Source organism: Triticum urartu, chromosome 2A (genome assembly GCF_056163025.1).
Source record: "Triticum urartu cultivar PI428250 chromosome 2A, HENAU_Tu73, whole genome shotgun sequence".
Lineage (NCBI taxonomy): Eukaryota > Viridiplantae > Streptophyta > Magnoliopsida > Poales > Poaceae > Triticum > Triticum urartu.
Genome location: NC_141874.1, coordinates 655,217,534 through 655,289,622, shown reverse-complemented (window position 1 = coordinate 655,289,622; position 72,089 = coordinate 655,217,534). Strand labels below are relative to the sequence as shown.

At 44.0% G+C, this 72,089-nt stretch overlaps 1 protein-coding gene across 1 annotated transcript; it reads right to left on the bottom strand.

Annotated features, from left to right (window-relative positions):
• Positions 1-37,494: 37,494 nt before the first annotated feature.
• LOC125533904 (uncharacterized) lies at positions 37,495-50,603 on the bottom strand. The gene is made up of 8 exons (XM_048697232.2): positions 50,427-50,603; positions 40,090-40,586; positions 39,761-39,902; positions 39,545-39,652; positions 39,001-39,213; positions 38,789-38,899; positions 38,502-38,702; positions 37,495-38,407 (listed from the first exon to the last, which is right to left on the bottom strand). Exons 1-8 carry the CDS (start codon positions 50,601-50,603, stop codon positions 38,180-38,182), a joined length of 1,677 nt encoding a protein of 558 aa, XP_048553189.2. The 3' UTR covers positions 37,495-38,179.
• Positions 50,604-72,089: the final 21,486 nt, after the last annotated feature.

The following is a 72,089-nucleotide window of genomic DNA, read 5'->3' as shown; positions in this document are numbered from 1 at the left end:
GGAACGTGGAATCAACTCTAACCACATGATGATCGCAGAGTTCACTAGCAACCACAAGTTGGATGCTGACAACATCGGGGACACTATCTTCAAGCTTCATGAGAAGATCGAGCACCTCCAAGCCCAAATCTATGACCTGCAAAACCAAAACTATGAGTATGAATATAGATTCAAAAGGATAAGTTCGGCTGTAGATTTGAGGATCCCGGAGACTCGATCATCTTTCTATGATGGAGAACTTATGCCTTGGAAGATGGAAGCAAGGCCCGCATCATCTACAACACCTCCACCTTCTTCACCGACCAAGGAGATATAATCACATGGGTATGGGCACTCCCCTTGGCAACTGCCAAGCTTGGGGGAGGTGCCCTGGTATCGTATCATAATCACAACTCCTATCTTTATCGTTTTTCTTAGTTCGATCCTATTAGTAGTATCTTGATCTAGTAGAATAAAGTTTATGGCATGATCTAGTTTTGAGTTTTGCTTTTGATCTCTCTATGTAATCGAGTCTGTGAGCTATATATAATAAAGATTAGTGTTGAGTCAAGGGCTTGATTATTTTGCCATGATCTTGGGTGAATAAAAGAAAAGAGAAAAAGAATAAAAAGAAACAAAAAGTTCATATTGATCTTATTGAGAGTAATGACTTCACATAGAAAGAGTATGATGATTAAAAGTTGTTGGGAGTTGGCAGACATAGCTTTGGTCATTGTTGCAATTAATAGGAAGTAATAAGGAAAGAGAGGTTTTCACATATAGATATATTATCATTGACATCTTTTATGATTGGGAGCACTCATTAAAATATGACATGCTAAAGAGTTGATGTTGGACAAGGAAGACAACATAATGAGTTATGTCTTTCTTATATCTGAGATAAAGTATGTTGTCATGGATCCTATAACTTGTTGAGCTTGCCTTTCCCCCTCATGCTAGCCAAATTCTCAGCACCAAGTAGAAATACTACTTGTGCTTCCAAATACCCTTAAACCAGTTTTGCCATGAGAGTCCACCATATCTACCTATGGATTGAGTAAGATCCTTCAAGTAAGTTGTCATCGGTGCAAAGCAATAAAAATTGCTCTAAATATGTATGATTGATTGGTGTGGGAGAAATAAGCTTTATACGATCTTGTGATGTGGAAGTAATAAAAGCGATGGACTGCATAATAAAGGTTCATATCACAAGGGGCAATATAAAGTGATGTTCTTTCGCATTGAGATTTTGTGCATCCAAGCATAAAAGCGCATGGCAACCTCTGCTTCCCTCTGCGAAGGGCCTATCCTTTATTATTATCTTCTACCTTATGCAAGAGTCATGGTGATCTTCACCTTTTCTTTTTCATTTTATCCTTTGGCAAGCTCAGCATGTTGGAAAGAACATGATATATATATATATATATATATATATATATATATATATATATATATCTAATTGGATGTAGGGGAGCATGAACCATTATTGTTGACATTACCCTTGAGGTAAAAGGTTGTGGGGCAAAACTATAAGCCCCTATCTTTCTCTGTGTCCGATTAAAACTCCGTAACCACAAGTATTTTGTGAGTGTTAGCAATTATGGAGGACTAAATGATAGTTGAGTATGTGGACTTGCTTTTTAGATCTGACATAGACTCTTTCTGATGTTATGATAAATTGCAATTGCTTCAATGACTGAGATTATAGTTTGTCGGAGCCCAATAAGGTTTATGATTTATACTTTTGCATTGTGAATAGATCATCACTTGAACATAAGTAATCATATGGCAAAATCTATATATGTTGCTGTTATGAGAATAATCATGATGCCTTCATGTCCGTATTTTATTTTTATCGACGCCTCTACCTCTAAACATGAGGACATATTTATTGTTATTGGCTTTTCGCTTGAGGACAAGCCAAGGTCTAAGCTTGGGGGAGTTGATACGTCCATTTTGCATCATGCTTTTATATCAATATTTAATGCATTATGGACTGTTATTTCACTTTATGTCACAATACTTATGGCTATTCTCTCTTATTTTACAAGGTTTACATAAGGAGGGAGAATGCCGGCAGCTGGAATTCTGGGCTGGAAAAGGAGCAAATATTAGAGACCTATTCTGCACAACTCCAAAAGTCCTGAAACTCCACGGAACATCTTAAAGGAAATAAAGAAAAATCCTCGCCAAAGATGAAGGACAGGGGCCCACACCCTGCTCACGAGGGTGGGGGCTCGCCCCCCCTCCTATGGCGTGCCCCCCTACCTCGTGGGCCCCTGGTGGCTCTCTGACGTCCATCTTCTCCTATAAGAAGTCTTCCGATGAGAAAAAAAATAAGAAAGAACTTTTCGGGACGAGACTCCGCCGCCATGAGGCAGAACCTTGGCGGAACCAATCTAGAGCTCCGGCAGAGCTGTTCTGCCGGGGATACTTCCCTCCGGGAGGGGGAAATCATCACCATCATCATCACCAACGCTCCTCTCATCGGGAGAGGGCAATCTCCATCAACATCTTCACCAGCACCATCTCATCTCCAAACCCTAGTTCATCTCTTGTATCCAATTCTTGTCTCAAAGTCCGGGATTGGTGCTAGTAGGTTGCTAGTAGTGTTGATTACTCCTTGTAGTTGATGCTAGTTGGTTTATTTGGTGGAATATCATATGTTCAGATCCTATATGCATATTATTACCCCTCTGATTATGAACATGAATATGCTTTGTGAGTAATTACGTTTGTTCCTGAGGACAAGGGAGAAGTCTTGCTATTTGTAGTCATGTGAATTTGGTATTCGTTTGATATTTTGATAAGATGTATGTTGTCTAGCCTGTAGTGGTGTTATGTGAACGTCTACTACATAACACTTCACCATTATTTGGGCCTACAGGAAGGCATTGGGAAGTAATAAGTAGATGATGGGTTGCTAGAGTGACCGAAGCTTAAACCCTAGTTTATGAGTTGCTTTGTAAGGGGCTGATTTGGATCCACATGTTTCATGCTATGGTTAGGTTTAACTTAATACTTTTGTTGTAGTTGCGGATTCTTGCAATAGAGGTTAATCATAAGGGGGGTGCTTGTTCAAGTAAGAATAGCACCCAAGCACCGGTCCACCCACATATCAAATTATCAAAGTATCGAACGCGAATCATATGAACGCGATGAAAACTAGCTTGACGATATTCCCGTGTGTCCTCGCGAGCGCTTTTCCTATTATAAGAGTTTGTTCTGGCTTGTCCTTTGCTATAAAAAGGATTGGGCCACGTTGCTGCACTTTATTTACTTTTGTTACTTGTTGCTCGTTACAATTTATCTTATCACAAAACTATCTGTTACCAGTTATTTCAGTACTTGCAGAGAATACCTTGCTGAAAACCGCTTATCATTTCCTTCTGCTCCTCATTGGGTTCGACACTCTTACTTATCGAAAGGACTACGATAGATCCCCTATACTTGTGGGTCATCAGTCGTCAGCGTCCGTCACGTAGTAGTAGACACCCTCGGGGTAGTAGTCATTAGTGGTGGCGTCTGGCTCCTGGGATCCATCATCTGGTCGCAACAATCGGGTATAGGGGAAAAAGTGGTAGCAAAGCAGCCGTGAGTACTCATCCAAAGTACTCGCAAGACTTACATCAGATCTAAACTAAGTATGCATTTGTATCAAAGGAATGGGCTATATCTGTTGACTAAACTGCAGAATACCAGAAGAGAAGGGGAAAGCATAGCATATCAAAGACTAGCATCTTCAAGCAGCTCCAAGCATCTTGCAGCATTCAGAAGTGTATAGAATAACATTTTATATTTAGCAAACATGGTGTAACATTGGCGCCTAGAGATCACTTCCTCGACTCCCTACGAGGAAACAATCCCGAGCCCTCATATCCATTACATGCCTCACCATCTAGTATCCAGTTCTAGTTGTATCGATCGGGATACAACTCCGAGCATCCGTTACCGTAGGACAGGCTATCGATAGATGTTTTCTTCCCTGTAGGGGTGCACCAACTTACCCAACACGCTCGATCAACTCCGGTCGGACACACCATCAGGTCATGACCGGCCTCGGCCGATCAACACACCACGGTCCTACCTAGGCTCAACAGAGAGGCCAGCACGCCGGTCTACATCCTAAATGCGAAGGGGTCATGGGCCATCGCCCTTTGCAATCCTGCACGTTGCGTACGCGGCCGGTGAGCAGACCTAGCCTCCCTTATACAAGGCGAGGCGTTCCAGTCCAACCCAGTGCGCGCCGCTCCATCGCTGACGTCTGTTGAGCTTTCGGCTAATACATACGACGCAGATCAAATATCCAAACCATTAGTGTCTTGATAGTGCGGTAACGATCAATGACCCACGATACGTGGTCCCGTCGCCCCGTCTCACGGACTTGCGGCAAGGGCTAAGAATGTCGGCCACGCCATGTGGAAAACTTGCGGGTATCCTCCAGATCAACCCGACTTCACATCACTCGCGGGTACCCCTCGGGGCCGACCGGATGTCATCATGGCTCTATGGTAAGTCAAAGTAACCATGTGTCTGAAACAGCAAGGGGGGAACCTGAGGAATCACCCTCGATGGATTCCCACTCGATGTAACCATCAAGGTAGACTTGGAGGAATCTGCCTCGTTGGTCCACACTTGAGGGGTTGCACGACAGAGTCATTATCGGGAGTGGTCAAGGAGGAATCACCCTTGATGACCACGACCGAATAGCGACACTACAGGATTAACATCAGAAGTGCTGATGAGGTATCACCCTCGGCACTTGATAGTAACTCTGCAGACTCGTACAACTAAGGGGGGTAATGTGTGGTGTCGGGGCCTGGACGTCAATCACGTTGATCGAGTCATCGAACATAAAGCAGGGGCAACTGGGACAAGGTGGGTCACTGATGGATCTCTTACCAACGTATACTAAGAAGTTTAGAATAAGCAGGTAAGGTATGAAAGCACGTAACAAAAACAGGCTATGCATCAAAATAGGATCATACAAAAACCAGTAGCAGTTCTAATGCAAGCATGAGAGGGGAAGAAATGGGCGATATCAGAATGCTCAAGGGGGGTTTGCTTGCCTGGTTGCTCGGCGGCAAAGGCAGGGTCGCCAGCTGTGAAGTCGGTCATAGGGGAAACATCGGTCTCGGGGTCTACCGGAGAGAAGAGGGGGAGAAATAGTAAATATAAAGCACACATATACATTACTAAGTATGACATGACGAAAATCAGAACTAGGGGCGACCTAACATAGTGTTGCACAAAATAGGTGAAGGGGGGAAACAACCGGGAATGTTTTCCCAGTTCCGGACCTGTGTGAGACAGTTGACCGGAGGGGGAATGTTCCATGTTCAGATAGTTAGAGGCATCTAACAGGTAAACTGGCCACGTATTCGGATTCGTTCAATTTTTCTGAGCAACTTTCATGTATAAAACTTTCTCATTCGAGTTATGGATTATTTTATATGATTTTTCAAAGATTTAAACAATATTCTGAAATTACTTTTAATTTGAAAATACAAGTTAAATGTTAGGTGCACCCAGATCTGTGTACACATAAGTGTACCAGAGGATGACATGTGGGTCCAGGGGTCAACTTGGTCAAACGGGCCCACATGTCATTGACTGTTAAACTAATCTAACAGTTAATAAGGTAATTAAGCAGGTTAATTGATTTAATTAATTAGGTAATTAATTAACAACATTATATTATAAATTTTTTTAATCTTTTTTTGGGCGGGCCCCACGTGTAGTGGCACATGGGCCCAATGGGTTATCGGGCCCGGGGTATGGGCGCCGGGGTGGACGCCGGGCGTCGGACTCGGGCGCGGCCACCCGGGGCCGCGGCAGTAGGTGTCGGTGTACAAAAAGAGGGGTACACTTTTTGTACCCCTATAACTGTGCACGGGCAGTCTGAGCCACGGGCACCACCACACTGAGCAAGGCAAGGGAGGTGAGCGAAGGTAAGGCCGAAGCTCAGGAGAAGCAGAATGACGCCAAGACCAAGACCACAAAGAACAAAGGGGACGAAGCGGACCCCCCCCCCCCGGCAAGATCCTTGCCGAGAGGCGGTTTTAGCAAACCCGGCAAGACCCTTGCCGTGGCAGCTCGCCCCACACCTACGGAGTGAGTCACCCTTGAGTCCATTGCCCCCATGGGGCAAGGATTCGGGAGACATCCCCGTGGTGGCATGCGGATCTTTGTGAAGACATTCAAGATCAGATACACCCTTTAGAAGATGATGATCCTTGGCGGGATCCCAGCCAAGGAGGACCACAAGGCCCCCGGCAAGAGCCTTGCCGGGGATGACAGCAGGCTCCACGGTAAGACCCTTGCCAGGGCCCCGGCAAGGCCCTTGCCAAGAAAACCCGTAGGGCCACCATCAGGCCCACGCCAGTCAAACCTCCACCGCCGTTCGCATGCAGCTGCTGACCCAACCAGCTGGGCAGGCACCTGCGTGGCGGCATGCGGATCTTCGTGGAGACCCACCACTGCGCCACCTCAGCTGCCTGCCTGCCTACATGACACCGCGGGCGCCGCTGGCCAGGGCGCGTGTTGACACGAGAGGGAGCGGCGACGGACGAGACAGGGCTCTCCCCCGTCCCCGATAAATAAAGGACACCTGGGCAAGACGCATTAAATGCGCCTTGTCATGTAATGCGAGGGATAACCTCACATCACTTTACCCTTTCCACCTCGTATGTGCCTCTGTGGCAACCCCTTTCCTATAAAAGGAGGCCCGAGGCGACCAGGAGGGGGATTCGGCTTTTTGGAGCTCCTCACGCCCCATAGCTAGCTCAAGAACACAGATATACAATCCACCAAAGCAGGAGTAGGGTTTTACGCATCCTCGCGGCCCGAACCTGGATAAATGAACCATGTGCTATCTGTTTGATCCGCTCTTCTCACGACCCCGCGCCCCGCAACCGTAGTAGGGATTCTTATGATCCCATAGGTGTCGTTCCCACTGCCATCTTTGGCGCGCCAGGTAGGGGGCGCAGTTGTGAGAATCGGCTCTAGCAATTAGCTCAGCACTCCTTCGTCTTCGTGGCTCTTGAAGAAGAAAGGAGGCCAGAAGATCGACACTCGAGCGATCACAAACAGAAGCTAAGTTGCACCGAACCCTTATTTGTGCTACCCTTCTTATTTGAGGTTATTCCCCCCCGGAGATATTTGTTTTGTATGAGAAACCTGCATGTCAGGGGGCTCTACCATGATCGGCAACGCCCTTGCCCTGTTTCGAGTCCGCTCAACAGCTCAAGCGGCTGCGTCGAGAATGGCAAAGTAGCCTTCCGTGATCAACAACGCCCCCGATTCTGACTCGAGTCAAGCTCGACAGTTCGAGCGGCCGTGTTCGGAACGGAAAGGTGGCTTGTCCGGCAGCACGCGTACCCAGCAGGCCCATGGGGATCCATCCCCAAAATGCCGCTCGGGGCTTCCGCGCCGGCGAGCCTACCCAATCGGCATAGGGAGCGCATACAAAGAGGAATTGAAGGGGGAAATAACATGCATGAAATTAAAAGTACTTCAAAGTTATATTACATCACATCATAGTTGCGGTTCTAACTAAAGATAAAATTTGTCTTGGTCGGGAACCCGCAGCGGCGAAGAAGAACAGTATGCCTAATCCCGGCGCTGGCCTTCCACCCTCTTGATTTCGTCGATGCAGTCAGTGATGGGCTTGATGCGCTCCTTGAGCACCGTGAGGTCAGCACCATCTGGCAAGCTCTTCATCGCGACCGCGAAGTCAAGATCGGGATTCCAGTACGCCATCTTGGTGAGGACCTTGGTCATGACCCTCCGGCAAAGTCGCCGGGCCTCCTCGGCCAGCGTGGCCGTCCTGTTGGAGTGAAGATAAGCCAAGGCTCCGAGGACGCCCTCGAAGAACAGGGTCAACTTGGTGTTGACGGTCCCGCTGCGCTCAGGGGCGTACCTCACGTATGGCATCCCCATGGTGGCCAACTGCGAGGTGACCCTGCCGGCGACCTCCTCTAGACGGCTGATCCATCTGTTCTCGCCCGCCACATAATCCTGGTGGGAGGCAGCCTCGTTCACCCGCAGCTGCTTCTCCTCCTCCAGGCTCCTGGTCAAGGTCTCCTCCCGAGCGCTGCTCTCCGACGGCATCTTCTCGAGATCCTCCAGCTTCAGCTTGAGGTCTCTGACGGAGTTTTGTGCTTCGAAGAGCTCCCCAGCCCTGCTGATGACCGCTCCTTGCACCTCCACCAAGGCGTTGTTGAGCGCGCTCTTCTCGTTGGACAGCTTGAGGGCCTGCTCCTTCAGCTCATCCTGCGCCACCTCCAACTCCCTTACCTTGCTGGCATGGGCCAGAGCCTGGGCATCGAGTGCCTCCTTGTGCCTCTGCTCCAGATCACGAGTCCGCCGTGCGACAAGGGCCTCGAGCTCCTCATCCTTGCCACGGAGCGCTGCGGCAAGCTTCGCCTCACGCGTGGTGAGGTCCTCTTCCTGGGAATCCAGTGCGGCTTGATGCTGGTTCCGGACGGCCTCGGCCGCGGCAGCCAATTTCGCCGCCTGTTCCTGGGCCTTCTTGATGTCAGCCACCTTCATGGTGAGCTCGACATTGCGCTTGGCCAATTCCTCCTGAAGGGCCCTCTGCTCCTCGCGAGTCTGGTGGAACCAGGTCTTCATCTCAGCAATGCGTGCCTTGAAATCCACCTCCGCCTGGTCCACCGTTGCCATCCTGGACTTAACCTTGTCCAGACGGACATGGTAGAGCGCCTGGAGTTTTCAGAAGTTGGCCCCCATAGCGCGGAAAAGCTGCTCTTCCGGAGAACCGTCCCCGCCAACGCCCGGCTCACCGACAACCTCAAGCCCGGTGGCGGCAAGCACCTCACCGTTAAAGACTTCCCCTTCGGCGGGCGCCCGGGAACTTGACGCCCCTGGGAGGTGGACGAAAAGATCGTCGCCCACCTTCAGATACCTGCCAGTGCCCGAGGTTGAGGAGGAGGGAGGCTGATCATCAACCGCCTCTTCCTCGGCGGTGGCCTTGCCGGCTTCCCCAGCAGGCCCACCGTTGGCGCCCTCGGCAGAAGCCTCCCCGGTCGCCTTGGCGGCCCCCGCCGCGATGTCCTCGGTAGCGTCCTTGGCGGCCTCCTCAGCAATGTTCCCAGCAACGGTATCCACGTCCTCCATACCCGTTGAAGGAGGGTCTGGGTAGTGATGGGAGCATGGAAGCCAAGAAAAGAATAAGGGAAAAACAGAGACGAAGGACAGGCGACTCAGCAGTGCCAGGCTGTGAAGCAGAAGTCCCCTCTCCGCCAGCATTTGGCGTCGTGGCAGAGCCACCAGCGCCCAAGTTCCCCTCTTCCTCCATGGGTGTGGGCTCCGTGCCTGATGCCCTTGCCGGGGACGCCCCCCGCGGCGGCGTAGTCGATGGGGGTGGTGTGTTAGGAGTAGCCCTCTGTGGCTCCTCCTGCTGCCGCTCCCCTCCTGCAAACCCGGCAAGGTCAGCATCATAGCATCGAGCGCCTACCACATGTCGAGTAAGAAGAGGGTGACGAACTTACGCTGGGGGCTGCGCCAGGGGCTGCTGTCCGGGCTGCTCAGCACCACCAGTGGTGTCTTTGAAGCCCCAGCCGGGGGCTGGCTTCTCGCCGAGGTCCTCGCCCTCTTCACCCTCTAGGCCAACGTCTCTGCCTCCCTGCGGAAGCAAAAATGGATCAAGACAAGCGACCCAATTCGAGGAAATGGAAATGACAGTAAGGAACGGAGAACTTACTCGTCATCCGTCTCCTCCTCTTCCACCAGTTTCCTTTTCCTCTCTGGGCTGAGAGGCCCGAGATCAAAAGGGAGCTCCACATCATCATCCGAGTCGACGCCTGCCGGAGGAGGCGAAGGAGGCGGTGGGGTTTGTGCGCGCTCGGATGAGGAAGGGGCTGTTGTCTTCTTCTCAGCGGCCTTCGTCAGCCTCTTGGCTGCCGTGGCCCTCGTGTGGCGCCCAAACCCCTCCAGGGTCAATTGAGGCCGCGCAGCCCTACCGGGCCGGACCGGCTCACTGGAGCCAGCCCGCCGCGGGACTCGCCCTCTTCCCCTGGTTGACGTCGAGCCCGCCGTCACGTCCTCCTCCTCCCCCGACGACTCATCGGCCACGTCTTCGACGAGCGGAGATCCAGTGTCGGTGCTGCTGACCTCCCCGGAGGCCGCCGCCCACCGGGTGAGCTCCTCTTCCTCCGCCACCGTTGCGGCCTTGTCCTCCACGCCCCCGGCGCTGCCGGCCTCCATGGCAAGCTGTGCCTCCCTCACCCTAGTGGCGATGTAGTCCAGCTCTGCCTGGGTGGTGTCCATGATAAGCCACCGCTCGGCGTCGGCATTGACGTACACCTCGATCAGGGTGTCGAAGAATTGCTGCACATCCTCGTCCTTCGGCTCCTCCCAGCTCGGGACAGGGCCGTGCGCATTACAGTCCGGCATCATGGCGATGATCTCGGACTGACGTGAATTGATGCACAACGGGACCACCCCCGCTGGCAGCTTGAAATATGGCCCCTTGAGGGCCTTGCCAACCTTTGCAGCAGCCCTCGCGGCCTTGCAGGTCTGCTCGACCTCGCCATCGCAACCCACATCAAGCTGGAAAAGCCGTTGGCAGAAGTGGGCATGCGCCAGCACTGTGAAGTTGTGATCGAGGCCGGGGCGGAGTCGCATAATGTCAGCTGGGTTCGTAAAGAGCCAAGCTGGCCTCCCCTTGTTGTGCAACGGGGCGATCCGGCGGTGAATGAAGTCCGCCCCGATCATCTCAAGGGTGAGTCCGGCCTGGGTGAGCCGGAGAATCCTGGTGGTGGCGACGGTGAGCCTCCCATCGGCGGCGGCGGCATCGCTCCAATCGCTGCCACGGACCGGCAGCACTCGGCGGACCTTGCAGAATTCCGATGGGTTTTCATCTTCAATCCAGCACCACCAGCCACGCCATTCCTCCCACCTCTCCTTCACGGCACCGTCCGGGTATGCCCCCTTGGATCTTGGGATCCAGGTGACGCAACCGGAGATGGCTCCTCCCGGCTAGATTCGAGGGAAGAAGTAATGGCGGAAGAGCACCGTGTTGGGCTGCACCCCGGCAAAGCCATCGCAAAGATGCGCGAAGAAAGCCATGCACGCCACCGCATTCGGAGTAAAATCCAAGAGGCGAAAGCCGAAGGTGCGCATAACGTCGCAGAAGAAATCGGAGAAAGGGGCATAACCCGCAAGGAAAGTAATCAACGAAGAAGGGGTACCGATTTGAGGCAGGGTCAGCGCAAGCGGCAGGAATGACGCGCGTCGCCGGGTGTCCCGAATCCTCTCCCCCTGTCTTCACTCCCCATAGGGGCTTGAAGGAGGCCCGGAGCTCTCGAACATCAACCGTCGAGGGGAAGAAGAAGGCGGACTTCGTCCGGTCCCCCGACAGCGCGCTCTCCGGCGGCTCCACCGTCCCGGCGCCCTTAGCCACCCCCTTGCCCTTGGCGAATTTGGGAGCCATGGCGACCAAGAAGTTCAGAGGGCTGAGGAAGGGGGATAGCAAAGCAGCAGCGGCGGGCGACAGCGAAAGCTTAGGAAGGAAGGAAGAGAGGGAACGGCGGCTCTAAGATTGGAAAAGGCACAAGGGAAGAGGAGAAAGTGAGCAGCGCGCCCACGGTTATTCCTTCTTATGGGGGAAAAACGCGGGCCGCCTCCTTTCACATTAACTATGATGTGACGCATGCCCGCGGGAAGCAACCCCACGCATGCCGCCCACGTCACACACGCCTCCCCACGCCGCGCCACGCGCGGGAAGCCTGGGAAGCGCAGCGCACGAAGAGACTTACCGCGGTAAAAACCACCCCACCTGCCCGCGCATCATTTTTGGGCCTAGCCCAACGACGCGATTGCGCTTACGTGTGGCCCAGGCCCGGGGGCTCCTGTCGGTGTACAAAAAGAGGGGTACACTTTTTGTACCCCTATAACTGTGCACGGGCAGTCTGAGCAACGGGCACCACCACACTGAGCAAGGCAAGGGAGGTGAGCCAAGGTAAGGCCGAAGCTCGGGAAAAGCAGAACAACGCCAAGACCAAGACCACAAAGAACAAAGGGGACGAAGCAGACCCCCACCCCCCCCCCCCCCGGCAAGATCCTTGCCGGGAGGCGGTTTAGCAAACCCGGCAAGACCCTTTCCATGGCAGCTCGCCCCACACCTACGGAGTGAGTCACCCTTGAGTCCACTACCCCCATGGGGCAAGGATTCGGGAGACATCCCCGTGGTGGCATGCGGATCTTTGTGAAGACATTCAAGATTAGATACACCCTTTAGAAGATGATGATCCTTGGCGGGATCCCAGCCAAGGAGGACCACAAGGCCCCCGGCAAGAGCCTTGCCGGGGATGACAACAGGCTCCACGGCAAGACCCTTGTCGGGGCCCCGGCAAGGCCCTTGCCAAGAACACCCGTAGGTCCACCATCAGGTCCACGCCAGTCAAACCTCCACCGCCGTTCGCATGCAGCTGTCGACCCAACCAGCTGGGCAGGCACCTGCGTGGTAGCATGCGGATCTTCATGGAGACCCACCACTGTGCCACCTCAGCTGCCTGCCTGCCTACATGACACCGCGGGCGCCGCTGGCCAGGGCACGTGTCGACACGAGAGGGAGCGGCGACGGACGAGACAGGGCTCTCCCCCGTCCCCGATAAAGCAAGGACACCTAGGCAAGACGCATTAAATGTGCCTTGTCATGTAATGCGAGGGATAACCTCACATCACTGTACCCTTTCCACCTCATGTGTGCCACTGTGGCAACCCCTTTCCTATAAAAGGAGGCCCGAGGCGACCAGGAGGGGGATTCGGCTTTTTGGAGCTCCTCATGCCCCATAGCTAGCTCAAGAACACAGATATACAATCCACCAAAGCAGGAGTAAGGTTTTACGCATCCTCGTGGCCCGAACCTGGATAAACGAACTGTGTGCTATCTGTTTGATCCGCTCTTCTCACGACCCTGCGCCCCGCAACCGTAGTAGGGATTCTTGTGATCCCATAGGTGTCGTTCCCACCGACAGCAAGCGACGGCGGCGGAGCGCGGCGTGGCAGAGGGCGTGCGCGCGGTCGTGCGCAGGGGCTGATACGTCTCCAACGTATCTATAATTTTTGATTGCTCCATGCTATATTATCTACTGTTTTGGACTATATTGGGCTTTATTTTCCATTTTTATATTATTTTTGGGAATAACCTATTAACCGGAGGCCCAGCCCAGAATTGCTGTTTTTTTGCCGATTTCAGTGTTTTGAAGAAACGGAATATCAAACGGAGTCGAAACGGAATGAAACCTTCGGGAACGTGATTTTCTCACCGAACGTGATCCAGGAGACTTGGACCCTACTCCAAGGCATCAGAGAGGTGGTCACGAGGGTGGGGGGCGCCCCACCCTTGGGCGCGCCCCCTGCCTCATGGGCCCCTCGGTGCTCCACCGACGTACTCCTTCCTCCTATATATACCTATGTACTCCCAAACGAACAGATACGGAGCCAAAAACCTAATTCCACCGCCGCAACTTTCTGTATCCACGAGATCCCATCTTGGGGCCTATTCCGGAGCTCCGTCGGAGAGGGCCGTCATCACGGAGGGCTTCTACATCATCATAGCCTCTCCAATGAAGTGTGAGTAGTTTACCTCATACCTTCGGGTCCATAGTTAGTAGCTAGATGACTTCTTCTCTCTTTTTGGATCTCAATACAAAGTTCTCCCCCTCTCTCATGGAGATCTATTCGATGTAATCTTCTTCTTTTTGCGGTGTGTTTGTTGATACCGATGAATTGTGGGTTTATGATCAAGTCTATCTATGAATAATATTTGAATCTTCTCTGAATTCTTTTATGTATGATTGGTTATCTTTGCAAGTCTCTTCGAATTATCCGTTTGGTTTGGCCAACTAGATTGGTAGTTCTTGCCATGGGAGAAGTGCTTAGCTTTGGGTTCGATCTTGCGGTGTCCTTTCCCAGTGACAGAAGGGGCAGCAAGGCACATATTGCATCGTTGCCATCGAGGATAACAAGATGGGGTTTATTTCATATTGCATGAATTTATCTCTCTACATCATGTCATCTTGCTTAAGGCATTACTCTGTTTTTAACTTAATACTCTAGATGCATGCTGGATAGCGGTCGATGAGTGGAGTAATAGTAGTAGATGCAGAATCGTTTCGGTCTACTTGTCACGGACGTGATGCCTATATACATGATCATGCCTAGATATTCTCATAACTATGCTCAATTCTGTCAATTGCTCAACAGTAATTTGTTCACCCACCGTAGAATACTTATGCTCTTGAGAGAAGCCACTAGTAAAACCTATGGCCCCGGGTCTATTCTCATCATATCAATCGTCATCACTTTAATCTTGTTTTGCTCTTTACTTTGCCTTTTACTTTTCACTTTGCATCTTTATACCAAAAATACCAAAAATATTATATCTATCAGATCTCACTCTCGTAAGTGACCTTGAAGGGATTGACAACCCCTAATCACGTTGGTTGCGAGTAGCTATCGTTTTGTGCAGGTACGAGGGACTTGAGCGTGGCCTCCTACTGGATTGATACCTTGGTTCTCAAAAACTGAGGGAAATACTTACGCTACTCTGCTGCATCATCCCTTCCTCTTCGGGGAAATCCAACGCAAGCTCAAGAGGTAGCAAGAAGGATTTCTGGCGCCGTTGCCGGGGAGTCTACGCAAAAAGTCAACATACCAAGTACCCATCACAATCCCTATCTCTCGCATTACATTATTTGCCATTTGACTCTCGTTTTCCTCTCCCCCACTTCACCCTTGCCATTTTATTCGCTATCTCTCTCTCTCTATCCTCCCTCTCTTTTCATCTTGCCTTTTTGTATGCCCGTGTGTTGGATTGCTTGTTTGTCGCGATGGCTCAAGATACTACCAAATTGTGTGACTTCACCAATACCAATAATAACGATTTTCTTAGCACTCCGATTGCTCCTCTTGCCAATACTGAATCTTGTGAAATCAATACTGCTTTGTTGAATCTTGTTATGAAAGATCAATTCGCCGGCCTTCCTAGTGAAGATGCCGCTACTCATTTGAATAGCTTCGTTGATTTACGTGATATGCAAAAGAAAAAAGATGTCGATAATGATGTCGTTAAATTGAAGCTATTTCCTTTTTCACTTAGAGATCGTGCTAAAGCTTGGTTTTCGTCTTTGCCTAAAAATAGTATTGATTCTTGGAACAAGTGCAAAGATGCTTTTATCTCTAAGTATTTCCCTCCCGCTAAGATCATCTCTCTTAGAAACGATATTATGAATTTTAAGCAACTTGATCATGAACATGTTGCACAAGTTTGGGAGAGAATGAAATTAATGATACATAATTGCCCTACTCATGGTTTGAATTTGTGGATGATTATACAAAAAATTTATGCCGGATTGAATTTTGCTTCTAGAAATCTTTTGGATTCGGCCGCGGGAGGCACTTTTATGGAAATCACTTTAGGAGATACTACTAAACTCCTAGATAATATTATGGTTAATTATTCTCAATGGCATACTGAAAGATCTTCTAATAAAAAAGTGCATGCGATAGAAGAAATCAATGTTTTGAGTGGAAAGATGGATGAACTTATGAAATTATTTGCTACTAAGAGTGTTTCTTCTGATCCTAATGATATGCCTTTGTCTACTTTGATTGAGAATAACAATGAATCTATGGATGTGAATTTTGTTGGTAGGAATAATTTTGGTAACAACGCTTATAGAGGGAATTTTAATCCTAGGCCATATCCTAGTAATCCTTCTAATAATTATGGGAATTCCTACAAAAACTCTTATGGAAATTATAATAAGATGCCCTCTGAATTTTAGAATAGTGTTAAAGAGTTTATGAATTCACAAAAGAATTTTAAAGCTTTGCTTGAAGAGAAATTGCTTAAAGTTGATGATTCGGCTAGGAACGTTGATAGAATTTCTCTTGAGGTTGATTCTTTAAAGCTTAGATCTATTCCTCCTAAGCATGATATCAATGAGTCTCTCAAAGCCATGAGAATTTCCATTGATGAGTGCAAGGAAAGAACCGCTAGGATGCGTGCTTCCAAAGATGCCTTTATTAAAGCATGTTCTTCCAATTCCTATGAAAATCAAGATGAAGATCTAAGATTTATTGATGTGTCCCCTATTAAATCTTTGTTTTGCAATATGAATCTTGATGAAACTGAATATGATCTTCCTTCACCTAGAAGGCGTTCTAAAAATTCGGAGTATTTAGATCTTTATGATGAAATTGATGAAAGTGGGATCGAAAGAAAGTTTCACAAATCTTGAATACCAAGCATATTATTATTAAGCAAATTACCATGCTATTAAGAGACTCTCAAAATAATTTAAGTGAAGCATGAGAGATCAATAGTTTCTTCAAAATTAATCCACCACCGTGCTCTAAAAGATCTAAGTGAAGCACATAGAGCAAAATTATAACGCTCAAAAGATATAAGTGAAGCACATAGAGCAGAACTACTTAGCTCAAAAGATATAAGTGAAGCACATAGAGTATTCTATCAAATTTTAATTCATGTATGGCGCTCTCAAAAGGTGTGTACAGAAAGGATGATTGTGGCATACTAAGACACAAAGACACATATAATACAAGACGCTCCAAGCAAAACACATATCATGTTGGTGAATAAAAATATAGTTCCAAGTAAATTACCGATGGAAGTGGACGAAAGAGGGGATGCCTTCCAGGGCATCCCCAAGCTTTGACTTCTTGGTGTCCTTAGATTATCTTGGGGGTGCCATGGGAATCCCCAAGCTTAGGCTCTTGCCACTCCTTGTTCCATGATCCATCAAAAGAATTCACCCAAAACTTGAAAACTTCACAACACAACACTCAAAATAGAAAACTCGTGAGCTCCGTTAGCGAAAGAAAACAAAAGACCACTTCAAGGTACTGTAATGAACTCATTATTTATTTATATTGGTGTTAAACCTACTGTATTCCAACTTCTCTATGGATTATAAACTATTTTACTAGTCATAGATTCATCAAAATAAGCAAACAACACACGAAAAACAGAATCTGTCAAAAACAGAACAGTCTGTAGTAATCTGTAGCTAGCGCAAGATCTGGAACCCCAAAAATTCTAAAATAAATTTCTGGACGTGAGGAATTTATCTATTAATAATATTCAAAAATAATTAACTAAATATCACTCTTCAAATAAAAATGACAGCAGTTCTCGTGAGCACTAAAGTTTCTGTTTTTTACAGCAAGTTCAACAAGACTTTCCCCAAGTCTTCCCAATGGTTCTACTTGGCACAAAAACTAATTAAACAAAAAAACACAACCAAAACACAGGCTAAATAATTTATTTATTACTAAACATGAGCAAAAGGCAAGGAATAAAAATAAAATTGGGTTGCCTCCCAACAAGCGCTATCGTTTAACGCCCCTAGCTAGGCATAAAAGCGAGGATAGATCTAGGTATTGCCATCTTTGGTAGGCAATCCATAAGTGGCTATCATGATAGTTTCATATGGTAATTTTATTTTATTTCTTGGAAAGTGTTCCATGCCCTTTTTTAATGGAAATTGAAATCTAATATTCCCTTCCTTCATATCAATAATCGCACCAACCGTTCTAAGGAAAGGTCTAGCAAGAATAATAGGGCAAGAAGGATTGCAATCTATATCAAGAACAATGAAATCTATGGGCACATAAGTACTATTTGCAACACTAAGAACATCATTAATCCTTCCCATAGGTTTCTTAATAGTGGAATCCGCAAGATGCAAGTTTAGAGAGCAATCATCAAAGTTACGGAAATCTTGTAAATCACACAAAGTCTTGGGAATAGTAGAGACACTAGCACCCAAATCACACAAAGCATAAAACTCATGATCTTTAATTTTAATTTAAATAGTTGGTTCCCCCTCATCATAGAGTTTTCTAGGGATAGAAACTTTCAACTCAAGTTTTTCTTCATAAGATTGCATCAAGGCATCAACAATATGTTCGGTGAAGGCTTTATTTTGACTATAAGCATGTGGAGAATTTAGCACGGATTGCAACAAGGAAATACAATCAATTAAAGAGCAACTTTCATAATTAAATTCCTTGAAATCCAATATAGTGGGTTTAGCAACATCTAGATTTTTATTTCTTTCAATCCCACTTTCATCAATTTCATCATTAAGATCTAAACACTTCGAATTTTTAGAATGCCTTCTAGGTAAAGGAAGATCATATTCAGTTTCATCAAGATTCATATTGCAAAATAAAGATTTAATAGGAGACACATCAATAACTTTTAGATCTTCATCTTGATTTTCATAGGTATTGGAAGAACACGCTTTAATAAAGGCATCTTTGGAAGCACGCATCCTAGCGGTTCTTTCCTTACACTCATCAATTGAAACTCTCATGGCTTTTAGAGACTCATTGATATCATGCTTAGGTGGAATACATCTAAGTTTCAAAGAATCAACATCAAGAGCAATTCTATCAACGTTCCTAGCCAAATCATCAATCTTAAGAAATTTTTCTTCAATCATAGCATTAAAATTCTTTTGCAAAGAAATAAATTATTTAATATTAGATTCAAAATCAGAGGGTATCTTATTATAATTTCCATAAGAGTTATTGTAGGAATTCCCATAATTATTAGAAGGATTACTAGGATATGGCCTAGGATTAAAATTCCCTCTATAAGCATTGTTACCAAAATTATTCCTACCAACAAAATTCACATCCATAGATTCATTGTTATTCTCAATCAAAGTAGACAAAGGCATATCATTAGGATCAGAAGAAACACTCTTAGTAGCAAATAATTTCATAAGTTCATCCATCTTTCCACTCAACACATTAATTTCTTCTATCGCATGCACTTTTTTATTAGAAGATCTTTCAGTATGCCATTGAGAATAATTAACCATAGTATTATCTAGGAGTTTAGTAGCATCTCCTAAAGTGATTTCCATAAAAGTGCCTCCCGCAGCCGAATCTAAGATTTCTAGAAGCAAAATTCAATCCGGCATAAAATTTTTGTATAATCATCCACAAATTCAAACCATGAGTAGGGCAATTACGTATCATTAATTTCATTCTCTCCCAAACTTGTGCAACATGTTCATGATCAAGTTGTTTAAAGTTCATAATATCATTTCTAAGAGAGATGATCTTAGTGGGAGGAAAATATTTAGAGATAAAAGCATCTTTGCACTTGTTCCATGAATCAATACTATTCTTAGGCAAAGACGACAACCAAGCTTTAGCACGATCTCTAAGCGAAAAAGGAAATCTCTTCAATTTAACGACATCATTATTGACATCTTTTTCCTTTTGCATATCAGAGAAATCAAGGAAGCTATTTAGATGAGTAGCGGCATCTTCACTAGGAAGGCCAGCGAGTTGATCTTTCATAACAAGATTCAACAAAGCAGTATTAATTTCACAAGATTCAGCATTGGTAAGAGGAGCAATCGGAGTGCTAAGGAAATCATTATTGTTGGTATTGGTGAAGTCACACAATTTAGTAGTATCTTGAGCCATCGCGACAAACAAGCAATCTAACACACGAGCAAACAAAAAGCAAACGGGCAGAAAGAGGCAAATAGAGAGGGAGGATAGAGAGAGAGAAGGTGAATAAAACGGCAAGGGTGAATTGGGGGGAGAGGAAAATGGGAGGCAAATGGCAAATAATATAATGCGGGAGATAAGGGTATGTGATGCGTACTTGGTATGTTGACTTTTGCGTAGACCTCCCCGGCAACGGCGCCAGAAATCCTTCTTGCTACCTCTTTTATCACTGCGTTGGTTTTCTCCGAAGAGGAAGGGATGATGCAGCAAAGTAGCGTAAGTATTTCCCTCAGTTTTTGAGAACCAAGGTATCAATCCAGTAGGAGGATACGCGCGAGTCCCTCATACCTGCACAAAACAAATAAATCCTCGCAACCAACACAAATAGGGTTTGTGAATCCCTATAGGGCCACTTATGAGAGTGAGATATGATAGATATGATAAGATAATATTTTTGGTATTTTTATGATAAAGATGCAAAGTAAAATAAAGGCAAAGTAAAATAGCAAAGTAAATAACTAAGTAGTAGGAGATTGATATGATAAAGATAGACCCGGGGGCCATAGGTTTCACTAGTGGCTTCTCTCGAGAGCATAAGTATTCTACGGTGGGTGAACAAATTACTGTTGAGCAATTGACAGAATTGAGCATAGTTATGAGAATATCTAGGTATGATCATGTATATAGGCATCACGTCCGAGACAAGTAGACCGACTCCTTCCTTCATCTACTACTATTACTCCACTCATCGACCGCTATCCAGCATGCATCTAGAGTATTAAGTTAAAACAGAGTAATGCTTTAAGCAAGATGACATGATGTAGAGGGATAGACTCATCCAATATGAAGAAAACCCCATCTTGTTATCCTCGATGGAAACAATACAATACGTGCCTTGCTGCCCTTACTGTCACCGGGAAAGGACACCACAAGATTGAACCCAAAGCTAAGCACTTCTCCCATTGCAAGAAAGATCAATCTAGTCGGCCAAACCAAACTGATAATTCGAAGAGACTTGCAAAGATAACCAATCATACATAAAAGAATTCAGAGAAGATTCGATATTATTCATAGATAGACTTGATCATAAACCCACAATTCATCGGTCTCAACAAACGCACCGCAAAAAGTAGATTACATCGAATAGATCTCCACAAGAGAGGGGGAGAACATTGTATTGAGATCCAAAAAGAGAGAAGAAGCCATCTAGCTACTAACTATGGACCCGTAGGTCTGAAGTAAACTACTCACACTTCATCGGAGAGGCTATGGTGTTGATGTAGAAGCCCTCCGTGATCGATGCCCCCTCCGGTGGAGCTCCGTAACAGGACCCAAGATGGGATCTCGTAGATACAGAAAGTTACGGCGGTGGAATTAGGGTTTTGGCTCCGTCTCTGATCGTTTCGGGGTACGTGGGTATATATAGGAGGAAGAAGTACGTCGGTGGAGCAACAGGGGGCCCACGAGGGTGGAGGGCGCGCCTGGGGGGGCGGGCGCGCCCCCTACCTCGTGGCCTCCTGTTAGTTGGCTTGACGTAGGGTCCAAGTCTCCTGAGTTGTATTCGGTGAGAAAATCACGTTCCCAAAGGTTTCATTCCGTTTGGACTAGGTTTGATATTCCTTTTCTTCGAAACCCTAAAACAGGCAAATAACATCAATTCTAGGTTGGGCCTCCAGTTAATAGGTTAGTCCGAAAAATAATATAAAAGTGGATAATAAAGCCCAATAATGTCCAAAACAGTAGATAATATAGCATGGAGCAATCAAAAATTATAGTTACGTTGGAGACGTATGATGTACCAGGATGTGCAATGATCTAGCATAGCAAAAATATAAAAAACGGACAAGCCATGGAAATATCATGCTATCTATCTTACGATCATGCAAAGCAATATGACAATGAACGCTCAAGTCATGTATATGATGATGATGGAAGTTGCATGGCAATATATCTCGGAATGGCTATGGAAATGCCATGATAGGTAGGTATGGTGGCTATTTTGAGGAAGATATAAGGAGGCTTATGTGTGATAGAGCGTATCCTATCACGGGGTTTGGATGCACTGGCGAAGTTTGCACCGACTCTCGAGGTGAGAAAGGGCAATGCACGGTACCGAAGAGGCTAGCAATGATGGAAGGGTGAGAGTGCGTATAATCCATGGACTCAACATTAGTCATATAGAACTCACATACTTATTGCAAAATTTTATTAGCTATCGAAACAAAGTACTACGCGCATGCTCCTAGGAGGTAGATTGGTAGGAAAAGACCATCGCTCGTCCCCGACCGCCACTCATAAGGAAGACAATCAGAAATAAATCATGCTCCGACTTCATCACATAATGGTTCACCATACGTGCATGCTTCGGGAATCACAAACCTCAACACAACTATTTCTACCAATCCACAATTACTAACTAGCATGACTCTAATATCACCATCTTTATATCGCAAAACTATTGCAAGGAATCAAACATATCATATTTAGTGATCTACAAGTTTTACGTATGATTTTATGACTAACCATGTGAACGACCAATTCCTTTCAACTCTCTAAATAGGTATAAATGAAGCAAGAGAGTTCAATTCTTTCTACAAAAGATATGCCCACGCTCTAACAAGTATAACTGAAGCAAAAGAGCATTCTACAAATAGCGGTTTTCTATGTGTAGAGAAACAGGTAATCCAAACTTCAAATGATATAAGTGAAGCACATGAAGCATTCTATAAAGCCATACTCAAAAGATATAAGTGAAGTGCAAAGAGCATTCTATAAAACAACCAAGGACTATCTCATACCAGTATGGTGCATTATTGAAAGAAAAATAAAAAGCACACAGTGCTCCAAGATTTACGTATATCATGTGATGAATAAAAATATAGCTCCAAGTAAAATGACCGATGATCGTTAGAAGAAAGAGGGGATGCCTTCTGGGGCATCCCCAAGCTTAGTTGCTTGGGAGTCCTTGAATATTACCTTGGGGTGCCTCAGGCATCCCCAAGCTTGGGCTCTTGCTACTCCTTATTCCTTCATCCATCGTGATCTTACCCAAAACTTGAAAACTTCAATCACACAAAACTTAACAAAACCATCGTGAGATCCTTTAGTATAGTAAAACAAATCACTACTTCAAGTACTTCTACAAACTCATTCATATTTTATTTTTGCATTGTATCTACTGTATTATAACTTCTCTATGGCTTATACCACCTATAAAATCGATAGTTTCATCAAAACTAGCAAAACAATGCATCACAAACATAATCTGTCTTAAATAGGACAGTCTGTAGTAATCTGAACATCAACCATAATTCTGTAGCTCCAAAAATTCTGAAAAATTAGGAAAAATAAAAAAATTATAGAAGTACTGTGCAAAAAGTTTCAGAAGCTTTTGACTTTCCAGTAAAAAAATGTAAAATCACGCACTACAACCAAAGTTTCTGTTTTTGCACCGCACAAACCAAACAAGCAATCTAATCATCCTAAAGGCAAATCTTGGCACATTATTTTTTATGATACAATGGAATTTCACAAGGGTATAATTTTTTTGTGATAATCTTCATGAAAGTTCTACATTGTTTCCATGAGCATGAACACAAGTGTTCAAGATCGACCCTCACTTCTCCAATGCATAACTTCCAATCGCTTCCCTTTCATGAAAAAGTTTTTAAATTCCCCTCTATATTTTTTGTGTTTAAACTTTATAAAAGCACTCAACAGAAAGAAATGACTCTCTAAAACTTCCAGGTTGTCTCCCTGGCAGTGCTTTCTTTAAAGCCATTAAGCTACGCATAAAGTGCTCAAGTAATGAATCCACCCGGATCCCAAGGTATATCAAAGCCAATTTTAATTAACAATGTTTTGGCATTTAGTAGTGAGCACAAAGCAGCATAAATCATGCAATGACGAAGTCTAACTCTCTTCCTATGCATCGGCATGTCATACAAGAACAATTCATGCACATCAAGTAAAGGCCAATACAAAGCATAAGTAGTTTCTTGTAATTTTATCATGTTGGAAACATAGAGAGGCGGAGATGTAGTTACTCTCATAATAATTGCAAGTAGGAGCAGCAAGAACATGCATATTATATTCATCAAAATTATCATGTGTAGTGGTAGAATGCAACCCATCTATGTAATCCTTAATAAGTGCAAACTTCTCCGATATAGTGTAGTTTGGAGAATTCAAAAAGATAATAGGACTATCATGTGTGGGTGTAATAGCAACAATTTCATTCTTAACATAAGGAACTATAGAAAGTTAATCTCTGTAAGCATAATTCATATTGGCATCATGACCAGAAGCATAGCAAGCATCATATTCATCAAAAAGGGATATTTCAAAAGAATCAACGGGATTATAGCAATTACCATAACATTCATCCTTCGGTAAGAACGAAGGGACATTAAACAATGTATGAGTTGGAGGGTTACTCTCATTAGAAGGTGGGCACGGGTAGCTAATCCACTCTTCCTCCTTTTTTTTCTTCGCTCTCCTCATCATCTCTTTCATCCAATGAGCTCATGGTTTCATCAATTTCTTCTTCCATGGACTCCTGCAAAATGTTAGTCTCTTCTTGGACAGCGAAGGAGTCCTCAATATATGGTTTAACATAGGCATTAGAAGCATAATTATCATAAAAATAATTAAGTATGGCAAAATTTTCAAATTTGTAAAGAGTAGCATCATACTTTTACATCAAAGAAGAAATTTCATAAGCGCCCTTAAAAGCAACAAATTCTTCAATTTGTTGAACATCATAGTAATTGTAAACACCCTTAGCATAGGAAGATACGAGTCCATTATCACTAAACTCACATTGGTAGGGAAGGTGTTTCTTAGGGTCTTCAGAAAAACAAGTAAAATCATATACTTCACATAAATTCCAAGCATAGCATTGAAAACGATGAATTTGATCCAGTAAAAGTTTCCCTTTTTGAGATAAGTGGTGTCGCACATAACAAGCATGCTCATATAAAGATTTGCCCTCAACTAAGCTAGTTGGGGTTTCAGCATGAGCACATAGGGACCCAAGATGATCCAAGTAGAAAGCTTCAGTAGTATGATAGATTTTGGGTGGTTCTTCAACCATTGGTTTAGTAGGTACAACTAATTTTTTGGTATTTTGCGTTTCCTACCCATAAATAAAGATAGAAAACAACTTAGAACAGAAAATAAAAACTACTAAGTGATAAACCAAACAAGCACACACGAGAATATTCACCCCACGCTATTGCTCCCCGGCAACAGCGCTAGAAAAAGGTCTTGATCACCCACAAGTATAGGGGATCAATTGTAGCCTCTTTCGATAAGTAAGATTGTCGAACCCAATAAGGAGCTAAAGGTAGAACAAATATTCCCCCAAGTTCTATCGACCACTGATACAACTCTACGCACGCTTAACGTTCGCTTTACCTAGAACAAGTATGAAACTAGAAGTACTTTGTAGGTGTTGTAGGCTAGGTTTGCAAGATAATAAAGAGCATGTAAATAAAAGCTAGGGGCTGTTTAGATAAAGAAACAACTAAGTTGGCTTTAGTAGAGAGCTTTTTTTCACGAGAAAATCATTTGTCCCTAGGCAATTGATAACTAGACCGGTAATCATTATTGCAATTTTATATGAGGGAGAGGCATAAGCTAACATACTTTATCTTCTTGGATCATATGCACTTATGATTGGAACTCTAGAAAACATCTGTAACAACTAAAGATCATTAAGGTAAAAACCAACCATAGCATTAAAGTATCAAGTCCTCTTTATTCCCGTAAGCCATAACCCACGTATCCGTGTTTGTGTTTCTATCACTCACGCAACGCAGACAATAAGAAAACCATGAACATTATGCAAACCCTACAACGGGGATCCCACACACTTGCGAGACATGGAGAGCACCATAGGACAGCACCAATAATAAAACATGCAACTCAAACCAATCACGATCATCAATTAACCCATAGGACAAAACAGATCTACTCAAACATCATAGGATAGCCATACATCATTGGGAAATAATATATAGCATTGAGCACCATGTTTATCTAGAGATTACAATGGGGAGAAGAGGTTTTACACCATTGCATAGAAGGGGAGAGAGTTGGTGATGATGGCGGCGAAGTTGTTGATGTAGATCGCCGTCATGATGATGGCCCCGGCGGCGTTCCGGCGCCATCGGGAGAGAGGGGGAGAGAACCCCCCCTCCTTCTCCTTCTTCCTTGAACTTCCCCCTAGATGGGAGAAGGGTTTCCCCTCTAGTCCATGGCCTCCATGGCGGCGGAGGGGCGGGAGCCCCTTCGAGATTGGATCTCTCTCTCTCTCTGTTTACTTCTGTTTCCACGCTCCCTGTTTCTGGCCTTTCACCGTTTCTTAAATTCCCGGAGATCCGTAACTCCGATTGGGCTGAAATTTTAACACGACTTTTATCCGGATATTAGCTTTCTTGCACCAGAAGAATAGAACTAACCGCCTTACAGAGTGGCCACAAGGACAAGGGGCGCGCCCTACCCCTGGGGCGCGCCCTCCGTCCTTGTGGGCCCCCCGGGCATCATCTCGCGTTGATTCTTTTTCCCAAAAATCACATATATTCCAAAAAAAATCTCTAAGTTTTTATCCCATTTGGACTCCCTTTGATATGGATTTTCTGCGAAACAAAAAACATGCAACAAACAGGAACTGGCACTGGGCACTGGATCAATACGTTAGTCCCAAAAATAGTATAAAAAGTTGGCAAAAGTATATGTAAAAGTTGTAGGATATTGGCATGGAACAATCAAAAATCATAGATACAACTTATACGTATCATACATCAAGATCGTGCCAAATCAAGAATACGAGAGAGAGAGAGATCAAACACATAGCTACTGGCACATACCCTCAGCCCTGAGGGTGAACTAATCCCTCCTCATCATGGAGATCGTCGGGAAGATGAAGATGGACTCTGGTGATGGTTTCCCCCTCCGGCAGGGTGCCAGAACGGGCTACCGATTGGTTTTTCATGGCTACAGAGGCTTGCGGCAGTGGAACTCCCAATCTAGGTTTCTTTCTGGAGGTTTCCATATTTCTAAGAATTTTGGAAACAAGTCAGGGGGGTGCCCGAGGGGCCCACAAGCCCTAAGCCCCCCCCCCTAGGGAGCGCCATGGAGGCTTGTGGCCTCCTCGAGACTCTTCTGACACAGCGCCGGTGCTTCGGGGTTCTCTTTTGGTCCAAAAAAATCATCATAAATTTTCAGCCCATTCCGAGAACTTTTATTTCTGCACAAAAAATGACACCACGGTAGTTCTGCTGAAAACAGCGTCAGTCCGGGTTAGTTCTAATAAAATCATACCAAAACCATATAAAGTTGTTTTAAACATGGCATGAATACTTTATAAATTATAGATACATTGGAGACGTATCAGCAACCCCAGCTTAATTCCTGCTCGTCCTCGAGTAGGTAAATGATAAAAAAAGAATTTATGAAGTGTGAATGCTACCTAGCATATTTATCAATGTAATATTCTTTATTGTGTCATGGATGTTCAGATCCATAAGATTCAAAACACAAGTTTAATATTGACATAAAAACAATAATACTTCAAGCATACTAATAAAGCAGTCATGTCTTCTCAAAATAGCATGGCCAAAGAAAGTTATCCCTACAAAATCATATAGTCTGGCTATGCTCTATCTTCATCACACAAATATTTCATCATGCACAACTCTGATGACAAGCAAAGCAATTGTTTCATACTTTTATTGTTCTCATGATTTTTCAACTTTTCACGTAATACATGAGCGTGAGCCATAGATATAGCACTATAAGTGGAATAGAGTATGGTGGAGGTTGTGAGGAGAAGACAAAAAGGAGAAAGTTTCACATCAACTAGGCAAATTAATGGGCTATGGAGATGCCCATCAATAGATATCAATGTGAGTGAGTAGGGATTGCCATGAAACGGATGCACTAGAGCTATAACTGTATGAAAGCTCAAAAAGAAACTAAGTGGGTGTGCATCCAACTCGCTTGCTCATGAAGACCTAGGGAAATTTGAGGAAGCCCGTCATTGGAATATACAATCCAAGTTCTATAATGAAAAATTCCCACTAGTATATGAAATTGACAACATAGGAGACTCTCTATCATGAAGAACATGGTGCTACTTTCAAGCACAAGTGGGGAAAAGGATAGTAACGTTGTCCCTTCTCTCCTTTTCTCTCTCATTTTTTTGTTTTTTGGGGGGCTCTTTAGCCTCTCTTTTTTAAGTCTGAAGTCTCATCCCAACTTGTGAGGGAACCATAGCTTCCATCATCCTTTACTCACATGGGACAATGCTCTAATAATGATGATCATCACACTTTTATTTACTTACAACTCAAGAATTACAACTCGATACTAGAACAAAGATATGACTCTATATGAATGCCTCCGGTGGTGTACCGGGATGTGCTATGATCAAGAGTGACATGTATAAAAAATATGAATGGTGGCAAGCCACAAATACTATGCCAACTACATGATCATGCAAAGCAATATGACAAGATGGTATGTGTCATAATAAACGGAACAGTGGAAGTTGCATGGCAATATATCTCGGAATGGCTATGGAAATGCCATAATAGGTAGGTATGGTGGCTATTTCGAGGAAGGTAAATGGCGGGTTTAATGCACTGGCGAGAATTGCGTGGTACTAGAGAGGCTAGCAATGGTGGAAGGTTGAGAGAATCCATGGACTCAACATTAGTCATAAAGAACTCGTATACTTATTGCAAACATTTATTAGCTATCGAAACAAAGTACTACACGCATGCTCCTAGGGGGTAGATTGGCAGGAAAAGACCATCGCTTGTCCCTGACCGCCACTCATAAGTAAGACAATCAAAAAATAAATCATCCTCCGACTTCATCACATAACGGTTAACCATATGTGCATGCTTCGGGAATCAAAAACTTTAACACAAGTATTTCTACCAATCCACAATTACTCTCTAGCATGAATCTAATATCATCACCTTTGTATCTCAAAACAAATTCAAGGAATCAAACTTCTCATATATTCAATGCTCTTTATGAAAGTTATTATTATATTCCTTCTTGAAACTGGCAAACTACTCCAAAAAGATATAAGTGAAGATCAATGAGTAGTTGAATAATCATGTAGCTATGTGAAGACTCTCTCTCTCATAAATAAAATTTCAGATCTTAAGTACTTTATTCAAACATCAAGAAAAACAAAATAAAATGAAATTTCTATAATATCACATATCATGTGAAGAAGCAAAAAAACTTTGGCTCAACCGAAGCTAACCAATAATTGTTGATCAAGAAAGGTGAGATGCCAACCGGGGCATCCCCAAGCTTAGATGCTTGAGACTTCTTGTAATATTATCTTGGGATGCCCAATCTTGAGCTTTTTTGTCTCCTTAATTCCTTTTATATCACGGTTTCCATAAATCTTATAAACTTCATCCACACAAAACTCAACAAGAACTCGTGAGATAAGTTAGTATAAATCAATGCATAACCTTATTATTCTCTACTGTAGCAAATCACTAAAATTATTATTTAACATTGCATACTAAAGGCCTCTCCACATTTAAGAGTCCTATCCTCAAATAGAATCATTAAACAAGTAAACATATGCAAACATAACAGCAATCTGTCTAAACAGAATAGTCTGTAAAGGACTAAGGAAGATCCATACTTATTTAACTCAACAAATTCTGAAAATTTACCACATTGTAGAGATTTTATCATTGCATATTGTTTCAAAATTTCAAGCTTTTATCACATTCTGAGTTTTCTAGGGAATTTTTGCAATAGCGACAAACTTTCTATTTTGAAACAGCAACTCATATACTTGCAAATTGTGCATGGTGAAGGCTATCCTTGACAATTTTATTGAAATAAAACATACAAAAAATTATTCTAAATAGCAGAAAGCAAATCTAAACAAAAGAAAATGACGCTCCAAGCAAACCACATATCATATGACAAATAAAAATATAGCTCCAAATGAGGTTACCGATAATGTTGAAGACGAAAGAGGGGATGCCTTCCGGGGCATCCCCAAGCTTAGTTGCTTGGATCTTCCTTGAATATTACCTTGGGGTGCCTTAGGCATCCCCAAGCTTAGTGTATTTCCACTCCTTATTCTCCTCATATCGATATCTCACCCAAAACTTGAAAACTTCAATCACACAAAACTTAATGGAACTTTGTGAGATGCGTTAGTATAATAAAGCAAATCATTCACTTGGGTACTGTCAAAGACAAGATTCTTAATTGTTCTCACACAATGCCTACAGTAACTTATCATTTCCACAATTTATATCACTTAATATAATCTATTGAAACCCTAAAACAAGCAAACTATGCATTGAAAACAGAATCTATCAAAAACAGAATAGTCTGTTGTAATCTGGAAATTTTGTATATTTCTGCTACCCCCAAAATTCTGAAAGTTTAGGAAAACCCGTTCAATTTGTATATCAATCTTGTGTAAAAACTTCAGATCAAAAGCACGCTTCTGTGAATTTCTAAAATTCTGGCAATGAACGCAAAAGTTTCTGTTTTTCAGCAAGATCAAATCAACTATGACCATAGACCATCCCAAAGGTCTTACTTAGCTCAAACACTAGTTAAAACACTAAAACACAATTAATACGGAAGTAATATTGTGTATTATTCAAGAATAGAAGCAAAAAAACACAAAAAAATTGGGTTGCCTCCAAACAAGCGCTATTGTTTAACGCCCCTAGCTACGCATGATAATTTCAATGATGCTCACATAAAAGATAAGAATTGATACATAATGGGAGCATCATGAAGAATATGACTAGCACATTTAAGCCTAATCCACTTCCTATGCATAGGGATTTTGTGAGCAAACAATTTATGGGACCAAGAATTAACTAGCATAGGAAGGTAAAGCAAGTAAAACTTCAAGATTTTCAACACATAGAGAGGAAACTTGATATTATTGAGAGATGTAGAAGCATATATCCCTCTCTCATAATAATTTTCAGTAGCATCATGAATTAATTCAACAATATAACTACCACATAAAGCATTCTTTTCATGACCCACAAGCATAGAAATTTTACTATTCTGTACATAAGCAAAATTCTTCTCATTCGTAGTAGTGGGAGGAGCAAATTCAACAAAATAGCTATCATGAGACACTTGGTTAAAATCATGATGACAAGTTTCATGGTTATCATTACTCTTTATAGCATACATGTCATCATAATAATCATCATAAATAGGAGGCATGCTTTTATCATAATAAATTTCCTCATCAAAACTTGGGGGACTAAAAATATCATCCTCAGCAAACATAGCATCCCCAAGCTTATGGCTTTGCATATCATTAGCATCATGGATATTCAAAGAATTCATACTAACAACATTGCAATCATGCTCATCATTCAAAGATTTTATGCCAAACATTTTACTAACTTCTTCTTCTAACACTTGAGCACAATTTTCCTTTCCATCATTTTCACGAAAGACATTAAAAAGATGAAGCATATGAGGCAACCTCAATTCCAATTTTTTGTAGTTTTCTTTTATAGACTAAACTAGTGATAACACAAGAAACTAAAAGATTCAATTGCAAGATCTAAAGATATACCTTCAAGCTCTCACCTCCCCGGCAACAGCGCCAGAAAAGAGCTTGGTGTCTACTACACAACTTTATCCTTGTAGATGTTGTTGGGCCTCCAAGTGTAGAGTTTTGTAGTACATCAGCAAATTTCCCTCAAGTGGGTGGCCTAAGGTTTATCAATTCGTGGGAGGCGTAGGATGAAGATGGTCTCTCTCAAACAACCCTGCAACCAAATAACAAAGAGTCTCTTGTGTCCCCAGCACACCCAATACAATGGTAAATTGTATAGATGCACTAGTTCGGCGAAGAGATGGTGATACAAGTGTAATATCGATAGTAGATATAGGTTTTTGTAATCTGAAAATATAAAAACAGCAAGGTAACTAGTAACAAAAGTGAGCAAAAACGGTATTGCAATGCTTGAAAACAAGGCCAAGGGTTCATACTTTCACTAGTGCAAAATCTCTCAACAATGATAACGTAATTGGATCATATAACAATCCCTCTACGTGCAACAAAGAATCACTCCAAAGTTTCTATCGGAGAACGGACGACGAAAACGTGCATCGACCTCTATGCATAGATTACCCCAATGTGACCTTGGGAGCCTGCGAGTTGAGTGCCAAAACATACATCAAGTGAATCAATATAATACCCCATTGTCACCACGGGTATCCATACGCCAGACATACATCAAGTGTTCTCAAATCCAATATTCAATCCAACATAACGAAACCTCAAAGAGCAAGACTCAATTCATCACAAGAATGTAGAGGGGGAGAAACATCATAAGATCCAACTATAGTAACAAAGCTCGCAGTACATCAAGATCGTGCCAAACCAAGAACATGAGAGAGAGAGAGAGATCAAACACATAGCCACTAGTACATACTCTCAGCCCCGAGGGTGAACTACTCCCTCCTCATCATGGAGACCGCCAGGAAGATGTAGATGGCCTCCGGTGATGGTTTCCCCCTCATGCAGGGTGCCGAAACGGGCTCCCGGTTGGTTTTTCATGGCTATAGAGGCTTGCGGTGGTGGAACTCCCGATCTAGGTTTTTTTCTAGAGGTTTCCGTATTTATAAGAATTTTTGGCGTTGGAAACAAGTTAGGGGGTGCCCGAGGGGCCCACAAGCCCTCAGGGCACCCCCCCCCCTAGGGCGCGCCCTGGAGGCTTGTGGCCTCCTCGGGACTCTTCTGGCCCACCTCTGGTGCTTTGGGGTTCCCTTTTGGTCCATAAAAAATCACCGTAAAATTTCAACCCATTCCGAGAACTTTTATTTCTGTAGACAAACAACACGAGGTAGTTCTGCTAAAAACAGCGTCAGTCCGTGTTAGTTCTAATAAAATCATACTAAAACCATATAAAGTTGTTGTAAACATGGTATGAATACTTCATAAATTATAGATACATTGGAGACGTATCAGTTGACATACTGTTGGATCGTCATACCCTGCAAGATGATGCAACCACACAATATTAGTCATGTACATCTCTCTAGTCATACAGAGTTAAGATTTTTAAGAAGCATACGCCAGGAGATGATCAATAGTTTGACCACCTCCCTCCTAGAGGATCTCAGTTATTACCATCTTGGAATCATGCTGGCTGTCGCAGATTAAGCACTTCTGAATGTCTTTGGAAAGTGTTTTTCATGGATCATGTGTACTACTAGCCAGCTAATTTCAGAACAATAATTTCTGGTGGTGACGCCCTCCGTGCTCAATAATGTGATGCAACTTGTCCATAAAACATAGGTAAAGTGTACGTTTCGCTAAGATATTATTTCATGAACTTTGAAAACACCCTAGAATTTACCTGCACAATGTAGTTTGCATACGGGTCTACAAACAACTCATTCACGCTATCCTGAATACATGTGATAAATGTGCACATAATTTGCGGATCCTTACATACATCCACCATTATCTAGGAAGAACACAAGGACACAAGGTATAGTTAGTGAACAAGGTAAAAACAAAGGTCAAAAAGACATGAAGCGGACAAAAGTGTAATGTCCACTAACAACCTTAATGACATGGCATGTAACATCCCCAAATTCTAAATTTTGGAATGTTTTATATAAATAAAATAAATTGATGATTGCTTTGTTTTTTTGTCTGAATTTGAGTGAAATTTGAAACTTTTAAGAATTTATTTGAATTTTAAACCAAGAGGGAATAAATTGACTTTCCCGAATATTTCTTTTGGGTCTTATTTGAATTTTATTCTTTAAAACAAATCTACTCAAGAATATAATAAAATGAGAGAATGTAATATGATACCTTCAGTATAGAAAAGAGTTGGAAAATTATTAGAATATTACTTCGAGTTATTAAAGTTTATGTGGGAACCATTTATAAGACTCAAATCGACCTTATTGCAAAACAAAAGGTTTTCCAAACTATATTAGGCCATAATAAATGTTCACAACGCTCTTTATAGACTAGGTATTTATGTGAATTTTTTGCAAATTTGTTTGAAGTTATTTTTATTTATTTAGGACCCAAAAATCAACTCTGTGAATTAAATAAGAAAACTCTAAACACCGTTCCTCCTGGCTTAAGGCGCCTCCCAGCCGAGTCGCCCATGTCTATCTCTCGCACAACACGCAGCGCAGCAGCCAGGACCATCAGTCTGTATTTCAATAGTGCGAAATCACTTATTAAGGAACACTCCTTGTAAAGGTCACTCCCACCTTCGTGACAAGTGGCACACTGACTTAGGAGTTTTTTCTTTTTTTTCATATATCCGTTTATTCAAAACGTATTTGCTCTTAAACAGTACATCCAAATCTCGAACCGTTTTCACCGTTGGATTCCTCATGTCGAGATCTTCAAAACTACATCCCTTGTTGATAGGTTTTGACAAAAAAAATCAGAAGAAAAAAAGACGAAAAAACCGAACTAGGAGTACGTTTTTTCCTTTCCGAAAAGAGGCACGAATATGCCTCTCACAGAAGTAAATATATGCCTCCATGAGAAGTAAACATGTGCCTCTCGCATAAGGAAAAAAATGAGTGAACCAGAAAACCAAAAACACATAAAAGAAAAACCCGGTTTGAAAGCTTCCCAAAACCGGAGCTTTTGAAAAGCCGAACTATATATGTGCCCACCTAATGCGCCGACAGAAGAGATGGAGGGTGTGCGCCAGTTCCGAGTAACAAAGTAACTAGCGCGTGAAGCGCCAAATAGAGTTTGCGAGCTGGATTTGGGTGGATCTATGATGTTGACTGGTGTGCCGCCTAACATTCTTGCCAATATTTGCCAAAATCATAGGTTGTTAAAACTGTGTAACTTTTGTGAGATTGGATTGGGAAACTGATAACTAACGAATATCTAGTCAACATTATGCTTTGTCTGCATATATCACTTCTAGCAATTCGCAACATAGTCGTCTCCTTTGATTTTTTTATGTTTTATGTTTTCGTTTTTACACTCCTTTTAGGAAATAGTATAGGAAATGTACTATTATCTTGGAAACTATTTTTTTTACCAATCTATAGAAAATCTTCGACTTCTATTTTTTTTAAATGTTCATCACATGTTTAACAATCATTTTCATTCATTTAAAAAGTTTATGGTGTATTTACAAATTTTGAACATGTAATGACCGAGGTATTTAAAATAATGTTCACCAAGTATTTAGAAAAAATAGTCTGGCCAGTACTTGAAAAATGATGAATGGGTGTTGTAAAAATGTGCACGGTTTCTTTAAAAAAAAATTTCATAGTGTATTCGAAGAATGTAAAGCATGCATTTGACAAAGGTTCAACATGTATTTCCAAAAATTTCAACGTGTATTAGAAAATGTTTGACTTGTATCTGAAAAATGTTTGAAGTGTTTCTGTAAAGTTTTCAATGCGCATTTAAAATATTAAAATATAAAAGAGAAAGGAATATTAAAATTGTGTTCATAATTTTTTCTAAAAGCATCTTCAAGAAAATGTAAAAAAAATGTTTTAGCAGTTTGTAAAAAAATACCATTGAACAGGTTTGAAAATATGTTCATAACATTTTAAGAAGTATTCATAAAATTTAGGAAATGGTTCACTTGATTTTATAAAAATGTTCATAACATATATCAAAAAATCTATGTGCTACTCATAGTAATGTTCACATATTAAAAAAATGTTCATGACATTTTGGAAAATATTCAACGTGCATCTGAACAAAGTTCAACATATATACTAAAAATGTTCAATATTTATTCAAACAAAGTCAATATGTATATAGAAAACTATAAGAATAAACAACAAAATGAAGAACGGCAAAATTAAGGAACAAAAAACCCAAAATACAAATACAATAAGAAGAAAAAAACCTTAGAATGGAATAAAAAGAAAAGGTGATGATGAAAAGGAAATTAAATACAAACCAAAACACAAAACAGGAAAAAACAAAATAACAATTTAGAATGGTCCACCGGGCTGAGTCGAGCGAGAAGCAATGCACTATGCTACGAATCAAAAAATAACCAGTGCGTAAATAAGGAACATGTCAGCTGGACTCGTGCAAAAGGGAAACCACTTGCTAGTCCAACCCACTAGCAGGATCGTCGAAGGCGAGGCGGTGATGTATCTCGTAGTAAGTGGGATATAGCATTGGTGGGATCATGTATATATGTTGAAGTAAAAATAATTGAAATGTACTACGGGGCAGTTTAGATTGTAATTATCTTTGCCATATATTGTCACATGATTTTTGTCACACTTGCCTAAGTTGAGTTGCTCAAATTGTTAGTCACACTTTGGTTTGCCTAAAGAAATCTTGTCACACTTTTTGTGTCTATGACATGTAGGGTTCACTGCTCATAAAAAAATTCTTACCTTAAGTGTGGCTAAAACCAAACACCTATCTAATTTGGTAAAATTTGCCTAAGGTTAGGTGTGGCAAAATGTGGCAAGGTGTGGGTGAGAATCAAACAGCCCATGCATCATGAAGGCTCAAAAACGTTCCTCAATCAAATGAGGTAGATGCAATTCTTTTTATCATATTTTACTCTAAACATAAAATACATCTTATTCAAATCTGGATCAGGCCTCCCCAGCAAATCCAGAGAAAAATCCGGGAAGACCCAACTGCCGCCCGGAAGTTCCCGCTGGGTGGCAGACTGCTCGATCCCCTTCTTCCGCCGCCGTCCGGCCGTCCCCGACCGATTCCGGCCAGCTCTGGCACCGCCCCAGCCACCGGGCCTCCATGGCCGCCTCTGCGTTTCTGCTTGCGGACTGCTTGGACGACGCGTGGTTCGCGTTCAAGTCGCTGGTGGTGGCCTCCCTCTCGCCGTCGCCTCCCATGGCGGTGGCCCTCGCCGTCTTCCTGCCGGAGAAGAGCCCCTCCCCGAGGCCGCGCTCGAGGTCCTCTTCTCCTCCCTCGTCGAGTCAGACTCCGATGTCCGCGCGCGTGCATTTGTGGCTCGATCCATGGGCCGATCTCGTGCTGAGCCTGGGCACATATGGCGGCCGGGTGTGGCAGGGACCAGCCGTATGGCCACCACCAGCCGCCGCTCTAATTGATGCAGTGTGGCAGTGCTTGATTTGCCCGTCAAACTTGAGCGGGAGAGCGGCAGTGCTCGATTTGCTCATCGGGCGAGCAGCAACATCTGGCCACCAACGCAGCGAGCAGCAGCAGCTGAATCGAGCGTCGGCTATTATAGTACAACATCGCTCGTTTTGCTCTGGTTAGTAACAGCATCGCCATAGTTCAGATAATGTTCAGTTCCTAGTGTCCCTGCTATGCTAGTTTCTGTATGTTCAGAGAGGTACGGTTGTTCGGCCCAGTTCAAGTTCATTTTAGCTCACATTGTATGTTTGTTTAGGATTAATTTGAGATGATTTTGATATTATTTGGTTCGAATATATATGAAATCAGTTTTGCTAAAGCACATGTAGATGTGACATAAGTATTGCACATCTAAGTCCTATGTCATTAATCATACATTGAGATTCGTGCGGATATTTTATTTTTCTTTTTTCTTTTCCTCTTTATTCTTGATTCACTCACTTAGATGTGCAATAACTAGAGCACAATTAGATGTGCCCTAGGCACACCCGTATGAAATTGTGGAGCAGCTATCCTATTTTACATCATCTATTGGGGTGCTATAATGTCCTATTTTACATCATCCTTTGGAGTTGGAGGTTTTTTGTGATGTAAAGCGCACTTTTTGATGATGTAAATTTTACTACAAACATTTTTGTATTTTACATCATTTATTAAAGATGCTCTTAGAGCTGATGATCAGGACGATGGAGCAGCTGCCACCCGGCCCGCCTGAGAGATTATCCTGTCGTGTACGTATAGCCGCTAGATGGTGTTTAGATCTGCAAGGTACATATGTATGGAGTCGTCTGTTAGATCAATGCAAATCAAGTTTTATTTTGTCTCCTTTTTCTTGTGGGAATACATACTAACCTAGGGCAGTAGGAGTGTAGGACTGCTTAAGTCAAGCAAATGAACTGATCAAAGTATTGTAACGTGCATGGAAGGAGCTGCCCTTGCCATTAAGTGGAGACGCGCACCATTCATCCTAGAAACTGACAGTGCAGTTGCCATCTGCCACAGTGCCTACAACCACGCCTTCGACGACGCTCCGAAGCCCAACCGGTACGTTAAATCACATTCCGCCCACCACAACCTAAATGATGAATCACCCACAAAACAATAAACCTAAATGATGCATCAAGTGATATACTGTGTGTATGTTTCTGAATTCAAAGCCTGAATGAGCCGTCTAGCTACATAGAGTATATGTTTTACTGCCTGGTCGACCTGGAACATGCATGCCTGGTAAAACCAACCAGCAAGATATTTGAAGTCCTAAACCAAACTGATGAAGCCCTCACAAAATGGTATGGAAAACAAATAGTTCAATTCATAGATAATGGTAGGCTGGGTGCCTAACAAATCCTTAGACCAGAAGAGGTTATAGTTCGGTTCTCCTCTACAGAAACAATTTAGTTCACCTAATGGGGAAAACGAAAGCAACTGAGTTCACCTTAATTCAATTTCTGCCGATCACTAATGCTCCAGGAAGAACAAGAGAGACATAGAAAGCAAACCATTGTAAAAGCAATTAAAAACACACTAGAGGAACTGGGACGACGACGATGTTTTCCCAAATGAGTCGGGGGACGGTGCCATGCTATTGAGGAGCCGCTTGACCTGCGCGATGACCTGCCTCCCATGGGCGTACATGACCAAAGTGTCCCTGTTGCGCCTCAGCACATCCACGATCACTTTGAACTGACAATCGTTCACCACGTCAATCATCTGTCGCACCACACAGTTTGCATACTGGTGGATTATCATGCCCTGCATGACCAGGCAACCACACAAGATTAGTCACGTGTACTATATCTCTCTAGGGATGTCGACTAACATCGGTAAGACCTCAAGAGCCACATACCACGAGATGATCTGCAGTTTGACCACCGCCTGCAGAAAGGATCTCATCTATGAGAAGCTTGCAATCGTGGTAGCTGCCATAGATTAGGCACTTCTCAATGACTTTGGAAGAGTGCTTCTGGTGGCTCATCTGTACTATACTTCTAGTAAATTTCAACATAATAATTTGTCGATGACGAGGCCCTCCATGCTGCACAATGTACTGCAACATGTCGATAGAACACATATATGAATTGTTTGTTTAGCTGCGACATTATTTCATCAATTACAAACCACTACACACTTTACCTGCACAACGTAGTTTCCATATGGGTCTATAGAAAGCTCCCTTACACAATCGAGAATCTCCGTGATAAACCTGTCCATAATTTGAGGATCCTTGCACAACTCCAGCATTTTCTAAGAAGATCACGAGGACGGGAGGAATAATTACTAAACAAGGTACAAACAAACGTTGAAAAGTAGGAAGCGGTAAAAAGTGTAATGCCCAAACTAACAACCTGAACCACATGGCATCCATAAGGATGGGTGGATAACATCTTGGCCTTGCCACATAACCGTCTGTAGATGAATTGGATATATTGTGGCTGCACACACTCCATGCATTTCTGAACGGCATGGTTTGCATGTTGATCGTAGATACATTTGAATAGGTTGCTATCAAGCTCCGTGGCCATCTCTATTTGTTGATCAATGTCGCTTATTTCAAAAGCCTGAACAAAGAGACGCCATCAGTGACCAAGATCGCAAAGAAACAATATGGCATACAAGGGTAAAAACTTTAAACATAATGAAACATAATCAGTTTAAAATATTTATACATTTGATATTATATTATATTTATAGCAGAAGTTATCTAAGATAATGAACATATTAACAAGAGAATAAATGAGAATGAATGGTTTGACTAAATTACATATTCTATCTTACATGCCACTACAAAGTAGAGGCCTTCCAAATATAAAAGTGCAGTTTTGCAATCTACAAGCACACCTTAATTCCTTCCATCATGAGATGTTAGAGAAGTGATAGTGTTCATCTTACCTTCTGGATCACCCGACAACCATAGAGATGAAGGCTTAGGTCTAACACATGCCCCATTAGATTAGCAATTAGTATCCTGAAGTAGATTGTTGGTCCATGCTCAAGAAGCTACAAAAAAATTAGAAGGTAAGTACAGAAGTTTATGTCCGATTAATCTCAACATCCTTAATTAGAGACTCAAGGTACAAAATTCTACATGAATTGGAGGAACAAAACCTTTTGGATAACATAAGTGGGAAAGGCATTAGCGGCCAGTGTAAGGATGTGAGGCGTGATTTCTTTATATAGCATAACTATCTCTCCAGTAGTTGCTTCGTCAAGTTTCTGCTGTATAAAGCAGCTCCCAATTGGGTCAGCACTGCATGTCAAATACAACAAAGGGTAATGGATGGTTTACCATATAAATGTCGCAATTTCTTCAATGGACGTATAGCACAGTAGGAGGCGTAACCTTAAGAATAAACTGACTGAAACTGATGCTTAGTATGTATTTGTGATATCTTAACAAGGTAAGTATGAAGATAAGGTTGCATGAGTATGTGCACCTGAGAGCAGGCACGTGGCCCTTGACATTGATTAGCCGCATAGACTGGTTTACTGGATTCTTGATCAGCTGAACAAGTGAATTGAACTGGGAATTCCTAGGAGCATTTATATTTGGCACATGCCCCCTAGAACATGCCATCTCAACATCGAGAGCGTAGTGATTCTTCAAAGCCTTAGGGGACTGCCGCCATAGTCTGCAGGATAATTCCTGATCTGGGTCAATCAACGCACGAAGGCATGCCTCCTGAATCGCCATCATATTAGCAAAATTACTAGGCACAATCCTTGAAGAAGATGATGACGATTGTGCACGTAAATCTTCAATGACATCCATATTCTGTAGTGGATTTTGGGAGTGTAGCATGGTATAATCCTTGACCACACTCTTTGTAGAGGCAGAAGAGTTCACATGCTGAAATGGATCTATGTATGTGTCGCCAATTTGGGGCAACTTCTGATTGTGTAGAGTCGACTCTTCTTCGCTCTTTGGATCATGCTGAAAAGGAAACAACAATTTATTATTTCCATTACAGGGAGCACTCATGGTGCAAATATTTACAATAGGTAAAACAACAATGACAACGAGAAGTTACTAACTCATGATCATATTGTAGTTTCAAGGGTAAATTCCATCCATATGTTAGATATATGATACTGGTCAATTCTCACTGCTCAGTGGATCACACTGAGAGTAGAGTCGACGATAGTAAACTTTTCTCAATGCAAATTTTATCTACAACAATCAGTATTTCAACTTTCAAGACAATAACAAAAACTGAAAAATATTTGGGTTTTTTGGGCAAAGAATTGTCATGTCGTGTAATATAGCACAAATGTAGGGTTGCCAAATTAAAATCAAGAAACAATGTAGGTAACTTGAGCAGTACAATCAACCAATCACACAACATCAGTTTTAAATATGCTAAACCAATTTGTCCTGCAATCTTAAAAACTGAAGAAAAAAGTTGATCGGAAGTAGTGGAGAGCACTAGTGCAGTGTAACTTCCACCTCAATCGACCGATTAATCTAGTAAATCGAGCAAATTGCAATGAAAAAATTTCAAGCATAATATAGGGAATGCATGGTTCCCGTCACTATGTTCATCTCATAGCACCAAGACACAATTGAGATGAAAATTTCTCACAAATATAAATGAAGGGAGGTGATTCACCACTGTTTGGTAATAAAAGCATCATCCATCTTGCGATGATGCAAGCAACGTCCCTCCCGTATGGTACCACTGGCTCCTCCCTTATCTTGGCATGTGCATGGTGGAGATGTAGTAATGCAAGACAAGCAGACATCAGGTTGTCACAATGTACCAGGAACAGTGCGGAATGTATCTCAATCTTTGCCCCATCAAAATTCATGGGGAAGGCGGCTCTCATCATGGATTATGTGGAGATAAAGAAATAGGGAGCAAGGCAGTGAAAAAATGGGGAGAGATCTCGGCGAAAGATATAAATGATAAGAGATGATAACGATCCAGCAACAAAAGACCGTTAATGAAATGCAAGGCCTCATCATGGGTCAATTTGATTGTTTATGGACCATCCACCTAAGTGAAAAATCATTACTTATCCTTCAAAAAGTATTTCATAATTTGATTGTTTATGGTTGCTTGTGTTATTTTGAGAAAATGAAAATCTGCTACCTCGAGGACTACAAGCACAACATAGATAGCGAGGGTCATGTCTGTAGAGACCTAAGCGTTCCTTCGACAAGCAGAATTTATATTGATTTTAACATCACGTTCCTTCTTCATAATTTATAATGCCTTTTTAGATTGACAAGGAACAAGAATAAAAAGAACAAGAGATTGAGGTCTATTTTTAGAAATTCAGATGGTTGGGTCAGCAAATTTATGATCAACCTTCTTTATGGTGACTCTGGTGTAACCTTAGTTATAGGAATATTCAGATGGGACGTAGGAATATTTTTTGGCCTACCAATTCACGCGTCTCTATAGTCATACCGAGGCACTAAGCCCACTAACCCAACTCGTGAACAATTTCAGAGATGACTCGCAACATTGATTTAGTTTATGATTCCTACAACATATCAGGGTGTGTTTGGACACTAAATATAAGTGAGCATGGTTGCAATTTGCAAGAAGTGACCTTCAACTGGGAATGGCCATGAAGAGGCTTGTGATGCTAAAATGAATATAAATTCTCTATGGGTGGATGTTGTAAATTCTATAGTGGCATCATGGTAGTTGAGAAATTTTTAGCATGTCACATTAGGCATTTGTTCATTTGGAACTACAAATGTGCATAGTTAGTATCTCAAGTTTTATACCAAATAATTGATGTGATGATGGTGTATTAAGTCGCATAAAAGGTATGTTCCATACATTCCATTGGTCTTAAAGTGTCACCTTGTTATAAGTTGTTTTGTAGAAACAAACCCCGATATTGCCATGAATATCGTAACTTCTACGATGAAAATTTAAATATGGAACAAAATGTATACTTGTCCTTTTCTAAAATTAAAACTATTAACACTAAGTCAAACCATCAACTATACTTCATTCTTTGCCATGAATTATTGTATTCCAATTGAAGCTATTTCCTGTAGTGCTTTTCTACCATCACATTTTTAACGAGAGAAATTTTGAAATCAATTTTCATAAAGAGTTTCTATGAAGGGACTTTCTAGAGAGATAAATGCACCATTGGTCACTCAACTCTCGTGAGATGAGCACATTGGTCACACTTCTTTCAAAATGTGATGAACCGATCACATTGGTTTATTTCCTGAGGAAACTGGTTACTCCTCCATTTCCAACCATAACAGGGTCGATGTGGCATGCTGACTTAGCGTGGGGCCCAAGGTGCAGTCGCTCGTGAGGCTTTTGATTTGTAGAAAAATTCCTGGAAAGAACTTGAGCTCCCTTTCCCCTTGATTTCCAAATCATGCACAAAAAATCCTAATCCTATGCAGGCGGCGATGGGGCAGCAGTACAAGGTACCTTGCATGACTGTGTGGACCACATCAGTTAGGCATCATCAGCTAGACTAGGACAAGGAGGCGTGACCACCGGTGGAATCCCCCCGGCCCTCTGTTGTTTAGTGAGATGGGTGGTGCCACCAGGTAGAAGCGCGTGAGGGAAGAATGGAATTCGATCGCTTTGTGCTACTAGTGATCGAAGACAATCTCTCAGGTAAGTAATTCAAGCCCTCTCTCTAGCATCTATGCATGACTACTTAGGTTTTTCTCAGAAAGATTTCGTTTTCAGGAGGAGTTTGTCAAAATTCGACTTTCGGCTACCACAATACCATTTCGACACCGAGTTCAATGGACCGAGTTCAATGGTGTGGAGCACAAGGCAGACAAATGCATCCACCTACTTCTCCCTGCTCGTTGTGTTGCAAAATAAGGCAGTGGCATCATTCGAAGGCTTTTGGGGTGCGAATTTGAGGTAAATTGTTTGATCTCATCGCAAAATGTTTTTAACAAAATCAAATCCATCAATGAATATTCTGTAAAAAAGAACAAAGAAACATGATTTAATTTGATATCATGTTCTGTCTAGCAGTGAACCAAGTCCATCTGTGAGTGTTCAGTACAATGAGTAGGCTAATGCATGTTTTCCTATTTGAAATTGAGCACATATAGTTTGTTACTGAATTAATTCGATGGTGCTGGCCTCTTCATCTCTGTCCTTGAGGGCGGCAAAGGCAGCCTCGCTGCAACTCGGCGGCAATGCTTCGGCAGCCTGGTGCCAGATCGCCTCAGCCTGTGCAGCGGAAAGAGATGTCGTGAGCACCGCCTGGTCGAGCTATTGTTGTGCACCACGTGGGCCTCCTAGTCATGCATGGTGAGCACGGACGCTTAATACGCAGGTGTTGGCAACCCCAAAACCACCTTCTTGGTAGGAAAGAACTTGTCCTGCTCACTGTCACCAACGTTGTTGTGTGGCTGTGCCTACATCACCTCGAGTGCCTCCTCTGCCTCAGCATCTTCCTACTCAATCTCAAGGCGTTTAGGAGAGATCTCTGACGCTACCAGCTCGATGTCGGAGGAGTTGTAGTATCAGCCCATGCTAGAGGAGGATTTGGATGTGCCGAACTTGGAGCGGCCCATGCCATATGAGAAGTCACCCATCCTGGGCGTTGGGCGGCGGTGCCGTCGTGGAGCCGCCCACTAATGGAGACCCACGAGGTGAAAAGCTTCATTGGCAGTGTGCCAAGCAAGAGAAGGAGGGAGTAATGGTGTTGCTTGGCTATGGAAAAATCATGCAGACCAACCTCATTATAAAGTGAGATGGCCATGGCGGGAGTGGGAGAGGGTGATGGCGGGAAAAGAGCATTAGCAGGAATGGGCGATGGTAGGAAGATGGAAATGGCAGGTATGGGAGATGGTGGGAAGGCACAGTGGGCATGGGGGCGCTGCCGGGTGTATCCTCTGCCAACATGCGTACGAGCGGCAGAGTAGAGCAGAGATGAAAGAGATTATAGTGGAGGCTTTGCAAAAGACTCCCTCCCCTCCATGATAAAAATGAAGGGGTGCATTGCAAAAAAGTAAAAGTGAAGTAAATGTCCCCTGAGCTTAGCTTGTTTCCAGGGTGTTTTCTGCAAACTAAACACCTCTTGAGCGAATGCACTATGAGCCCCACGCTGAGTTAGCACACCACGTCCGCATGGATAATGGTTGGGAAAGACCAACCAGTTCGCTCATAGAACTTCCCAAAGTGACTAGTTCGTCACATTTTGAGAGAAGAATGACAAATGTGCTCTTCTTGCCAGAGTTCAATGACCAATGGTCTATTTGTCTCTTTTATAGATATTAATTCATATGAAGCTTCAAAACATATCACAAGGAATGACTTAGGTATTAGACAAATAGTTTGTTTCCCCTTGATTCACACTAGGATTTGTGTCTGACGGTATGCTTCAAATGAATGAAATCTAGTTCATTCCTGGGAACAATTCTCATCTTGACAACACCATTAGCTCTTCAAATCTCTTATCATTTGAATCTCACAACTAAACATAGTTACTTAACTTGATACGCTATTCAACATTAGAACACAATGTCTATTAATGTTACATAGGTTCCCGACTAATTGGGAATGTTCTACAAATACGCATCAATTTGGATGTTCTAAAGGGAGCTCACATAAGCCTGTAGTTAATGATCCTCGATGTCTCTCACGTCATAGAACAAGGCTTGCATCCTTGGTAGCTGATAATGGCATAACTGTGACTCGCAGAGGTGCTTCATGTACTACCCATATTGATGCATTTGAAGCAAGCATTGTTAGAAGCTTGTTGATACACAACAAGAAAGTAGAATGTTGTCCCAAAACTCATAATCCAAATGTAGCCATCCCATCTGGTATAACCACACAAGATATTCAACTACACTTGAGTATAATTGATACCATTCAAAGCATCTTGATACATGGTTTACTTATTAATATAGTAACAATATGGATACAGGGTGTATGCCCCTGGTCTCTAATCATAGAGTTGCAATCACTACAACTAGACACCACTTTTGACCACACAAGGTGATCACTTGGTGCTTCCTTCGTAGAGCACAATATTTTAGTTAATCACTACAGACCAACTAAAATACTAACCATTGACGGTTGAACCACCACTCGCTCTAACAAGTAGGCTTTGGGAACCGAAGCATGACTTTGAGGTTTCTTTCATCCTTTGGGCATGCTGAGAAATAAGGCTTCAAGGACCAAGCCATTCCTTATATTAGAAATACCCCCGAAAGTAGGTTGTAGGCATTTAAGCATGCCTTTAAGTCATTGCTCGTGTTCCTATTGAGGATTTTGACTATTGATGCCTTTGTGAACTTTAACTTTACATACTTGGGTTAAAGGTACGAATCCAAGTAGTTTGTTTACCCCTTTTGATCAACTTGGGGTGCCTTTATAGGTTGTGATTTGTTCACCATGAATGGGCTAACCTTTATTATCTCACTTCAAGTGCTTCATGTTTCTATAAACAATGGTGTCAAGGACAGTGGAAGCACATCCTAAGAGACAAGCACAAGGCCTGTGACTCAATGTCTGCCATGATGATATGGGTCCCTGTGGCATGAGTGAAAATCTAGGGTCTCTATGAATGTGTTGATTGATAACAAGCCCTTGTCAAAATTCACACACGAAATAAAGAGGAGAAGAACCAGGCACAACTATTTTTTAAATGTTCAGAGAAAATCTAAGACGATTGCACTAAGCGAGCACTTTGCAGGAATGGGTACTTGGTTGCAGTGCATACTTAGAACAACCAAATATATATTGATCTAGTGTCATGAGGTGGTCTACCCCTGTTGATGGCTGGAGTCTGAAATGTGCTCCAAACCAGTGTGGTTGCGATATATGATTGCATCCCTGCCCCCATCACCTGGCACCTTCACTTCACGCTGAGGCCGTCGGTGGAGCTACCACCAGGAGATTGCGCAATCGTGATCTCCATCTTTATGGCACTTAATATGCATGCATTTCAGGATCCTCCAAGTGTGCTTCAATCGTCATATCCCCAACTTGCCACCACCACTTGCCTCGCCACCCACCACCAATTATAAGGGGAAATTGATATCCTCTCATCTTTGTTGGTGCCTTGAGGATTTGTTATTTCTTCGGTTGTAACATCTTGTTTTGCCCCATCCACCTTAGACCTTGACTATTGGACATTTTATTTTTTTTCTTTGACACTATCTCGATATGTGAGGCAATACTCGGTCAGAAATGTCCCTAGTAATATTTGTTCCCCACCCTACCTTTCTGCATCCCCTAATTTCCTCTTGTTCAACCACACTAGAGCAGACCATGTCATTAGAGGTCTCCAGGATGAAGGAAACAATGCCCCCTAGGGCGAGGGAGGACATAGAGGTATTGGAGAATGTACATTGCAACATGGTCGGTGACTATGGTGTTGTTTGTGTGGGGTTGGCTCCTTGTATGTGACCTTATCTCCTTATAGCGACTATGGATAGGTAACAGAGCATTGCTCGACAATGCAGTAAACATAGACAGATGATGCAACCCTTTGGGCAATGAGTGTGACAAGGTCATTGTCAGAGGGAGGCGCACATGGGTCCCATGTGGCATCGACACATCAATGTGACACCGACACATGAATAGACATCTTTCACCCATTGTGGTACTGTCCCGATGTACCGTTGGTGCAACATACTGAATGCGGATCGATATGCCTCCTTTGGCCATCGAATTCATGGACATTGTACCCCCTACTTAGTCAGAATTGGACGGGTCAAATTAGAGAAGGAATTTTCCATGCACGCTGCTGCCCAGTTCGCCGCATCCATGTAGGTCACCACCACCGTGCCTTGGCTCCATCGGAGGTGGAGTGGGATGAAAAAACTAAAGTGAGATTTACTAATTTGCATTGTTGGCTTGATTAGAAGATCTCCCATTTTACCGGGAAGGCTACTTCTAACCCATTAAGGAAGAAAACGAGCAATCCAGCAACCATTCTCTAAGACAAATGGCCCAACACCAGGATATTTTCTTTCTTCTTGTTTTGGCGGGAACACGATTCTCTTTTCCCTTAGGAGAGAGTACGATATGTATTAGTGTCGAACCTTACTTAAAAAAGTCACGATATGTATCTTAGGCATGGACAAAAAAATCCTTTTTAAATGTAAAACTAGTTTCCAAAATAATTTTGGTCATTAGGCAACCACATCTGCGGTAGCTAATAAGCAACCTACCATATTATTAGTAATCCGTGGTAACTATAAATTATGGTGGAAACATATCCTGCTTTCATTGAGTATACGTATAAAGTAGTACCATTAGTGATCTACCAAATAATTATACAGTAGTGCTATAGCTAGGAACTTAATAATATTTTTTAGATAAGGCTTGGCAGGATGCGGCACATCAAAGCGTTCCCTGCCCTAGCCGCCACCATGGGCAAGGTGACTAGGGAGGCGATCTTTTTCCACCGATCTCCGCCGGCGAGGGTGCTGGCCCCCTCTCTCTCTCTCCGGCTGCTGCTCCGGCGGCAGGAGGGAGGGGGACCTCGTTCCTCTGGTCTATAGTTAGGATTTGGATTTGTACGTGGTGGTGCGTTGTTGGGGTGGTGGGAGCGGCGCCCGGATGAATAAATCTGCCTCAACTCCACTCCCACACCGGCGGTGTCCATGGCGGTGTCCATGGCGGCGTCTCGGAGTTGGTGCCATCATGTATTTGTCGATCCTTCAGATCCGTGATGTTAGGGTTCATGGATGGTGTCAGCGAGGCGGTGCCGGCGACTCCATCAGGTGTGTCTCTTCTTCTACTCTGTCCCCGTTGCTGCGGTGTTGTCTCCAACGTCATGGTGGAGCATGGAGGTTTTGTCGTCCAGGAGTGCGCGCAGACGCTTGTCTACGCAAGTGACAGCTGGAAGATGGTGCATCTTGTGCTGGGTTTGTGGTTGGAGGCTAACAGTTCTGGTTTCCTCTTCTGACGTCGTAGTCGTGTGGGGGTGTCAATTATGGAGTTCGATGGCATGTTCAGGGACACGTTGCCCCAGTTTGATTTTTTCAACGATAATGGTTTTGCTTCAGGCAAACTACTTTGGGGGTCTGTAAAGCTGCTGATCAGCAGCAGAGTCGCGTCGAGCTCGGGTGAAGAGGTGATTTGTCTCCTTTTCCTTAGAGCATCCCACTAGGCCCCCCAACAGCCCCCAGAGGCCCTTTTTCCTCGCTGGCGACCGATTTTCTCTCCAGCCGTGCCCCCAAGTTCTCAAAAAGCGCCGGATTTGGCCAGATTTACGGTCGGCGATCCCATCCCAAACCCAACGAGCTGGGGGGCAGCTGGGGGCGCCGGCGCTGCTTCTCCCATGCAAAAGACCCACTGTCAGCCACTCCCTCTCTCTCTCATCTCTTTTTTGGTGGGCGAGAGGATGAACGATGAGGAGGTCGGCGGGAGGCCAGGGCGGAGCTCACGGTGCGGCCGGCGCGGAGCTCCCTGCCGGGGCAGAGCTCGCGGCCGAGGCGGAGCACGCGACCGATGCGAAGCTCGGCGGAGGAGTTGCTGCAGATGGAGGCGGAGGGGCGGCAGGAGGATGGGCGCACGGCGAGGTGACGGCCGCACGGCGGGGAGGCCGACCGCGGGTGCACGGCGGGAGGCCGACCGCGGGCGCACGGCGGCGGCTGGCCGGCGGGCGTGAGGAGCGGAGAGGAGATGGTCGTCGTGGCTTGGGCGTGGCCTGATTTGCTGTGGATTGTCCGCTCGACTACTGTTGGGTGGGGGGCACGGCTGGGTAATTTTTGACCCCTGAGCCAAATTTGCCGCCGGATCAACCCCAAGCGGCTGAAAAAGTTGCTCCTAGGGCCCTCAACGGCTGGAGATGCTCTTAGTGGAGAGGGCCAGACGCTGGTTTTTTGCATAGGATTATCCTATCTTTTCAGTCCTGTAATATCGATATTTACGTGGCTTGTAACCGAATCTTTATGTTAGTAATGAGACACGTATTACTATGCAAAAAATATATTCTTTTATATGAAAAATTATTTTCCAAAATACTATAATTCACTAAGAGCTGGATGTCTTATCTTAGGTAATTAACAAGCAAGCCCGGCCCAATGCAGTAAAAATTGGAAAATTCCACTACCATTAATTGGTGCTAAATATATGTATATAAGTACTAATACAATAGAACTAGGACCTTCAACCCTTGTGAACGTTCTCCTGGCAAACAAAAGTGGTCCCATGGCAGTTTTCACTGCATTTGAGGGGTGTAGGGCTGGCAGTTTTGAGGGGTTTGGTCCCTGTGGTAGTTATTTTCCATTAAGGGGTTTTTTTGGCCAAAAACTGCAAGCCGTGGGATGAAGATCGTATGGCCAAGGGGAGGAGGGGTGCGCTAGGGTTAGTCTCACAGGGAACGTCACCTAGATAAGATTTCCTAGAACTATACTATTAGCAGTCCGAGTGTTTCACTTTGGACTATATCTTATAATCATGTAATTTAAACAAAAATATGATTTGACATCTTATTTAATGAGGAAACAGAGAGTTACCATATCTCAATCTAGATATAACTTTCACACCAAAACCAAAAATACTCATATATTCTCTCTCATAAGACCCATTAAATGAGAGATCGTTTAGATAGAACAATAGTATTATACAATGCACCCGAGGAGCTATATCTAAACACATATTAAATATACATGATAGAGTTTATGATATTTGTGTAAAAGAATTAATATACGGGTGTAAATGCATTACTCATATACTCCTTTACCTATCAATATGCATTTATAGCAGTACATTAATTATCAGTCTGAAATAGGTTGCATGATATGTATGATGTAAACAATGATATACGGGGCTGGCATAAATAATTAATTAATTACCTGTTCATCTAAGAAGTTGAGGAAAAGGCTCCTGTCATGTTGACCGCCGCCAAGAGCAATGGTGGCAGCATCATCCTCCCATATCTCTTTGCCGCTGTCTATCCCGCTGCTACAACGAAACTGGGATGCCGTTCGCACATAATCGTCAATGGTCTTGGATTTGCCTTTGTTATCCATCTCTCTGTAAAATTTTACACATTGTCAGTGTGTAAAAACATGGTTCTTTTCCTCACAGGAAAGCTACATCCACAAGTTTAGTCCATTCAAACAAACAAGAGCAAGAAACATGTTTGCACCCAAAATAAGTGAACATGTACCAGTACGAAAATCAGATCTAATTAGCTACAAGTAACAAGTCCAAGAAAACATGATAGATCTAGATAAAATATGTGCAAGATAATACAAGGGAGTTGTAATCAGTGAACAGAAAATTAACTACGCACAAGATCTGATCTAAACTCTTGTATTCCATACTTAGCCTAAGTATTCTGATTCAAAGGAACACAAGCATGAATTTTCAACAAACAAAGGAACACAAGCATGAATTCAACATGTACACTTACTAATAAAGATGGACCAGAGAAAAATATATAGCGACTGAAAAAAGTCAGATCTAGCACAAGAAACATAAGGAGAGGAGACATGGATTAGATCTAGAGTAGTTAAGAAGCATAGGATGTGGAGTGTATACAACTTGCCTTGCGTGAAATTAAAGGAGAGCCCGGTGGAGTATACAAGTAATAGAGAATCGACCGTGGTTCAAAGGAACACCAATATGGAACTAGTCCATGTTGTAACCAGAGGAGGATGTTCTTTGGTTTAAAGGAACACGAGTAGAGCCCGGAGGAGTTTACTGAATGACTTTTTTGAGAATGTGATTGTGTGTGTGAGAGAGATATAAACCGGGGGAGGGGAGGGGAGGGAGGTGCATATCAGTTTCAACTGGAGAGCTGCCACGTGTATGTGAGGCCAGAGATTAGGCGTATGTTACTACTATCAGTGTATCACCACTAGCGCCGCCGAATTGCTGGCTTGCTGCTGCTATTGCGCTGCTTTCCAGCCGTCCGCTGCAGAAAAGGACACTAGAAAATATATTTTTGGGAGACGCTTGTGACTTTATGCATACTCACCACTATTACTGTACAATGCGGGAGTTGCATAATCTCATAGTCAGAGGAACATGTATAAGTAATGAAGAAAGCAATAGCAATAAAACTAAACGATCATTATGCTAAGGTAACAGATGGGTCTTGTCCATCACATCATTCTCTAATGATGTGATCCCGTTCATTAAATGACAACACATGTCTATGGTTAGGAAACTTAACCATCTTTAATTAACGAGCTAGTCTAGAAGAGGCATACTAGGGACAATTAGTTTTGTCTATGTATTCACACATGTACTAAGTTTCGGTTAATACAATTCTAGCATGAATAATAAATATTTATCATGATATAAGAAAATATAAATAACAACTTTATTATTGCCTCTAGGGCATATTTCCTTCAGTCTCCCACTTGCACTAGAGTCAATAATCTAGATTACGTACTAATGATTCTAACACCCATGGAGTCTTGGTGTTGATCATGTTTTGCTCGTGAGAGAGGCTTAGTCAACGGGTCTGCAATATTCAGATCCGTATGTATCTTACAATCTCTATGTCTCCCTCCTTGACTTGATCGTGGATGGAATTGAAGCGTCTCTTGATGTGCTTGGTTCTCTTGTGAAATCTGAATTCCTTTGCCAAGGCAATTGCACCAGTATTGTCACAAAAGATTTTCATTGGACCCGATACAGTGCGACGGGCACGCAATGCGGTTCGGCAGGCGTGGCCGTTCAGTCGGGGTGCTGTCAAAGTGTCGCTGCAGTATACAGTACATGTGTGAAGGCGTGCGGTGCACAGGCTGGAGGCATGCGGTTCACTACCAGCCACCTCTCACGTAGTTTTTTTGTGTTTTAGATTTTGTTTTGTTTGCAATCAGTGTTGTTTATACTTTCGTATGTGTATGTTGTGTCATTGTGTAATCCATTGCTCGTTTGTATCTCGTGTGTAGTTCACTAGTGATCCCGTGTTTGTCTATCAAAAGTTCATTCCTGCTAGGAGATTTTGTCAAGCATATTTGCGTTGTTTCATGCAGTGCACATGTGCCACCCCTGTAGTGCACTAGTCTTGTTCTTGCAGTGCAAAACGTGTCACCCCTGAGGAACGTATACAGATAACTACTCTCATCCTTGCAGTGCAGAACACATGATGGAACAAAAAGAAAAAATATAACTCCAGCAAGTAATGCGGTTCACTTGGCCATTTGATGCAGTGTGGTTTTCCAACCGAAGCAATGCGATTGACCGTCTGATCTTGTTCATCATGTTAGTGCAAGAATTTTCTTTCTACCGAAATGACAAAAAAGTAATGATGTTCACTTCTTCATACTTTTGTGGTTCACTTACGCCCGATGTGAAGCGCACTTCACTCTCTTCGTCTGAGAAAAATTTACGTCCGACAAATATAATGAAGTTTACTTGACTCTCTCATGCAGTGCGATTTTCAGTCTGAAGCAGTGCGTTCTGTTGTCTGATGCAGAACACACGTAAATTTGGGTGTCGCGAAAAACAGAGTGTCCGCTTTTCGGTAAAAATGAAAATGCTCTTAAACTGAAATAATTAAAGAGTGTGTTCTACATGGAAAAGTTGTGTCTCGTCAATATCTTTCCAACGGTATATAATTTGGATCATTCCGACCAACGGTTTGTAAAAAAATTGCGAAAAACGGCCCGTTGCAACTCATTGTCTGTGCACGATTTCCAAAATTAACTCAAAATCGTAAGGAATCTCAAAAATATTTCTACATATAGAAGTTGCGCCTCATCCGTAGCTTTCCAATGGCGTATCGTACATCTCATTTCAAAAAACGGTTAAAAAACTGGAGCGAAAACAGTACCAAAAATTTGCAAAACTATGAAAAACAGAATTCCGCAATTAAGTAAATTTGAAACTGCTCTTAAATCGTAAGGAATTAGAGAAAGTAATACATATGAAAAAGTTGCGCCTTGACGATATCTTTCCAACGGTGTATCATTTGCTTCATTCTGATAAGCGGTTTGTGAAAAACGTGAAATTACGCTCGCTGTCACTCCTTGGGCGCTCACTGTTTTTGAAACTGCTCTTAAACCGCGATGAATCTCGAAAAGTGTTCAACATGGCAAAGTTGCGCCTAATCCATAGCTCTCCAACGGTATATTATACGCCTCCTTCCGACAAATGGTTAAAAAACTAGAGCGGAAATAGTACCGAAAACACACTGCATGCAGTTTTTTCCGACACGAAGTTCACTAGTCTCTCTATTGCAGTACCTTTGTTACAGAAAGTGTAGTGCCCTCGCGTTAAACATGCAGTTCTCAAGTGTTAGCAGAATAACTATTCTGCTAATATTAGCAGAATAGACCGTGTATATATATATATGGTCAAACTTCCCCTTCCGCTTCCCGACAAAGGTGGACTGTGTTTCGACCCACAAATGTGTGCTTGTGGCGCGAGAAGGGCCAGACCACATACGAACCACGTGCGGGTGGCCCTACTATATGTATATGAAAATGGTGTGGTGTGTGATATTTAACTACCATTCATAACTTTTGATGTGGCACATGTGCCTCGCAAATTAACAGGACTTCCCCGACCCCACGGAGGTTGCAGGTAGCGCGAAGTAGCCCCCCACACACACACGTTGGGGGGGAGGGCATCTCACCAAGACGTACTATAATACGGACCAAGCAGAATCTAACTTGGTCGTACAACCTCTCCCCACTCGTTGTTGGTCAAAGTGATGGATGTCCACACGGCCCCACAAAATGGGCTAGCTTATCGTCGATAACCTCGCGAGGGAGTATTGTATGAAGACAAACCCACTATGTGCATGTGGCCCAAGTATGTATATGGAAGTGGTTGTGTGGTGTTTGAATACCCAATGCGCAAATTTGATGTGGCACCATGCTTTGGAACCGTAAAATCCCCACACCGAGCAAGGGTTCATGACGCATAGCATGCGCTCAAACTTAATTAGTCTTGGAATGGGTCGACCTACTATACAGTAACTCGAAGCAAAGAAGAAGAATATATCCACCTTGTATCCTTTCTCGTCGTTGGTCGAAATGATGGACGTCCACGCGGGCCCACGAATATATATAGGCTTGCCACCCATAACCAAGCGAGTGAGAGTGTGTCCAAAGACAACCATTATTGCATGCGTGTGTCCCGAACATATTGATGGAGTGCATGCATATGTGTTGAATACCCGACCCAACTCACAACATTGATGTGGTGCATGCGTTGAAAATCGCAGAGGTCCCCACACAGAGCAAGAGGTCGTTCATGATGTGTCATGTGCTCCCCCACCCCTTCAACCCAGCGGGATGGATTCATGTGTACAGATGCACTATTATATATATGTAATCTCACATCATGATCTATATCAAGACAAAACAAAAAGTTAATCCCCTCCTAAGTCAAATTAGTTAAACTCTCTCGCACTATCGGTGAAAGTGATGGACCAAGCTGGTCACCCCCCCTCGACACGTACTATATATACACCTAGTAACACAACCCTAAAAGAATTAATCCTCCTTGTTCGTCAAATGAGTACCTCTCTCTCGTTGGGTCAAAGTGATGTACGATGAACTCGCGGGCCCAACACAGAAGCAAAGCGTACGTCGCACGCGAGTGATCATCCTATATAGGACTACATACCACCGTCTGCATGCATGTGGCCCAAAGAGATGTTTGTGTGATGTTTGAATACACAATGCACAATTTTGATGTGGCACCACATATATAGGAAACGAAAAAGTCCCCGCAGAGAGCGCGAGGTTCATGACGCGTGGCATGTGCTATATGTACGCCCCCATTCGACGTGTGGTATATATGTACTTCTACTATATAGCACAAACCAAAAAAGAATCATTCCTTGATGATCAAATTAACCTCTCTCTCTCATTGGGTCAAAGTGATGGAGGACAACCTCGCATGCCCACAGATGGAAGCGCCACACGCGAGTGAGTTCCAATATATAGGGAAACCACCGCCTGCATGGTATTGCGTGATATTTAAATACCAATATAATGTGCAACTTTGAGGTGGAACCTGCCTCGGGAACCGAAAATTCCCCACATGTAGCGAGGTTATGACACACATCTAACATTCTTAAGAAGTTGCTCCCCACTTCTACCTATTATCTCAACATGCACACTGTCCACATCATCACCATGCCACATCATCAATACTAAATAGAAGCAACCCACTAACCCCACTAACCTTTATCTTGACATGCAACATATCCACCTTAGCACACATGTCCCCCACATGCCACACCAGCACATGCAGCCAAATCATCATTTTTATTTTAGTGTTAAACCACTAATTTCCCCCCTTATTTTTAGGTAACTGCATCGGCGTATTGAAACACATATGCATGTAAAGTTTAGCAAAACGAATACTAGCGGCTTGATTCCCCATTAATAGTTCAGTTTCCAACCATAGGAGCCAAGCAGCCTCTCTCCCTCCATTAATTCTTCAGTTTCCAACCATAATCCTAAAAGCCATTCTCCTTAAGAACAAAGAGCCATGCACCTCGATCTCACCACTCAAAAAAGGTCAGGTTTTCCCTTGCCTAGACACACCTGACAGCCGTCAATTGCCCCCCCTCTCTCGATCAAAATGATGGAGCCACTGGTAGGCGATCTCCGCATGAAGTCTACCACTCTCGCTCGACCGCCGGTATGTGTCGCCTGCAACTCCTCTCTGCGCGGGTTGGGCCACGATTCTGTTGTTGGCCACCGAGATCGTAGGAAAGGCACAACCGAATCAGCGTGTGTGCACGCCGATCTTCTCCTTTTGACCTTCTCCAGCATGTCTGATGGTCTTCCTCGCCTCCATCTCTTTGACCTTCTCCAGCCACCTAGAATCTGAGGTCGTTAATGAATGCATAACCTATGAGGCCGTTGTGCACCATTGCTCTGTACCATGGCTGTCATGTACGTTGACTGTTGTGCACTTTGGTATATCTGACAGCTTTAGTTTTCAGCTACCTTTGATTTCTACTATCCCTGAGCTCTTGGCTTTGAATTTTTCAAATCGCACTCCAACCTGAAAAGTGCTCAAAGTTTTACCTCCAAGGGTCATTGCTGCTTCACTGATTCTTAGGACTCTTGCTACTCGGGAAACAAACTCTCATCCCTTCATTTTCTTATTTATAGTAAATGAGCTGAGCACATGCTTCTGCTAATGTTCTATTTTGTTACCTATATTGTTCGCATGAAGCTCCCATCTCTGAATTTAATTAGTTACTGTTGGATGAGCATGCCCTTCTATTTGTTTCTATGTGTAGAGAGGAATAATAATCTTTTCCCATTCCAATGTAATGTATTTGTTTGAACATGTTACCTACAAACCAAAATAACTACACATGCTTCCTTGAAGCAATTTCCATCTGATTTGTAAAGGTGGATAGCACTAGCAATTCTTGGTGCGATCCTATTGGTCTGTTGTTTCCATTTATTTCAGCCTCATGTTTAGTTTCTCACAGCTAGCTTGACTATACAACTTTAACCTTTGCAGTAATGTGTCTTTTTTTGCCATATGCAGGACATTGTCAACCACGCATGCAAGGTTCTCACAAACTACTCTTCCTTCTCACTAAATCTGGTGTACTATTGCTCAAATGAATAATTAGTCCTCATTGGGTTGATCAACTTTGATTGTTTTCTTTCTTAGTGGAACTTTAATTATGCAAGTAACTGCATGAATAAAAAGTAATCTATCTTGGACAATTTATATTTGCTTCTTGACCATGCAATATCCTAATGACAGACTGCTTATCTTATAGATATGGTGACCACTTTGATCTATATTCATTGCACTAATGGCAGACTCTGCAACTTCAACCAAAATAACTCTCATTTAGTTTTGTTTGCTTCCATACCATGTTGAGAAATTTATAGAGGGATGTTATGATTTTTTATATCGAGGCTCACGCGAGTATCTTGGAATCGTTCCGATGGCTTATGATGAGAACACTGTCTTGGTGCCTCCTGTCAGGGGTTTAGTGGAAGTGTCCCGGGGAGTTGAGCTCTGAGGTGTTGTCATCATAATTTTATCGTTGCAATTCTGGAATACTTGAGATATGTTCGCCGACATCGAAAATCTCTTTTATGCAGTTCGTTGGTGAGATAACCTCGACGCCACCCAGTACTGGGGCGGGAGTTCGGGAGTATCGCCATAACTTGTATAACGGATGCTTTTCGAAGGTTGAGGTAGATGGTTTCCGAAGGTTTCTTGGTTATGTGTTGAAGGATGGATACAACTGGATGTAGGATTTGCTAGTTTGGGTGAGATATTATGCTTCCCCTGTATCCCCAACACCTGATTGCATAACCGGAAAGGTTCGGAAGTTTCATAGGTGGGAATTCTAGTAGCTCTAGTTCTTCTTCCACGGATATTGGTTTGAGATTGGGATTTCTTACCGATTATTCGTTCTTGATCCGTACCTTGTTGATTTATTTCTCTACCTTAATTCTACGTGGCTTCTCAATTTATGGTATGTGACCATTTCAAGAGGAATGCATTCGTTCATTTTGTTCGGATGTGAAGACTATATGTTGCAATTTTCATTCCGTTGGATTCAGCTTCAATATTTATCTATCAATGTGCTAATGGTGGTCACCCTCTTCAGGATGGCTCCTCCAACGCGCACGACTCCGAATCCTGATCCGCCACCACCTCCACCTCCTCCAGAGGCATGGCAAGCTGTGATGGCCGCAACCAATGCAAACACACAGTTGATCATGCAAATTCTTCAAGAGCGCAATCAAGGCAGTCAAGGGAATCAAGGCAGCAATCAGAGTCACTTTGCTACACTCAACCAGTTCCTTGCTAACGGGCCAAAGACTTTCAGCAATTGTGTTGAGGCAACCGATGCTGACGATTGGCTTGTGGATCTGTGTAAGCATTTCGAGTGCAGTAACGTCAGACCTGAGGACTTTGTCAAGTTCACTTCCTTCCAACTCAAAGATCAAGCTGCAGAATGGTTCCGGTAGTACAAGGACTCCAGAGGTGGACGTGTTATCACTTGGGATGATTTCCGTCGAGATTTCCGAGCTCATCATATTCCGCAGAGCGTGGTTGAAAGCAAGCGTGAGGAATTCCGCAATCTGAAGCAAGGCTCTTTGTCTGTCTATGACTACAACAAGTTGTTCCAGAAGCTCGCCCGCTTTGCCAAGCAGGACGTGCCTGATGAGAAGAGCATGATATATCAGTTCAGGGGTGGTCTCAGAGAAGAAATTCAGCTCGCTCTTGTCCTCTTTGAGCCCTTGAGGTATGATGAGTTCTACAACATGGCACTGAAGCAAGAGGCTACTCAGTTGAGGTGTGATGCTTCCAAGAAGCGAGTCAGAGATGTTACTCCTTCTTCCTCTACTCAAGTGGCCAAGCAACAGAAGTTTTGGCTTCCTCCTCCTCCGTTCCGTCAACCGTATCAGCAGAAGAGCAAAGGTGGTAGTGGTTCTTCCCACCCACCCAACCCTGGCTTTCAGAACAAGACTTCGTCTCAAGCTCCAAGATCGAGTGCTTCGTATCACCGTCCGCTTTCAGAGGTCACGTGCAACAAGTGCCAACAGAAGGGTCACTATGCCAACAAGTGTTTCAACCAGAGGCGTCTTCCTCCTCCTCCTCCTGTCAGATCGGCAAGTACAGCTGTGGTCAAGCATAACCCCAAGCATGCCAAGGTCAATTTGATGAATGCAACTCAGACAGAGGACTCTTCAGATGTGATCATGGGTAACCTTCCTGTTAATGATATTCCTGCAAAAGTTCTTTTTGACACTGGTGCATTGCATTGTTTCATCTCGAGACCTTTTGCATCTAAGCATGATTTTGTTACTCAAGTGTTGCCGAAGCCGTTGGCTATCGTCTCTCCGGCCCGTCAAATGACATCTCGAGTATGCGGTCCGGATGTTACTATCACTTTGGGTGACTATAAGTTCTTGTCCTCTTCAAATGTTCTTGGTGACTCGGATATTGATCTTATTCTCGGAATGGATTGGCTTTCTAAGCACAAGGCTTAGCTTGATTGTGCAGCCAGGCGGATTCAATTGACCAATTCGTCTGAGGATGTAATTGTCTTTGCCGCTCGGGATAATACTATCCGTCTGTTTTCTCTCAATGAGAAGGGTGAATTGGATGCCATCTCTCAGATTCCAGTCGTTTGCGAATATCAAGACGTCTTTCCAGAAGAGCTTCCAGGAATGCCTCCGCACCGGCCAGTTGAATTCGTTATTGAACTTGAGCCTGGCACGGAACCTGTGTGCAAGCGTCCTTACAAGCTCGGACCTGAAGAGTTAAAGCAGCTGAAGAAGCAATTCGATGAGCAAGAAAGAATGGGTCTCATCCGGCCTAGTTCTTCTCCGTGGGGTTGTGGTTTTCTTTTTGTGAAGAAGAAGGATGGAATGGACCGACTTTGTGTTGATTACCGTCCAGTGAACAAGAAGACCATCAAGAACAAATACCCACTTCCCAACATCAATGAGCTGTTCGAACAACTCAAAGGTGCTCAAGTATTCTCCAAGCTTGATCTCCGTATGGCTTATCACCAGATTCGCATTCGTGAAGAAGATATTCCCAAGACAGCATTCAGAACAAGCTTTGGTTCATATGAATACACTGTCATGTCTTTTGGCCTCGCCAACGCTCCTTCGATGTTCTCTCGCATGATGAACTTCATCTTCAATGCCTACACCAATGACTTCGTTTTGGTCTATCTCGACGACATTCTGGTTTTCTCGAAGAACAAGGAAGATCATGCCAAGCATTTGCGTTTGGTTCTTGATAAGCTCAGGGAACATCAGTTCTACGCTAAGTTCTCCAAGTGTGAATTTTGGCTTGATGAGGTTCTTTATCTTGGTCATATCATCTCTGCCAGGGGCATTGCCGTGAATCCTGAGAAGGTGTCTGCAATTGTGAATTGGGAACCTCCTCAGAACGTGAAGCAACTCCGCAGTTTTCTCGGTCTCGCAAGCTATTGCCGAAGATTCGTTGAAAACTTTTCTAAGATCGCGAAGCCTCTCTCAAATCTTCTTCAGAAGCACGTCAAGTACATTTCGTCTCCGGAGTGTGATATTGCTTTCAACACTTTGAAAGAGAAGTTGATCACTGCTCCAGTTCTGACTCCACCTGATGAATCCAAGCCGTACGAGGTCTTTTGTGATGCCTCTCTCCAAGGTCTTGGCACAGTTTTGATGCAAGAGAAGAAAGTTGTTGCTTATACCTCTCGCCAGTTGAAGCCTAATGAGAAGAACTACCCCACTCATGATCTTGAGTTGGCGGCAGTGGTGCATGCTCTGTTGACTTGGAGACATCTTCTATTGGGAAGAAAAGTGGACATTTTCACTGATCACAAAAGTCTCAAGTACATTTTCACTCAGCCTAATCTCAACCTCAGGCAAACTCGATGGGTCGAAATGATTCAAGAGTATAATCCGAGTATTGAGTATACTCCAGGCAAGGCCAATGTGATTGCTGACGCTTTGAGCAGGAAGGCCTACTGCAACAGTCTGATTCTCAAGCCTTATCAACCCGAGCTTTGTGAAGCTTTCCGCAAGCTTAACCTGCAAGTTGTTCCTCAAGGTTTCCTCGCCAACCTTCAAGTCTCTCCTACCTTAGAAGACCAGATTCGCTAAGCCCAGCTTCTTGATGCTATGGTGAAAAAGGTGAAGATTGGGATTGCTAAGAGTCAGTCCAAGTACAAGTGCTACCGCCTTGATGACAAGGACACTCTCTTCTTCGAGGATCGTATTGTTGTGCCCAAAGGTGACCTCCGTAAAGTGATCATGAACGAGGCTCACAATTCTCTCCTCTCCATCCACCCTGGGAGTACGAAGATGTATCAGGATCTCAAGCAAGCTTATTGGTGGACTCGAATGAAGCTCGAGATCGCTCAATTCGTGAATGAATGTGATGTCTGCAGAAGAGTGAAGGCAGAACACCAAAGGCCAGCAGGTCTCCTCCAACCTCTTGCCATTCCAGAATGGAAGTTTGACCACATTGAAATGGACTTCGTGACTGGGTTTCCAAAGTCCAAGCGTGGCAATGATGCTATATTCGTTGTCATCGATAAACTCACCAAAGTGGCTCACTTTCTGCCTATCAAAGAGTCGATCACTGCAGCTTAATTGGCGGAACTCTATACCTCTCGCATTGTCTCTCTACACGGTATTCCTCAAGTGATCTCTTTAGACCGGGGCAACATCTTTACCTCGAAGTTTTGGGATTCTTTCCAGAAGGCCATGGGCACTAACATCCGCTTCAGCAGTGCTTTCCATCCTCAAACAAGCGGTCAAGTCGAGCGTGTCAACCAGATTCTTGAAGATATGCTCAGGGCTTGTGTGATCTCCTTCGGCATGAAGTGGGAGGATTGTCTTCCTTATGCTGAATTCTCCTACAACAATAGTTTTCAAGCAAGTTCGGGCAAGGCCCCATTTGAAATTCTGTATGGCAGGAAGTGCCATACCCCTCTCAACTGGTCTGAAACCGGTGAACGACAGCTGCTTGGTAATGACTTAATCACAGAAGCAGAAGAAATGTGCAAAGTCATTCGTGATAACCTCAAAGCAGCCCAATCCCGCCAGAAGAGCTACTATGATAGTAAGCACCGTGATTTGGCTTTCGAGATCGGAGATCATGTTTACCTCCGTGTCTCTCCTATGAAAGGTACTCGTCGCTTCGGTATCAAAGGGAAGCTTGCCCCTAGATACGTGGGACCTTTCAAGATTGTCAGCAAGAGAGGCGACCTCGCCTATCAACTCGAGCTTCCTTCAAACTTTGCAAATGTTCATGACATGTTCCATGTCTCTCAGCTTTGAAAGTGCTTCAAGACTCCTGACCGCACCGTCAACTTCGAGGACATTGAGCTCCAAGAAGATCTCTCTTATCGTGAGCACCCAGTTGCTATTCTTGAAGAGACTGAACGCAAGACTCGCAACAAGTCAATCAAATTTCTCAAAGTCAAGTGGTCTCACCATTTCGACCGTGAAGCTACCTGGGAACGCGAGGATCACCTCCGTTCTGAGTACCCGGCGTTCTTTCAGTCCTAGATCTCGGGACGAGATCTTTTCGTAGTGGTGGAGTGTTGTAACACCCCGGATATAACTTTCCCAATTTGTACTCCAACTCTTGTCGTTTCCGGCGTTAAGTTATATTTATTTCTCGGGTTCGGGTCTTTGTCTCCGTTTGTTTTCGTTTTCATGCATCTCATATCATGTCATCATGTGCATTGCATTTGCATACGTGTTCATCTCATGCGTTCGAGCATTTTCCCCGTTGTCCGTTTTGCATTCCGGCGCTTCGTTCTCCTCCGGTGGTCATTTCTAGCTTTCTTTCGTGTGTGGGGATTAAACATTTCCGGATTGGACCGAGACTTGCCAAGCGGCCTTGGTTTACTACCGGTAGACCGCCTGTCAAGTTTCGTATCATTTGGACTTCGTTTGATACTCCAACGGTTAACCGAGGGACCGAAAAGGCCTCGTGTGTGTTGCAGCCCAACACCCCTCCATTTTGGCCCAAAACCCACCAAACTCTGCTCCATCATCTCAAGCGTTTGATCACGATCGCGTGGCCGAAAACCGCACCTCATTTGGACTCTCTTAGCTCCACTTATACCTATAAATACACCCCCTCCGTTTTCGGATCTCTCTCCCTCTCGAAACCCTAAAAAAAAGATTCTCTCGCGCGTCGGACATGTCCGGAGCCTAGCCGGACACGTCGCGCCGCCGCCGCCGACCAATCCAGCGCCGCCACGTGGAGCGGGCGGACCACCTCACCGCCGCCATTCCCGCCGGCCCGCCAGGCCCGGAGCGGGCCCGCCTCCCCGCCGCTTGGGCCAGAGACGGCGACTCCTCCCCGCGTCGTCTCCCTCCGGGACGGCCGAGCTGCGCCGCGGGAGCTCGCCGCCCAGCCTCCGCGACCTCGCCTCCCGGCGCCGCCTCGCCCGGCCCCCGCCTCGGGCCACCGCCGCCGCAACGCCGCCGACCCCGCGCGCTGCTCCGGCCACCTCCAAGTCCCACGCCGTCTCCCCACCTACTCCGGCCATCGACGAACTCCGGCGAGCTCCAAGTCCGGTCAACCTCGGGATCCGCGCCGCCGATCTGGATCTCAGATCCAAAAAAAACCCTAGCCGGTTGACTTTTCCCCCTCTCCCATCATTTTTTATGCATTCTTTGACCGGCTATATCTCCGCTTCCATAGCTCCGATTTGGGCATATAGTATATCAAAATGTTCGCCTCGACGAGTACATCATTTCATTCCATTGCATCATTTTCATTTGAGTGCATCTTGATGCCCGAAATTCTTCTAGAAGGAGGCTTCGTGAGTTAATTGTCAGATCTGCTAGTTCATCTTAGACTTTTGTCATTTTTGCCATGATTATTGTGTGCATGATATGCCCATGAGTCCTTCATATATTTTGTTAAGGATTTTGTCTTCTTTTCAGAGGTGCAACCCATGCATTTTTTGTGATGTGTGTGGTGACTTGTGCAAGCTTGCAAAGTGAGGCACCCGGTAAATCAGTTTTCAGGGACTTAGTAGTTTTCACTAAGTCTGGGATTTATTTAGTTCATGATGCCATATGTTCAGCTTGTTTCCTAGTGATCCGTGCCTCTTTTGAGGATGATCAGTAAAGGAGTTTTGTTAATCATGTTATGATCTATCCATCTATGTCTTTACTTGCAATTATTGAGCACCCTAGCTTGAGTAAATCGAGCTCTACTTTTGCTTCGTGGTGAACCTGGGCAGATCGTCAACTTGTTTGCGATTTTGCCGATGTTATTGTAGTTGATCCGTGCATGCTATGCCATTGTTCTTGCCATGTCTAGCTTGTATTTTTTTTCCTTATTTATGGATGTATGCTTTCCTTTCCATGACTTGCACCGTAGTTAGTGCATCGAGCTCGTTTACATGCCTTCGTGAGTTATGTTTCAGCATGTCCCAGTTTTCACTAAGTCTGAAAACTGATTATGTTTTTGCTATGTTCGTGTGCTCGTTTATATATTTTGTGATCCCTTTTGGCCCCAGGTCACTTAGGGACTTTTGTTAAGCTTGTTGAGTAGATCCATTCCATGTTCTTCTTTGTCATAATCAGGTCATGTTTCATGTTGTTTTGCTGCTCCGAAGAGAGCTTCATGATCTGAAATTTCAGACAAGGGTTAATTTCACTAAGTCTGAAATCTGTTTTGCATTTGCGTTTTTGACATGCTTGTTTGAACCTCCTAATGGATGAATTGGCCATAGGTCAGTGCTAGACTTTTGTTAAGCATCTTGTGTGCATCCCTACCATGCATTTTGTTGTCATGTTTGGGTGCTGTAGCATGTTCATCTCATTGCATTTAGATGCCTACTTGCTGTAAATCGCAGACCAGTGTCATTTTTGAAATGCTTGCCATTTCCAAACCGTAACTCTGATTCCGGCGTTCTTTATATCGTTTTCAAGCGATTTCATCTCATATTTCCAGTGGCACCCTTGGAATTCCAAGTTGAGGCCAGCTTCATGCATTTCCTGTCATATCTTGCATTTTGCATCCCGCATCGCGTCCCGCATAGCATATCATCTTTGCATCGTGTTGGTTGAGTTTGCACGTGGTTGATTGTATCCTTGTTGCTTGTCTGTATTGTTTGGGTAGATCCGGGAGACGAGTTCGCTACCGAGGAGCCCGTTGAGCTTGCTTATGAGGATCCAGTCAACTCTGACAACTGTGCAGGCAAGATGATCATACCCTCGAAATCACTACTATCTTTGCTATGCTAGTTTGCTCGCTCTTTGCTATGCCAATGCTACGATGCCTACCATATGCTTGTCAGCCTCCCAATTGCCATGTCAAACCTCTAACCCACCTTGTCCAAGCAAACCGTTGATTGGCTATGTTACCGCTTTGCTAAGCCCCTCTTATAGCGTTGCTAGTTGCAGGTGAAGCTTGGAGGCCGTTCCTTGTTGGAACATTTATTTACTTGTTGGGATATCACTATATTGCTACGTTATCTTAATGCATCTATATACTTGGTGAAGGGTGGAAGGCTCGGCCTCTCGCCTAGTGTTTTGTTCCACTCTTTCCGCCCTAGTTTCCGTCATATCGGTGTTATGTTCCCGGATTTTGCGTTCCTTACACGGTTGGGTTATAATGGGAACCCCTTGATATTTCGCCTTGATTAAAGCTTGTCCAGCAATGCCCAACATTGGTCTTACCATTTGCCACCTAGCCTTTTCTTTCCCTTGGGTTCTGCAGACTCAAGGGTCATCTTATTTTACCCCCCGGGCCAGTGCTCCTCTGAGTGTTGGTCCAAACTAGAGCCCCTTGCAGCGCCACCTCGGGGAAACTCGAGGGCTGGTTTTAGTTGTACGGATTGCTTATCTGAGTGTGCCCTGAGAAAGAGATATGTGCAGCTCCTATCGGGATTTGTCGGCACATTCAGGCGGTGTTGCTGGTTTAGTTTTGACCTGTCAAAATGTCTTGTTGTACCGGGATACCAAGTCTGATCGGTGTGTCTTGGGTGGAGGTCTATTCCTTCGTTGACCGTGAGAGCTTGTCGTGGGCTAAGTTGGGACTCCCCTGCAGGGATTGAACTTTCGAAAGCCGTGCCCGCGGTTATGGGCAGAAGGGAATTTGTTAATGTCCGTTTGTAGATAACTTGAACTAAACTTAATTAAAATGAATCAACTGAGTGTGTTACCGTGATGGCCTCTTCTCGGCGGAGTCCGGGAAGTGTACACGGTGTTGGAGTAATGTTTGCGCAGGTTGCTCTCTAGTTTCTCGCTCGTGCTTTGCCTCCTCTTCTCGCTCTCTTTTGCGAATAAGATAGCCACCATATATGCTAGGCGCTTGCTGCAGCTCCACATACATTTGCCTTACCCTTCCTATAAGCTTAAATAGTCTTGATCGCGAGGGTGTGAGATTGCTGAGTCCCTGTGGCTCACAGATACTATAACTCCAGATGCAGGTCCAGGTGATTCCGCTCCAGGTGACGAGTACGAGCTCAAGTGGGAGTTCGACGAAGACTCTCAACGATACTACGTTTCCTTTCCCGATGATCAGTAGTGGTGCCCAGTTGGGGGTGATTGGGACCGTGTCGCATGTTGGGTTATTTTCTATTTTGGCGCCGTAGTCGGGCCATGAGTGTTTGGATGATGTATGTTATTTATGTACTCTGATGTGACGTGGCGAGTGTAAGCCAACTATGTTCTCCCCTTATTATTCATATTACATGGGATGTTGTGAAGATTGCCTAACTTGCGACATATGCCTTCAATGCGATTATGTCTCTAAGTCGTGCCTCAACACGTGGGAGCTATAGTCGCATCTAGGGTGTTATAAGTCGCCGCCTCGCCCGCCCGGCCGCCGCGCTGCCTCGCCGCCGTCCACCGCCGCCACCGCGTCGCCGCCGCCCAAGCTCCCTCGCCGTTCGCGCCGCCCGAGCCGGCCCCGCTCTCCCCGCCGCCTTGCCGGTCGCCGGCCTCCGCCACCGCGTCGCCGGAGCCGCCCGCACCGGCCGCCGTCCGCCGCCGCCTCGGCCGCCGGCCGCTGCCGCCCCGCCCGCCGTTCGCCCCTCGCCGGATCTAGGCAAGGTGGACCAGATTCACCCACACATCCAACCAAACACGCCTCGCCCGCGCCTGGACCGCTCCATCCCGCTCCACCCCGTCCGCCGTTGACTTTTCCCGGGGTGAGATTTTCACTAAGTCCCCGAAATTGCAGATCCATGTTGCCCTGTTCGAGACCTCGTAACTTTGCATCCGTAGCTCGGATTCATGCATATAGCATATCAAAATGTTCGCCTCGACGAGCACATCATTTCATTCCATTGCATCATTTTCATTTGAGTTCATCTTGATGCCCGAAATGCTGTTAGAAGGAGGCTTCGTGAGTTAATTGTCAGATCTGCTAGTTCATCTTAGACTTTTGTCATTTTTGCCATGATTATTGTGTGCATGATATGCCCATGAGTCCTTCATATGTTTTTTTAAGGATTTTGTCTTCTTTCCAGAGGTGCAACCCATGCATTTTTGTGATGTGTGTGGTGACTTGTGCAAGCTTGCAAAGTGAGGCACCCAGTAAATCTGTTTTCAGGGACTTAGTAGTTTTCACTAAGTCTGGGATTATTTAGTTCATGATGCCATATGTTCAGCTTTGTTTCCTAGTGATACGTGCCTCTTTTGAGCATGATCAGTAAAGGAGTTTTGTCAATCATGTTATGCTCTATCCATCCATGTCTTTACTTGCAATTATTGAGCATCCTAGCTTGAGTAAATCGAGCTCTACTTTTGCTTCATGGTGAACCTGGGCAGATCGTCAACTTGTTTGCGATTTTGCCGATGTTATTGTAGTTGATCCGTGCATGCTATGCCATTGTTCTTTCCATGTCTAGCTTTTATTTTGTGCCTTCTTTATGGATGTATGCTTGCTTTGCCATGACTTCCACCATAGTGAGTGCATCGAGCTCGTAAACATGCCTTCGTGAGTTATGTTTCAGCATGTCCCAGTTTTCACTAAGTCTGAAAACTGATTATGTTTTTGCTATGTTCGTGTGCTCGTTTATATATTTTGTGATCCCTTTTGGCCCCAGGTCACTTAGGGACTTTTGTTAAGCTTGTTGAGTAGCTCCATTCCATGTTCTTCTTTGTCATAATCAGGTCATGTTTCATGTTGTTTTGCTGCTCCGAAGAGGGCTTCGTGATCTGAAATATCAGACAAGTGTTAATTTCACTAAGTCTGAAATCTGTTTTGCATTTGCGTTTTTGACATGCTTGTTTGAACCTCCTAATGGATGAATTGGCCATAGGTCAGTGCTAGACTTTTGTTAAGCATCTTGTGTGCATCCCTACCATGCATTTTGTTGTCATGTTTGGGTGCTGTAGCATGTTCATCTCATTGCATTTAGATGCCTACTTGCTGTAAATCGCAGACCAGTGTCATTTTTGAAACGCTTGCCATTTCCAAACCGTAACTCTGATTCCGGCGTTCTTTATATCGTTTTCAAGCGATTTCATCTCATATTTCCAGTGGCACCCTTGGAATTCCAAGTTGAGGCCATCTTCATGCATTTCCTGTCATATCTTGCATTTTGCATCCCGCATCGCATCCCGCATAGCATATCATCTTTGCATCATGTTGGTTGAGTTTGCACGTGGTTGATTGTATCCTTGTTGCTTGTCTGTCTTGTTTGGGTAGAGCCGGGAGACGAGTTCGCTACCGAGGAGCCCGTTGAGCTTGCTTGTAAGGATCCAGTCAACTCTGACAACTGTGCAGGCAAGATGATCATACCCTCGAAATCACTACTATCTTTGCTATGCTAGTTTGCTCGCTCTTTGCTATGCCAATGCTACGATGCCTACCATATGCTTGTCAGCCTCCCAATTGCCATGTCAAACCTCTAACCCACCTTATCCAAGCAAACCGTTGATTGGCTATGTTACCGCTTTGCTAAGCCCCTCTTATAGCGTTGCTAGTTGCAGGTGAAGCTTGGAGGCCGTTCCTTGTTGAAACATTTATTTACTTGTTGGGATATCACTATATTGCTACGTTATCTTAATGCATCTATATACTTGGTGAAGGGTGGAAGGCTCGGCCTCTCGCCTAGTGTTTTGTTCCACTCTTGCCGCCCTAGTTTCCGTCATATCGGTGTTATGTTCCCGGATTTTGCGTTCCTTACACGGTTGGGTTATAATGGGAACCCCTTGATATTTCGCCTTGATTAAAGCTTGTCCAGCAATGCCCAACATTGGTCTTACCATTTGCCACCTAGCCTTTTCTTTCCCTTGGGTTCTGCAGACTCAAGGGTCATCTTATTTTACCCCCCCGGGCCAGTGCTCCTCTGAGTGTTGGTCCAAACTAGAGCCCCTTGCAGCGCCACCTCGGGGAAACTCGAGGGCTGGTTTTAGTTGTACGGATTGCTTATCTGAGTGTGCCCTGAGAAAGAGATATGTGCAGCTCCTATCGGGATTTTTCGGCACATTCGGGCGGTGTTGCTGGTCTTGTTTTAACCTGTCGAAGTGTCTTGAGTTACCGAGATACCGAGTCTGATCGGAACGTCTTGGGAGGAGGTCTATTCCTTCGTTGACCGTGAGAGCTTGTCATGGGCTAAGTTGGGACTCCCCTGCAGGGATTGAACTTTCGAAAGCCGTGCCCGCGGTTATGGGCAGAAGGGAATTTGTTAATGTCCGGTTGTAGATAACTTGAACCTTAATTTAATTAAAATGAATCAACTGAGTGTGTTACCGTGATGGCCTCTTCTCGGTGGAGTCCGTGAAGTGGACACGGTGTTGGAGTAATGTTTGCGCAGGTTGTCCTCTAGTTACTCGCTCGCGCTTTGCCTCCTCTTCTCGCTCTCTTTTGCGAATAAGATAGCCACCATATATGCTAGTCGCTTGCTGCAGCTCCACATATATTTGCCTTACTCTTCCTATAAGCTTAAATAGTCTTGATCGCGAGGGTGCGAGATTGCTGAGTCCCTGTGGCTCACAGATACTATAACTCCAGATACAGGTCCAGGTGATTCCGCTCCAGGTGACGAGTATGAGCTCAAGTGGGAGTTCGACGAAGACTCTCAGCGTTACTACGTGTCTTTCCCTGATGATCAGTAGTGGTGCCTAGTTGGGGTTTGATTCGGGGCCTTGTCGCATGTTGGGTTCTTTTCTATTTTGGCGCCGTAGTTGGGCCATGAGTGTTTGAATGATGGATGTTATTTATGTACTTTGATGTGACGTGGCGAGTGTAAGCCAACTATGTTATCTCCCCTTTATTATTTACATTACATGGGATGTTGTGAAGATTGCCTAACTTGCGACATATTCCTTCAATGCGATTATGTCTCTAAGTCGTGCCTCGACACGTGGGAGCTATAGTCGCATCGAGGGTGTTACAACATCGAACACTTTTCTTAGTGGTAATCCCTTTTATGCCTAGATTCGCTACACTAATTGCAGGCATAAAATGCCATCATGATCTCTCTACTCTCCACTCCATCGATCGTCATATTAAGTGATAGACAATTCCCGCAGCAACGCGCGGGGTATCATCTAGTATATATAGAGTATTCATGTTGCCACCTCTTTGACATGTACATACTCCTATAACGTGCATATACGTAACACAAGAACCATCCTTGTTGGTCAAATTAGCCTCTCTCTCTCGTTGTACTTTCAACTGGTCGACGACAACCTCGTGGGCCCATAGAGAGAGGCACACGCGAGTGATGTCATAGGACAAAACCACCGCGTGCATGCGCCCGTGTGTTATGTGATGTTTGAATACCCAATGCACAACTTTGATGTGGCACATGCTTCGCAAACCAGAAACGCACTACATCACTATGCATGTAGCCCCCTCACTTCAAGCCGGCGGGAGTGTGTACGCACGTGCTCGAACTTTGATATGGAATCCCACCATGATCCACACCACACACGTGCCAATATGAATCCACCTTTTGGTCAAATTAATGCCTCTCATTGTCGGTGGAAACTAAAAACCTTTGCGGGCTAACGAATGGGCACGCTGTTCAAAACCGCGCGAGGAAGAGTGTCCGAGAGGACCACCAATGCATGCATGTGGCCCGAACATTATGTATGAAAGGGATGTGTAATGCTTTAAATGACCAATTCACGACTTTGATGTGGCATATATGACTCACAAAATGATCAATAATCTGACATGGAGGTTCACGACTCGTAGTGTACTGCCGGACCCCTCCCCCCACCCCGACACAGACAGACACACACATCCTGCACCACCACAGCCACTCTAAGGCATCTCAAACTTTTTCTACAGTGAACATCTGATGAAAGGCGGAGTGTCATGTTATTTTTTTAAAAAACAGACATCATTCGGTCGTTTTTATACATTGATTGATTTCCTAGGGATTTAATGTGCAAAAATCAAATTTGAGCTACATGTGCACCAAAATGGGTTGCAAAATCATGTGTCCCTGGGTGCATGTTTCCCTGTGCAAGAGATTTCAAAATATTGAGAATTTATATTTTAAAATTTAGTAAATTCAAAACTTAGTTGAAATTCATGAAACTTATTGTGGTGTCGTATATGGACACCAGTAGACTGTGATATTGTATTTTTTTCGTCAACGAGACCCATTTTGATATAATCTTCTTACAAACGGGAGATTATTAAAAACTAGCAATCAATATCTCATACGGATTATTTATTCGGACCGTGTGCATTAGATCGTGCCATGCTTTAGTTAAGTAGTAAAGCGGGAGAAAATAAACCAAAAATATACGTGCTGCCACACGCCCTGTGTGTCGTGCGAGCAGGCGGGAGTTGACAGGATGCATGTGAGCAGTTCGCCGCGCAGGCATACCGGGGGGCGTGTGTGCAGGTGTGCATATTGATGGGGAGGCGTGCGAGTAGGTGTGTGAAATGATGGTAGGAATGGCAGAAGTCCGCCACGCAGGCTCACCGAGAGGCGAGACAGCTTTTGATCTCAGTCTGCCTTGCTCCCACTAGTCCGTATTAATTGCGCGCCTGAGCCGCCTGCCATAATAGGCGGCTGCACCCCCGGTCCACAATGGTCACCAACGTCTGGACTCTGGAATGTATGAGGATGCTACCGAAGCGCACCATCA

What these genes read in the sequence shown, in the direction of transcription:
- LOC125533904 (XM_048697232.2), bottom strand. Translation starts at nt 50,603, where the DNA reads ATGGATAACAAAGGCAAATCCAAGACCATTGACGATTATGTGCGAACG. An exon ending in TCAACTTCTTAGATGAACAG is followed by an intron (nt 40,587 to 50,426) that starts GTAATTAATTAA and finishes TTTCCTTTTCAG; the next exon opens with CATGATCCAAAGAGCGAAGA. An exon ending in AAACTGCAGATCATCTCGTG is followed by an intron (nt 38,408 to 38,501) that starts GTATGTGGCTCT and finishes CTGGTCATGCAG; the next exon opens with GGCATGATAATCCACCAGTA.